The following is a 70,844-nucleotide window of genomic DNA, read 5'->3' as shown; positions in this document are numbered from 1 at the left end:
CATTGAAAACGGTGTTCCATGACCCAAGTCATGGAATTCCTTGTTTGCTATGAAGATCTTGGTGGTTGATTGAGATTTTGGGAGTGACTGTTTGAGCAGTAGTTAAATGTACCAAACAACAGTCACCTTCAAAACAATAGCTGATTTATTTTTTCATTTTGTTGTTAGATCTAAATTTATTTTACGTCTAGTTGTCAGATGTGAAATCTTTTTGTATCTTGAATCTATTTTAACAGATCTCGTCATCATTATTGGAGTTTCAAACCGTTGATTAGCATATTTACCAATTACAATATGTACAGAAGGAAGTTGCAGTGATTTATCTATTCAAAGACAATTAAGAAATTTCTTGCAATTTTCAAATTTATTGAAGAATTTTTAGATCTATTATATCTATTAAATTGCAAATATGTAATTTCTAGTGCATGTTTAACCTACCATTAGGACAATAATGTAAATCAAATCGTGCTGGACGATTTCCAGTAATCTGTTAATGAAAATTTTTTTATGTATTTAAAAAATTGAATATGCTAAACTTCCATAATTCAGCTGCCAAAGTACTTCTTCATGAAGGCTAACTCTACTAGTTTAGAACATGAATTTTTCATCAAAGTAATTATTCACATTTTCAAACTTGTAAGAATCAATAATATGGTTGAAGTCCAAAACTTCAAGTTCAATGAAAATAAATGTTGAATACCACAAAAAATATATATATATATAAGGACTTAATAGGAGTTCCTGATATTAAGTGGAATTTTTACGTCCATTACGATATGTTAATTGGAAGTTTTATGCTCAATCTTCGCATCCTCTTTCATGTTTAATTGGCACTGTCCATCCATCTTCAGACTTGAACAACTAGGATATTTTTCCTCTTTTATAGCCACAGTAGGATATTTGGATAGGAGATTATTTGAAATATTATTTAAAATAATTTGTAATCAAATAATGACTATCCAAACACATTTATAATTCCGCTTTAATATCATAGGCCAGATTAATAATGACTTATAATTGTCAAATATCTACCCTACATCAACTCTAGCCTATCCTAGAGGAGGGTCCAACTGGATTTATAAGAAAATCAATGGGGATTAAATCACCATCGAACCAAACAAGTATACCGTAACCTACTCCTACTTTTACTCATTCTAGGGGGAAAGCTCAACTAAACCTACAATTATATTGATAGGGACTGAATGTCCGATTATACTGATAGCCTACAAACGAAAGCCCAATTGAACCTACAATTATACTGATAGGGACTGAATTTCCATCGGATCAAACGAGTGCACTACACACTCATATGAATTTAGAAGAAATCACATATAATGGCAAGTCACATGTACGGACAAGTGATGAAAAGTAAGGTTTGAACTCTTAACCTCCCACCCCATCAAGCGTAAGGAAGTTTTATGCTCAATCTTCGCATCCTCTTTCATGTTTAATTGGCACTGTCCATCCATCTTCAGACTTGAACAACTAGGATATTTTTCCTCTTTTATAGCCACAGTAGGATATTTGGATAGGAGATTATTTGAAATATTATTTAAAATAATTTGTAATCAAATAATGACTATCCAAACACATTTATAATTCCGCTTTAATATCATAGGCCAGATTAATAATGACTTATAATTGTCAAATATCTACCCTACATCAACTCTAGCCTATCCTAGAGGAGGGTCCAACTGGATTTATAGGAAAATCAATGGGGATTAAATCACCATCGAACCAAACAAGTATACCGTAACCTACTCCTACTTTTACTCATTCTAGGGGGAAAGCCCAACTGAACCTACAATTATACTGATAGGGACTGAATGTCCGATTATACTGATAGCCTACAAACGAAAGCCCAATTGAACCTACAATTATACTGATAGGGACTGAATTTCCATCGGATCAAACGAGTGCACTACACACTCATATGAATTTAGAAGAAATCACATATAATGGCAAGTCACATGTACGGACAAGTGATGAAAAGTAAGGTTTGAACTCTTAACCTCCCACCCCATCAAGCGTAAGGATGACAACGGGACGGGGTTTTGCCTACAAATTCCCCCCGCCCCGTCCCCCGTTCCCCGCTCCTCCGGCCTCGTCCCTGCCCGACTTCCCCCGTGGGTGCTCCCGCAAGGCTAATAAAAATTGTTATATAATTTTATTACAGTTAAATTTTAGCAAATAATCAAGTACTAAAATATCAACACATCACCAAATTATTATTTATTATAATTTCACAATTGAAACTTATAAAAACAATCAAACAAAAGTCATTTAAATACAATCCAACATGATGAAATAAATACAATTAAAGTAGTCAAGTTTTCACTTTTGGCACAAATACAATCACTAATTCATTATTGTGCTCGTGTTTTTTTTTTGAAAAAAAAAATGTTATTGTATTAAGTGTAATTAGAGATTTAGTATAAATATATTAGTAAATTTAGTATAACTAATTAATAATTTGTATTAGTACACATATATAATTATTAGTATAATTAATAATACCAATTATATTACATATACTAATATACATTATATAATACATATAACTAATAATATCATTATCATAAGTTTGTAACTAATTAAATTATATATTATGTATATAATTATATACATATATATTTTATTAATTTATTTTTTTTTAAATGTACCCCGCCCCATTTCTAAGCCGGGGGGAAAAAAATTCCCCCAGCCCCATTAGCCCCCGCGGAGTGGGTGCCCGCTATTGCCATCCTTAGTCAAGCGTCAAACCTTATCTCTCACCTAATCAAACCTTAACTTTGGTGGTGGTTAGATACTTAGATCAATGATATTAAGTGAACATATTCTAGCTCTAGCAAGGACATCCTGACTTCCAACAAGCTGAATTGACACCGGAGACTTGACCTGTAGCTTTAGTACTCGCATTTACTTCTCGAGTGATGAGCAAGTTGGGTACGTCTTGTGCACGTTGGGCGAGTTGAGTGCTTTTGGCGCACGCTGGGAAGCAATCGTATTTGCAGGTTGAGCTAATTGGAAAATGCCATTTTGATCTCTCATCTTTGGGGTCTTGACAATTCAATTCTTTATCTATCACTGCGATTATATTAATCTCTTAATTTTATTGAAAAAACTTTTAATAGAAAATGTCTCTTATTTTTTATTAAAAAAACTATGTAGGATTTTTAACTGAAAATTAAAATTTTCTAATAAAATCAGTCACGTATAGTACATGCGCACCATTGAAAATGATCATTTTGATCTATTATCTTTAAAAGTTATATCCTTTCAAGTATTTAGACCCTTATTTTCACAAAATAAATTTAACATAGGATTTTTTTTTATAGAAAATTAGAAAACACTAATGGAGCTGGTTTCATGCACCATATATCTATCTTTGAAATGGGGAAGGGTTGTGTTGAGTGATAATGTTAGAGGGATTGTAAGTAGGAAAAGGTCCTAAGTTCAAGACCTCTTACTTAAAAAAAAAAATATATCTACTTTTGAGATAAAAAAAAAGAGCAGAATTTTTTTTTTTAAAAAAGTCGCACACACCGAAAGGTACGCAGTGACATATAAGGAATAAAATTGAGCATGACTCTAATAATAATGAAGTAAAATAGTCATTTTTAATAGTGCATGAGCTAACTTATAGTTAGCAATTTTTAGTTTTCTAGTAGAGGATCTAGATTGGCTTTTTATAGTAAAGATAAGGGACTAAAATGGTTGCGATGATAGGTAAGGGACTAAATAGACCAATACTCCAAAAATAAGGATCAAAATGTCCATTTCTTTTCTTATACATATGCTATTGGGGTCAAATTATCCATTGTGCCCCTACAAGGACCAAAACAAATGAATAAAAGCACAGTTGGATGCATATTGTTTAATCTTAATTTGAATTTAAATTTTATTTTTTTCTATTTATTTTTTATGTTTTCTTTTCTTTTTTTTAATGTAGTTATTTTAACAAAATGCTACCTAGTACTAATACCACAAGTACAATTTGTTTACTTTTGATATTTATAGAATCATAACTAGTTTAAGAATATACTGAATTCTTAGGGTATAATATGATGAAAGAAAGGAATTGTTTTAAGATGGGACAAATTTTCAAATGCAAGTGCAAGAATATATGATAATTAAATATAATTTTTAGGAAATTTAAGAGTTTTTCTAAGTTGATGAGTGTGTCATTGCATACCCTCTACCAATGAAAATTTTTGTCCTTTACTTTTATTTAAAATAACACATTTTCATAGAGATTGACTCCAAAATTGATACTATTTTTCCTTTTATCCTTTTCTTTTGAAATAACTTTTTTAACAACAATAATTTTAGTATTTTGATTTGAAATTATGCACGGGCCAGAATTCTAGTATGAGACAATTGAAAGCGTTAACTGTAGAGGGCCCTGAACTCTAGGAGTTTGGGTGCAATCACAAATCATATTTAGTGTATAGCTACTTTTTAATACCAGAGATACCCTTTTTTTTTTCTTTTTCCTTTTGGCCACAGACTTAGATAATTTTCAGTCACAGCCCAAGTCGATAGTACCTGTTTTTGGAATGTCCAGCATCAAAGGTCACTGATTGGAAAGATAATCTAATTTCATTAAGTGATTTATTAGATAATAAAAAATAAAAGATCTTGAAATTTCCCAAAAAAAAAAAAACTATTTCAGATTCAGAAGAACTTTGTCGTGGGGGGCCGCGGTTGTGTCAGGGTCATTGAACAGTTGTCCCCATTTCAGATTGACTACCGATTTATAAGGAACCGGAGTTCATTTTCAGTTACAGTCAAACATTTGAAGCATTAATCAGGGATGGAAAGAATTCCTAATTTTCCAAGATATAGATGGCAATTATGTAACGACCGAAAATTTTTCCAAGAGACTTGACCACGAGATTCCTTGAAATTAATGACACAAAAACCACTTCATTTGATTTGAAAGAACCAGGAACCGGTGACTGACTAATTTATTTAGGATCTGTCTAACAGGTACCCTGTGTATTCGTTAAAATATATTTAAGATGTCATTTTTTTGAAATGTAAAATTAATTAGAAAAAGTAAATAAATACAAAGAAAGATATATAGATATAAGAGAGAGGGTAATGATTGTTAGTATGCGTATATACATGATAAATTAAGCGAATATTAGGTGCGTTAACGAATGCCCATAGGGCACCCGTTAGAAAATCCATTTATTTATTCAATATAACACCTCACTTGGTAATGTAAATTTTGACAAACTTATGAGATTAAGATTAGAAAAGGACAAATAAAAAAAAGAAAAGATGGGAGATCCAGAATCAAACAATCTACTTACTTGAACAAAGATATGATATCAACCTTGAAAATTCACCCTTAGCAAAACCCACATCAACAAATCTCAAGTCTCCAACAATATTTTATACACTCCTAAATGAAATCATATTGTCACAGTTACAATTTTAATGCCACAACAAATATGATCTAATTTTCCCTTCCAAGTTAATTTGTCATAATGTGTGATTTAACTCAAGAAAGGCAATTTTGAGCTCTGGCATATAATACCAGCACTCTTGAAATCCTGTTGTATTCAGTTAAATTCTAGCAGGAGGAACTCAATAAATTCTAAGCAGCAAAAATTTAAAAGCTTGTTGTATGAAAATGTTTTGAGCTCACCCCATTCAGAATAATCTCATCATCTTTTCTTCCTTGGTAATATTAAATTTAAAAATAAATGCTATTTTTCTAACATGTTTGTCCATTCCTTTGAAATGACAAGAATGCAATAATAAAAAAAATATAACTATATTCTTAAAAGAAGAAGAAGAAGCCATTCCTCAAGTGCCATGACAAAGGTCAATGCTTTAAGGTTTTGCTGGCGCACAAATCTTGCACCAAGAGAAAAAAGGAAGGAAATATTGGGATTGAACCTAGAGACACTCAGATGCTTAACTCAATAAACTGTTCCTTTTAGAAAGAGGAAGTAGTTGACAGCATAACATAGAGAGTTTGCTTTATGTTCTTATGTTGCTGGTACTCGAGGTTAATTCCTATTAAGTGATAAGAATATATTAGTGAAAAAATTGCATTTAAAAAAAATACTTAAAAAGGAAGAGACAGAAGAAACTAAAAGGAAAATTGGAGCCAAACCTAGGACCACCTATGACCTAACCTTTTAGTAATAGTATACTAATAGATATTATGAGTTTAGCTTGACAATTTTGCTCTTATTAGGTGGCCCATTTTGCTATGTATCATGATATTAATGGCTGTCATGTTTGTTTATATATCATCATGCCAGAATTATCTTGAAAGCAGCTGCATCTAGAAGGAGTTGCATGAGAGGAAAAAACCAACCATATGAAGAATAGAATTTTTTTGCCTTGCGGGGTAGAAAATAGATGTGATAAAGGAAGGGTGAGGTCCATGGCAATGAATTTCTTGGAGCAATTTATGAATGATGCTACAAGAAAATAAACCCAAGGCATGGAATTCTTGGTACGACGTAAAGATGATGGTTGCATGGCTGAGATTTTGAAAGTGACAGTTTGAAGTCTAGTTACCAAACAACAGTCACCTTGGAAACAATAATTGACTCATGTGATTTTGATTCTTAATCTGGCAAACTTCTTTTTTAAAGCTAATTCTACTTGTTTAGAAAATAACCATCGAAATTTTACTTTAACCCAAAAAAAAAACATTGATATTTTACAAATTTCTAAAACACCGTTTATGAAAAATATAAGGACATAATGGGAGTTGCTGATACTAAAATTAAAGGGAATTCATATGCCTTACTTTCTAGGTGAACAATTGGGGGCTCATTTGGTGAAACAATAATGTTGTCATCTCCATGTTTGCTCACATAAATTTTTATTTCCATTATGCAGCTGTTTCTTGGGATAAAATTTCTAAAAGGAGAATTGGAGGATGCTGGTGGAGTAGGGGATCCCTACCGAAATTTTGATATAGCATGTAGAGGTCCAGGAATGTACTGTAGGGAGGAATGTAATAATGATAATAAGAGGATTTGTGTGTAACCTGATTTCCTGATATTAATAAAATTTACCATTTTTGTTAAAAAAAACAAAGTTGTTGAATGTCCCTTTTTTTTCTTTTTCTTTTTATTTTTGGCCTGCAATTGCTTCGTTTATGGCCTATTCACAAAGGCATTGAATGATGTAATCATGTTTAGAGAGAAATCAAAGGACGGCTACTCCTACTGGAATGATTATGTTTATGTGATTATTGAGTTGGGTATGGTAAACCAGTACTGGATTAATCCTATCGATTTAAATGGTGACTCTAAACTTCGACATATGGTGGCCCGCACCGGCAATGACTAAACTAATGGCTAGGGGTGGCAATCGGGTCAGAAACGGGTTAGCAGGTCGGATTGAGTGAGACTTGGGTATAACGGAAAATCGGCAGACTCGAACATGACCCGCCAACTCGAAATGGGTCAGGTGAACCCGAAAATTTTAGGTTGGCGGGTTAACCCAAAACATAATTTTAATTTATTAATTTATCACTGTAATTTCTAATAAAACCAATTTCGCACAAGACTAATTACATAATCAAGTAATAAAAATTTAAATAAAATAATTCCAAACCAAATCTAAAATAAATTAAAACACCGTAAAAGTGTTTTATCGCAAATCAAATCTAAAATAAATTAAAACGGTATAAAAGTAAAAAATAATGTAATGCATTATTTGTCCAAATATAATAATTTCAACTTCACACAAGTTAAATAAATTCATGTAAGATTAAGTGATTAATGCCTTTGAAAAAAAAGAATAACTTAGTTTAGTTAGATAAAATAATTATATATATATATTAAATTATTTTTAACGGGTTATCGGGTTGCCCACGGGTTGACCCGAATTCGACCCGTTTTCTTTTCGGGTTCATCGAATTCGATCCGATTCTGATCCGAATTCGCGAAACCTTAACCTAAACCCATTAATTTTATATTAGATTCGTGTCGTGTTTCAAATTGTGTCGAAAATTGTCACCCTAACTGATGCCATTCTTAATAAAAAAGCATACAGTAAAAGGGCAGAATTAATGTCTGACACGCAATGACACAATCAGTGCTACAGAGTGACTGCAACGATTCTGCTGATCAAACTAAAAAAAGACTGGTCTAGGCGGACATGAAAAACCCACATCCTAAAACATACAGGAAAATGACCTAAATGTCATACAGCTTGACTTCTTGAGCTCAATTTTCCTATTATGAAGGTCCAGCATGGCACCTATTGCTGCTGAAGCTCTTTTCTGGTCATTGATCGTAAAATTTGTATAGTTCTTAATTCCCAGAACTAGGAGTGCAAATCCGTCAAGTTTGAGCAGCTCACGAGTTTGCTCAATCAAAATTCAAACTTAAACTCGAGTTCGAATAGCTCGAACTACTTGATGAGTCGAATTCGAACTTAATATTTGAAGTTCGAAAACTCGTTAAGCTTAATCGAGCTTAATCAAAGTTCATATATAATAATGCTTTTATTAATTTTTTATTAGTATGAAACATCTATTTTGTCCATTATTTAAAATTACTTATATTTTTTAAACTCAATTAGACTCGTTTAAACTCGATTGAACTCGAATCAAGACCGATTGGACTCGATGAGTACGAGCTCGAGTTGAGTTCGAGTTCGAGTAATACAAAACAAAATCAGGTTCGAGTTCAAACTCAACTTTCAAGAGTTTAAGGATCTCCAACTTGAGCTCAAATCCAAGTTTTTTAACTTGAATTGAGTACTCGAACTCGATTATACCCCTATCCAAAGCTTAAAATTCAATGCCTGCTGAGGCCCTCAAATACATGCATCCACCAAATGACAGATTCAGTTCTTTCCGCTCAAACTACTCCTTGCTAACTCTCTTATCCTTAAAACAACTATACTGAGGAAAAACTTAAATGTAAGCCTCAACCCAAAGCAGGACATCCGGCCCCTACAAGTGAGCTATTTTTTTTTTTTTTTTTTTGTAAGTAACGATAACTGTTTGTATAACCTATTCTAATTTAATCTAGAGGGAGGGGGAGAGAAAGCGACAAATAGTAACCGGTGGAAGGTCTATACTTCAAGGAGCAATTTATTACTTTTTGTTAGTCTATTAGTGATTTCATATATAGAGTTAGTCTTTGCAGAGGGAATACTGATTAACAATTGGTAGAAAACAAACCATGGTCCAGAAAAGTATAGCATCTGCTTTAGCAGGTTATTTGCGCAAGCCTTTAACCATTTTCCCAACGCAGCTACATTCCCCTGTACCAGCTTGATATCAACAAAATTTACACCCAGAGTAATGTAGCTGAAACTTGAATAAAAGGGGCTAATTAACGGATGGATAAGAGAAGATATGTGGTGCATAGATGACCCGTCAAAAGTTCTCAGATAACCATCAAAGGCACTGGGAAAAAGTCACAGACAGTCAAAAAGCGGGTAATTGCAGAAACTTTCTTAAATTTTCTTTTATTTGGTCTAGTCATTGCAGAATTTATGTCTAAATTGACTATTATCCCCTCCAATATCACCTAAGCTTTTAGGTAAAGTTATAAACTAAAAAAAGAGCTAAAGCAAGCAAGTAAATCTAAATTAATTTAAACGCATTAACTAGTGAGAAGATTTCTTTAAAGATAATTACTTATCTTTAATGGCAACCTTTCTACCGATCAACCTTTATATGTAAGACTTTACTTTCCATAGTCTTTACTTTAAAGATTCTCAGGCACCAAAATAGGCTTTTACACCCTTAGTTGGATTGACTGAGGACAATTCTTCTTGTCAAATATGAATTCCATTTTAGGGTTACGGTTCTTAACCATTTCTAAGAGTTATAAAACTATTCATGAGTCATTAGGAACACATGATCAAACATCATTACTCTTCACAAGAAATTTATATTTCTAAAACTTTATGAAACCCTTATTTTAACAGCTCTCACTTATGCAAATGCAAGTTCCAATTCCATGTTTTTTGGTTCAACTTCCTTTTGTGATATTTGAAACTCTTTCAAATTTTAAATTCTATCTTACTCACACTACTTTATCTAGAATAAACTATTTATCTAAAAAATACTAGTTTTAGAGAAAAACACTTTTACTCTTTGAGAAGATAATAGTATTTTTGGAGAAGATAAGGAAAGTCTAACTTATGAGTTATAAGAAATCAAACCAATGAAGTAGAGAGAGCGATTTGCTCTTCTTCTTTTTAGCCGATTTTTGTTTTCTTTATAATTCTTTTTTTTGGTCCTTGGGAGATTTTCTTTTTAATTCTTAAGAACTCTCCACATAAGGTTTTAATCGGATCTTAACTCTAATTTGTCCTATTATAGATGCTCACTTCATAAGTCGGGCAATTCAAACTTTCATAAAGATTTGGATTTTCTAACATTTCATATCTCATGTGGTAAGATTTGAACAAATATATAAGATTTAGTGTATAGGAGATAATTTTATCTAGGACAAACCCCAAAACTATTTTGGTAAATTTACATAGTGCATCTTATCTCATAAGATATAATTCTTTATCTAGATCACTTGATAATATTCGACATATTTAGGAAGAATTGTTTTACTTGAAAATCTCATTCTTCATTATACAATTTTGAAACTCTTGGACTAAGTATTCTCTACCTTGATCAAATCTTGGTGCTCCAATTCTTCCCTTGGATCAAATATTATTCACCTTGATCATATCTAGGTGTTCTAACACTTGACTAATTAGTTCCTCTACTTTACACATAAACTCTTTAACTTCTCAAAACGTTGGATTTATACTTAAAGCACATGTATCCATTCTTTGAGCAGTTATTAGTAAGAGAAATAAAGCATAAGAAATGATTACCTCTAACATGAATTGTTAATCTTTCACATGCATCACAATGTATGAATTTTAACAATTCTTTAAGACTTTTCATATAAAAGGACATCTTAGTCTTTTAGCAGTAATAAGATCCACATTTCTCAAATGATTCATAATCAATTGAGTGAAATCATGGTATAGTTTGAAAGAGTGTTTCTTGTTCATAAGACCAAATTCATAAATGCCAAAGATAAAATGGTTTTAAGTCATTTAACATCATATTGAGCAAATGACTTTCTTTTATTTTAGAAATGAATAACACTCATTAAGTTCTAAAATAAGTCCACTGGATTAAGAAAGATAATTTGTCATTACATTTTAATAAAGTAATTTTTACTTTACAAAAGTAGATATTTATTATCATTCTCTTCAATTTACTTCTTTTAAACTCTAGTATCTCATACCCCAATAACTTAACTTGGAGGTAAACATCCTAGTTATTCTCAATTATAAACTTAACTTAAAATGAAGGGTAGAAGAGTGGAGTTGACTGGTGTTGTGTTGCAAAAGAATTCCTGAATTTATCCGCCAAACTTCCACTCCTACTCCTACCCTTCGCTTTTTCTTTTATCTGTATTTTTTTTCATAACAACTGTGCACTAGTCTGATCGGCTGAAGAAGGAGAAGGGGAAGAAATGGAGGAAGACAAGAAAGAAAATGAAAAGTACAAGTCCCTCGAAATTATCCCAACATCCCCTCATTCTTCCAGAGCCTTTAATTTATGCCTCAATCGTCCCCCTCACCTTAACGCTCTCTCACCTCACTTCTTCACCGAATTCCCCCATGCCCTTTCATCCCTCGATCAGAACCCCGACGTCTCCGTCATCATCCTTTCCGCTGCCGGCCGTCACTTCTGCTCCGGAATCGACCTTCAAGCCCTCAATTCCATCTCCTCCATCCTCCCTTCCGCCGACCATGGCCGGATCCGCGAAAAGCTCAGGCGAGATATCAAGTTCATGCAATACGCCATCACCGCCATCGAGCGTTGCCGGAAGCCTGTTATTACGGCTGTTCACGGTGCCTGTGTAGGTGCGGGGATTGATATCATTACAGCCTGCGACCTAAGGTTTTGCTCGGCCGATGCTTTTTTTGCGGTGAAAGAAGTGGACTTGGCCATCACGTCGGATCTTGGGACCCTTCGGAGGCTTCCGGCTGTTGTTGGATTCGGAAATGCTACGGAATTGGCGTTGACTGGTCGGCGGTTTTCAAGTTCGGAGGCCAAAGAAATGGGTTTGGTTTCCAAGGTTTTTGCATCCAAGGAAGCTATGGAGGAGGGAGTTAGAGCTGTAGCTGAGGGAATAGCTGCAAAATCTCCTCTTGCTGTGACAGGGACCAAGGCAGTGTTGCTGAGAGGTAGGGATCTTACTTTGGATCAAGCTCTGGATTACGTGGCGACCTGGAATTCTGCTGTTATGCTATCTGATGATCTAAAAGAGGCAATTTTCGCACAAAGCCAAAAAAGGAAACCTTTATTTGCAAAGCTCTAGAGTTGAATGGATGGATGGTCCATAAGGTTACTGCTAAAGTCCTGCATTTAATTTATGCAATGACATGACGTAATTCGGCAGTAAAACTGTGGCTTCTTCCTCAGTGTCTTCATAAGAAGGCTTTGTAAGAATTTAAGGAAGAAGATGCAAGGACCTATGACAGGTGCCGAACCTGTGCAATAATAAAAACCTACTCGAGAAAAATACAGATTTTGTATATAGCGGTGAGTAGGGTCGAATCCACAGGGATTGGGGATAATTCGTTTCTTCTAGAGTCCAGAGTATGGGGGGTTTTGGTATCGAATGCCAACTAAACAAATTAAATGCGGAAAATAATTAATTAAAAGAAATAATTAGGAGAGTTCTAGCCAAGGGTACACTTCAGAAATGATTCATGCACTGATCATTGATGCAAAAATAGTTCCAACATTTATTAATAGATCAGTTATAGTTGTCATACATGCGATAAACAACCAACCCTTCCTTAATTTATCGATAGTCAAGGTACGACCGTTATCTACTTCCCTAACCCAAAAACAACCCTAGGTACGACCGTAGGATTTAATTTCTGGTTTGCATTAATAATTAGAAAGACCCAATCCTAACTAACAAACACGCTACGAGGGTTTGTTTAAGCTAGATCGTATGTTCCCCTGACATAAACCCAATTACGCCAGTTGCTACTAAGATAGAGATAACGAACAATTACGGATTCAATTACCTCTATTTAGCAAAATAGCCTATATGAATAATTAATTATTGCGCACTAATCAATCATACATAAGGACTAAAACAATTAAAAACAGGAAACACATAAATACCAATAAATGAGGAAGCGATTAAAATAATTTCGATCTCACAGTAATTGTTGAACCAAGTCTTTAGTTGTCCCATTGACTAGAATTAAGAGGTTAGTCCTCCATTAATGGAGAACAACCATGCGAAAGAGCTAAGAAAAGAAATCTAAAACTATGCTAAAAGCCTAAACTAAAACTATTGATTGATAAGAGTTCTCTGTACGTTTGTCTCCTTTTTAAAGCCAACAATGACTAAAGTTTCTTATCCCTGTGGTCCCCGCTGGAATTGAGAATCAAACCAAAAGTGGGGCTCTACCGAATTCCTTGCTTTTAGTTTTCTATTGCCCGTAGGACTCCAATCTCCTAATCAGCAAAGGAAATGCAATCTCTTTGTAGCACCATGTGGGCCCGGTTGTTTGAAATCCCAATTATCTCCAAAAAGTCCCTCATTTTTGTAGTTTTCTGTTTCACTTCCTGAAATTGAGTCCAATACCAAATATAAATAAATATTAATAATTAAAACAATATTTGACAAGGATAAAGGGGAAAATTAACAATAAAATAACCAACAATTAACACCCTATCAATTCCCCCCACACCTAAATCATGCTTGCCCTCAAGCATAAGAACAGCAATTGAACACCAAAATTTGACAATGGCTATTGCTCTAACTATCATATTGCCAAGATACCCAGAAAAACATATATCAAGCATCACAGTTAAGATCCAAGAAAAATCACTCCGGTTAGCTTCTCAACCACCAACTCCTCCAATTTAAAGCAAACTAATCTAAGAAAAAGGAATGGTTGCTCACATTTATCAGCAAATGGTCCAACTATTAACCAAAATCTCGACATTAAGATCACAAACCGGCAAGCTGACTTATTCACATACTAACACAATCTTTATTTTATTTTTTTCCTTTTTTTTTTTTTGAATAACAAAAGACTTAGTCTGGGTTTGTTTGGATTGTGTTTTATTTGGAATATTTTTACTGTAGCATTTTTTGTGATGTGATGTGTGTGAGATAAAAAGGTAATTGGGAAGATAAAAAGGTGTATTGGAAATTGTAATGATGATGTAAGCAGATAAAATTGGAGAAATAAAACACAATCCAAACAAACCCTATAGCCCTTAGAGCCTTTTGACGCGAACTCCAACATTTGACAGATGGAGGAGCCCGGTTACTCAGTTCTAATTGCTACGGGACCACGCACTCATAGTAACTACTACCTTTTGACGCGAGAATCGACACTTTAGGTGAAGATCCCCGGTTACTCAGTAGTAACAACTAGTGGAGTACAGTCACCTCTTATTTATGATAACATACCACAATAACTAGAAAATATCACAAAAATAACAGCAGCCAGCCTCAAATTTCCAAACATGGAGAACTAAAATTAATAATTGGACCAATTCACATGAAAAATGCCAACAATCATTCCCTATGCCTAGAAAAGTTAACCAAAAATTGGAAAAGTTAAGCAATTATTGCTATTCACCAAAGAGATATTCCTGAACTCAACCACATCAACTTGATATCCTTTTATTACTAAAACTTGGCAATAGCAGAATTAGAGGCAACAATCCAGCATCAAAACTTGGTAGTTATAGAAGAGCTGACCACTAGAAAAAAGAAAAGAAAATAAACGAAAAAGGAGATAAATATCAAACTAAAACAAAGGAAAAACCTCTAGAACCTAAAAACTAAAAATACTAGCACCCAAACTGACCCCCCCACACCTAAGTCACACATTGCCCTCAATGTGATAATGTAACAACAGAAGAAAAGAGAGGGGCAACGGTACTTCCCTGAAGTCATCAAAACAGGGGCGGTTCAGGTGAAAATTGAGGATCAAGGCCTGCATGGGGCATAAATGCTGCCAAATTCTGCACATGTGATGCAGGTTGACGTCAATGTGGGTCATCCGAGTTGCTAGTCGTTCAACTCGCATCTGGAGCTGGTGCCATTCGTCAGCCCCTGGGGTAGGAGGAGGCTGCGAGTGTCTAGGTGTCCTAAACCTAGAAGCGGATCTTGGCCTTACCATGATCTCTAGATGTCACTCTAATCACAAGGGACTACAATTGCCAACAGATAATGGAAACAGGGATTTCAAAGTAATAACAATTTTTTTGGTTTAAAACCAACCCAATGAACAATAGGCACAATTCAACCACCCAGAGGACATACAAATACCCCAACACTTAAAGCAATGGCAATCAATGAGCACCTATGGTCCAAACGTAGTCAAATTCAGAATCAAGACAGTCCAAAATGCAACAAGTGTTCCAAAGAGCTTAGTAAAGGAAACCAAAAGGATAAAATGCTCCTGAGCAAGGCAAGTAAAGGTAACCACTTCAATAAGCAAATTTAAGCGTAACAGGCACCTCTTAATTTAACCAACAGCCGCAGCAAATTACCCACAACGCGACACAAATTATACAAAATAGACACAAGTGGACCCAAAACCGTAACAACTGTCTCCAATTGGACAGTTAAATACCCAATTCAACCTGCTAAAATTAGCAATTGACCACAGAAATTGGCAATTCCAGCAACCACAGTTCAGGATTCGAAAAATAATTTAAGCACTAAGGATCAAGAAACTGTAAGCAACAATGCAACCAGTACCACTGGTATATACATAGGGAGGATTTAAATCAAACAGCAGTAACTCAATAAATATCAGAAAATATCCCCACGTATGGCAGCAATTAAACCCAATTCCACTCAAAATCTCAGCAAATATCTCCAATGGACAGTCTTACACAACTTAACCAACTGAAATTAGCAAATGTCCCCAAGAAACTGACAAAACAAGCAATAGTAGTTCAAAATTTGGACTACAACTAAATCAAAATGTTGTTTCAGTTTTCAATCAGGTAGCCAACCAAGTAGAATCAATAAATGTAGACAAAATACCCCAACCAGGAACTAGAATCAATATGTTATCCCCAAACTCTGGGATAAGGACAAATTTCGTCCCTCAACTTTTGGGTACGACACATTTGATGGCTGAATTAATAATTTTTGACCAATGTCATCCTCAAACGGCAATTTAGCCAATTTTTAACGGAACTGGTCATGTGAAAATCACATGACCGTTAAGTAAACTTAAATCACATTTTTAACAAAACCTGCATCCTAAATGAAGCATAAGCTCAACTCAATGCTAAGCTGATAGGAAATGTCTACAAGGCATAAGTTATTCAACAGGATGCTTTTCAATGGGCAAGCTTCCTTTTCTTGTTAGGCCATTTTCAACCTTGAAACCTTTTGAGATCAACCACGGCGAAATAGTTGGACACTCCTGGCGAAATACAGAACTACTCGAGCAACTGTGTAACTGAAAACATAATAAGAGCCTGAAGCAAGTTCAATAAAGTGAAATGAACATCAAGCAATGATCAATCATTTTTTTTCTCATCTCCCTTTCTTCTTTCCTCTTACCCTCCCTTTCTAAAAAACACGTTGAGAAGAATCAAATAGTACCTGTTCTTGCAGCTGTAAGTGCAGCTTTGGCTTTAGGTAGATTCTTGAAAGAGAAATGAAGCTTCCTTTCTAGCAAGTGAATGTCTCCAAGAAGCAACTTGTTATCTAATCTTCTCGCGTCATTGATTGGTCCAGAAAGGAGAGCCAAAGCTTCAGAATACTCTTTGTTCTCCATCAAAAGAGCTGCGAGTTTTGCCTCAGTGCACAGACAAAGGAAATTTTGGTTCTCATTACGCGTCCATTGTACAATTTTCTTGCATAGGGCAATCTGAAGATTAGATGTGCCAGGTAGTTTGGCCAGCGTATCAAGAATTCCACGAACAATTTTGGACTTTTTGCTTTGGGGATCAAGGAAAAGAAGGGCTGAAGTTGTGTCAGAAGGTTATTAAGTTTTTTTGCCTTATTTTCCTGTCTAAGCAAATCAGTGAGATTGGAGATGGGCTGCTCCTTTATTGTTAAGGCCTCTGGAGAAGATGAAAGGTTGGCAAGTATGTGGTAATAGATAGAAATTGGCTCAGAAGGGCTAGTGGCTTCAGAAGCTTGTGTAAGTAAAGGAGTGGTAGCTGGCAAGGAAGATGTAGACATGGTAACGTCTCAGATGTTTGGACACATGTGATTTAAGATAGAATTTAGGATTACATAGCTTGTAGAAAGCCTGGATGCCGTATCTTTAAGCCCAAATTGAATTACAGAATGCAGTTATAAATATGTAACCAGAAATCAATAGAAGAAAACATGAACTCTCAAAGTAACACAAGACTAAGAGACAACAACTAAGCAGGAACAAGTATAAAACATATCGCAGTTATTTCAAGCGCAAGGCATATCTAGGCATTATTGGTGCGGACTTTCCACAATAACTGGAAGCTCTTCTCCATTCGTATGCATCTCTCACAGATTTTGTTTTGAATTGACACATAAAGATTTCTTTTAATCCAGTATTAAGGCAGCGAAGCAGTAAACTCAAGACCTTCAGATAAAGGCAAAATACTAAACATTTATGCTCTTCTCCATTTGTATATATTTCTTACAGAAGTTTGCTCTGAATTTACACATAAAGAGCTTTAATCACCATTAAGCTAGTTAAGCAGAAATCTCAAGAAATCAATATAAAGGCGAAGCACTAAACATTCATACTACAGCTTTCATTTCCGGCAAAACTGAATTAGATACCCTTCTTACTTTGTTGTTGGTTCATAGAAGGCGTCGATGCAGCTTTCCTTGCTTTCCTCTTTTGATAAGCTCCCCTCTGTTTAGCTTCTTTTTCTTCTACTGATAAGGAAGCAGTTTTCCTCTTAATTTTCGGTTGCAAAGAATCTTCTTATTCGTTAAATGTGCAAGCACATCACTTGAAGACACTATACACTGAATATTCAAAGCTAACACTAAGCATGACAATAACAAATATAGTTTAGAGCTCACAGCATAAATAAGGGCAAAAAACAAAGATTTAGCATAAAGGAGGTAGAACCTAGATATGAACTTATGCAAAGCAATAACAAAGGTAGCAGGATAGAGCAGCGAGCTGTGGATGCAGAAAATAAAAGCAGAGGAGTAATGAATGCATGCAGCAGGAGAAAACGGAGAAGAGGACTTGCAAAAGGGGAAAGGCGTTCTCTAGAGCACTTGATGGTTTTCCTTGATCTCTATCAGAAGGGTTCTTGCAACTTCAAGTTTAACTTAGACTAGTAATTCATAAAGATGTTTGTGATCAAGAATTAGTTGAAAGGCATGAAATTAATTTGAGCATTTAGTAAATTAAGAATATCAATGAAAAACAAATGAAATTATAGACGTTTTGTTTTTGTGTTAGGTACCCTTCATAATATGAAAGTACCTAGTGGGGATTGATTTTGATTTTTAGGGTGTTAGAATGGAACTGTTAATATTTATTGGGGATGATTGACTTGCAATATTTAGGGTGTCATAGGAGAATAATAGGAACTTGGGGGAGTTGTTGTGGAGACACACAAATAAGGAAACACCACTCTGCAATTCTAAGCTCTCTGTTCACCGGATACGCTCGGTGCATACCACTTTTACGGCCTCTTCCGCCCATAGACGGTAGACATGGACTACGAGCTTTTAATTTCTTTTCACGAAAATCAAAGCACCAACAGTCGGATCAAGCTTCATTGCCGGAGGTAGAGCTCGGGCAGTCCTGTAATGTTTTATTTTTACTTTGTTCCCTATGCATTAATTAGTGTCATTATATTTTTTTGATGTTCTATGCTTGAGCCTTGTTGATGTTTGAAGATTGGAACTGAAATTAGTTATGGGATTCGATTGGTGAAAAAAATTGGGCATTATTTATGAACAAGTTTGAAAAGAAATACACTAATTTCTTCTCTACGCCTGTTAGCTATTTGAACAAACGCCCAAATGAGGAAAAACATGCTTGCAAGAACGCATCCTCACAAAAGAGGATACATAAGCGGCAATCCCATGATTTCTCACCAATAACATAAATATTTTGCCAAATAACCACAAATACATTAGCTACTTTTGTTTTGTTATTCCTCAACACCCCCCTGTTTCAGCTTTATCAGTCCCTTGGAAGATCGATTTTTCGTCCATTAGAGCTGTTGTATTGGGACACTCACTTAATTTTTTTGATTGAAAACCATGAAATATATGGAATGGTTGAGCGGCAGAAAGAGTACAACATGTTAGAAATTGAATATTCAACCTCCATATCATCCCTTGGAGTTAGAAATTGAACTATACAATCAGTTGCTGGTGCTTCGTTCATAATTTTTTCTGTTATTCCCTCTTTTTTTTTAATTTTTTTCCTTTTTGGCTTAAAGATAGATGATTTGCTTGATGTTTTGTTTTCTTTGTCAATGTATGGTTTTGTGAGAGAAGATGAAACAGCTTGAGAGTGCAGCCGTGCTTATGATTTCTTCAAATTGGGAGTCATTCTGTAGTACTTTTTCACTCTAGGATTGCCTTGATTAGAGCTGTAAACGAGTCGAATTGAACCAAGTATCTCATGTTTGGGCTCTGTTCGTTAAGCAATTCGAACAACGTTCGTGTTCGTTCGTTAACTTTCGAACTCCAAACCTGTGTTCGTGTTTGGCTCATTAAGCAAAGTTCATATTCGAGTTCGAATTCGTGTTCGACTCGTTTAACATAAACGAGCCGTTCGCGAACATGCTCGAAAAGCTCGAATACAAATTATTTTAAGCCTTAAATATGCAATACAAATCATTAATCATCCTCAAAAACAATTAAAGCACTAAGTGACTAAATAATATTATTCATTAACTATATAACTAGCATTAACATAAAAACAATAAATAAAACAAAGCAATTTGCCCTCCACATATAAAAGTCGAGCCATAAAATTAGCCCTAAAATTTGTCAAATGGTAATTATGTCAATGTTCATGAATGTTCGTTAAAACTCGCGAACATGCTCGTGTTCACTCGATTATTAATCGAATAAAAAAATTCGTTCAAACTCGATTCGTTTAAGGTTTCGAACGAACCTTTCACGAACATGAACGAGTCGAAACGAACCAAACTACTGAACAGTTCGGTTCATTTAACAGCTCTAGCCTTGATAAGATTTTTGTGGCTTTGAATATTAGAATATATTGGAAAGTGGCAGTAGGTTGTTTCTCTTTTGTGCCCATTTCATTTGCTAGACATTTTTGCTCCTGTCACCTTAGATCACAGAACAATTGACCTGTGTATCTGTGTACTATTGACTAGAAATGAAATTGCAAGTATACGGTGTAATGCAACTCACTATTTATATTTTATAGTTATCCTCCTTACTTTGTAGCACAAACAATATGAAAATTGGTGTTTCCATCCCTCTAAGTACCTCAATTACAGAGTTTATTAGGGTTCTTGTCGTCCTCAGACACCTGCCACCCTCGACTTTTTAGGTATCCTGTTTTCCTGTCGCTTTATTTTTGGTGACTTTTTTACAAGTTCTGAATGAACCCTGTTTCCAGGAACAACCTCCAAAAAGTCCCCTCTGGCTTTCGCCACCACTGCACCCTTTTAAGAATCACCGCCCGAAACAGCATCGTGTGCGAAAGTCGTGGATATGACATATGAGTTAAACTGCAAGCGTAGTTATTAGCATTATTAAAGGTAATGGGTTCTGAATTTGAAGTAGTTGAGGAGAGATTGAAGGCTTTTTTGGGTCAGCTGCATACAGAATTTGGAATTCTTAGTAATTTGATATGGAGGCTTTGAAAAGTTAAATTGGAAGTTGAATGCAATTTAATGTATGATTAGCAGTGATTAGACTGTTACTTGCTGTTGCATTGCACATATCTAAACTTTTGGCCTTTCATTGCTTCAATTTGTAATTCTGTTTGCATCCTGTTTTACACTGGGGTTCAGTTTAAAATGGAGAAGGTGTGATGGAAGTAAATATAACTTTTTGGAAAGGCTTGTTGAGGTTGCACGTTTACTATCAAAGGTAGTACATTTGTTTGTGATTTGTTGTTCATAGTTGTGTTTTCTTTAAACTGTTATTCTACCTTCAGTTGTCTACGTGCCTCGGTCGAACTTGTGACATCAAAAGGCGAGGCATGCCATAAACAATGATCTTACATCTGTGCTTTTCAAAATTTTTCATTGTTTTGATGTCCAAATCTGTCTAAGTCAGTGTCCATCAAAATCTTTGGACCTTAGAGGATTGAAGTTGGTTGATTTCAGTGTCTTCCATTGTTCCTATGTTATCTTCCTGTAGTAGCAAATTATTAACAGATCATTGTTGCTGTCTTTCTTTACCATCCTCCTCCATCTACTTCTTTGGTATCATTGTCCACAAGAGAAATAGAATTAGCTGGAATCTTTATTCTTTCCCAAGGAAGCATATCTGCTGCTTCACCTTACACCACAACTACCAGTAGGAGAACTAGAGTGAAGATGTGGTCATTTTCAATTTCTTGTGGGGCTTTTAATAGATTACTTTCCTTTTGGTCTATTTATATCCAACAAGTACTAAACTTTCCCTCTAGTTGAAAACATGATTAGAAGGGATCAGTATGCTCTGATTCATGAAACTATCTTCCCAATTGTGCTCTATCTCTGTTGCAGATGGTTGAGCCAATGTTGAAGGCAGCTGTGTATCCTTTGGTTGAGTTTTTGATTTTGTATGTAGGATCTTGACTAAAGATTCACTTCTGGAAATTAATGGGTTCATTTATCCTAGATTCCCTACTCATTTCACACCCTTTATTTTCTTTTCAATTGGTTCATGTTAATCTTTTGAAATTGAATGTCTTGAAGGGTTTCTGCTTGTACCAGTTTCAAAGTGACATCTCAAGTGTGTGAACTAATAATGTGGAGCAACATTTTGCGCTATTTATGTGGTTTCCTGTTGGTTGTGTCTTTAATCAAGCTAATTTTGACTTTGTTTTTTATATTCTTATACTTAACTACTTCTCTGACTTAAGATCTCCTGGCATATAAAAGAAGCATCCTATCGTAATCAGACATGGGATATGAGTAGAATTATCACTACTTACTCTAGTTTACTCTTCTTCATAGTTGCAGATTAATATTGGATCCTTTATTATTTTGCTTTCTTTGTCTTGACATTCATGGTTCAGTTAATCATGTAGGAAATTCCTCCTGATGGTTGGTATTATTGCGTAGGATTTTTTAGTGCAGTCTTGCATGGTCCTTTCATATAGTTTTCATCTGTTTTTCCGTGACAACTAACAGAGATATATCTGAACTGCTTTCTCAATCATTCTTCATGGGATTTTCACTGACAATTTTGTCACTGCTTGCACGCCTTCGAGTCTTGATTCAACAAGTAAGTGCTGTTTGTTTCTTCAATGAGCTTAGTGATGAAATCATATAGATTGAGCTAGTTGGAGGATGATATACTTGTAATCCATGTAATCATGTCGGTGATAGAGATTTGATTTCATAATTATTAGATTTGACAATTTAATTTGACTAAGTTGGCTTGCCATTCCTTTCATGCAGATACTCCTTGATGTTGTTTGTGTATACAACTCCGTTTCTTCTCTATCTCGAAAGGAGCAGGCTATTAAAATAACCGAAGAAGGTTTCGAGGTTATTTTCACTGATTTTGTAGTCTAATGAATTCTTTTGCATCAGTTTATAGTAGTAGTTACTGTTTTATGGACCTCAGCTTAAAGAGATTATTTCCTTTTCGAGTAAAGTTTGCCTATTCATTTGAAACATCCTCTTTTCTTATTTGGGCACTGTGCAGGTATTTAGGGAATATTATCCTATAAAGGAGCAATTTATCTCCTTAGATTGCATTTGGCAGACAGATAAGTGTGTACTAGTTGAAAAAAAATGAATGAAGCTGAATCCAAAGCCAAGGAAAGGATGGCAGGGAAAGATGTTTCGCAAGGGGCATCTGCAGTACAGTATCAGAGCATTGAGGTTTTGGTTGGAGGTAATTAAAGATTAGGCCTCAGAGGAAATTACTTCAGCTATCTCTCTTCATTTCTATAACCAACGTTTAAGAAATATGAAGCAACGCTTCACAATGTTTTGCTTTCATAGAGTAGAGTACCTTTACTTCTTCATGCCAATCTTGTTACCAAAGGTATCAATCACCTTTAAAGAACTTAACGTTATGCTTCTGGTTCTCCTAGATTATGAAACTGTTAAGGCACATCCTGAATCACAGATGACAATTTGTTTCACTTGTACTCCATTACTTTTTGCATGCAACTAGAAAATTAAACATTAATAAACTGATAGATTCTTTCTTTGTGAAGAAGAATGTAGGACAATAGTACCCCGTATACCTTTTTTTTTTTTTTGTTGATACGATAGATTATTAACATATCTAGTCTATGCGGGAATGGGGAACTTTTCAATTGCGTTGTGATTGCTGACGTGGCGGGCTTCCATTGGCCGATTGGTGGTCGTCCGCTTCGTGTGAATTCGCTCGCGTGAATTGGTTGTCCAGCCGATTGTTTTTTCTCTTTGTTTGCTTGGACGTCTGGCCTGGAAGTTTGCAGCTAAATTCTGGTCCCACGTGGCTTTGGTTGGCTTTGCTTTGTTTCTTTTGTTTTTTGTTTTTTTTCCTCAGACCTTTAGCAATCCTTTTGCCTTTTGTTTACCCGTGCCAATTTCCAATTGATGGCCGTCCATTCCCACGCGTGAATTCTTTGTTTTTTGTTTGCTCAAACGTTTAGCAATTCTTTTGGATTTTGTTTCTTTTTTTTTCTCAGACGTTTAGCAATACTTTTTTTCCAATTGATTGTTCGTTAGCTGATCAATAATTTCATTTTTTATTACCTAACACATAACATTTAACTTTCAACTTCTTACAATTATTAACATTTTTGTAGTTTCCAAATAAATCACAATTAATTATCAAATTCTTGTAATTGACACATATTAATTATTAACACATATTTTTTTTTCGAATATAAGAGGGGAAGGCATTCACCTATTATTATCAAATTTTCATTACAGCTTTATTTGGTATTGATTCTACATAAACAATCAGCAATGTAGTGTGCTTCCGCTGGTGTCATTTATCGTTTATTCACGCCACGCACCGCGTTTAATTATCGATTCTCCACTATTAATTGTTATAACTATTTATTTATCTATTTTTATTTGAATTCCATTTTTTTACCCAATCAATCACATTTTTATTGCCAATTTTTTTTATTCATTGTTAATAGCTAATTAATGATGTCATTTTTACTTGTTATTTTTTTTACCTAACAAATCACATTTAGTTCATGACTTTTTTGAAACTATTAAAAAAAACATTTTTTTTGCCTCTTCACAAAATCGCATTTAGTTACCTTTGTTTTTCCAGATTTTATTAAGAAAATGTTCACCTTTATCTTGGGTTGCCCCACAAATCAAGTTTAATTATCGACTTTTTAAAATTGTTCTTTTTAAATTAGCCCCTAATTTTGCAGTTTTATTGCCAGACAAATTCCTTTTAATTGCCGAATTTTATAGTTATTGAAATTTTTTACCTAACAAGCCGCATTTAATTACCAGCTCTGGGTAGTTATTAGCCAAAATTTAGCCTCTTTTTTGGGGTTGCGGATCAAATCATATTTGGCTGCCCTTTTTAACAATTGATTGCTAACTAATTAATTAATATTGTTACTTTTTTTTGCCTGACGATTCGCAATTAATTACCTTGTTATTAATTGTTAGTTACTTAATCTGTCTACGTTGCTCTGTCTTGAGAAGACCGCTTCTCATTACTCTTGTCTTCTTTGCTTTTGACGGGCTTAATAGTTAATTGTTTCATAATTAACTAATCTTATAAACTAACACCCTTAATTACCAGGTCTTTGCAACGGACAAATTTTGCTTGTTTAGTTTGGCTGCATCGTTTCTCGATTTCTTCATCCACCGCTCACATTTCCTGTCATCAGCCTCCAGCCTCCTTTTGTTGACAGCTGATTTTACCTGAGTTGAATAATACCTGACTCATTTTTATTATATTACCCATCCTTTCTGCTTCCATTTACGCTTCCTCATAAGAGCCTTTGTAGTCTTTTTTGTCCTTTTTCTGGGGTCATGTCTGTAAATCTGCAATCTGCCGTCGCCTCTTCTCGTTGTCGCCTATCAACTCTTTTGCTCCCGTCGATTGACGTTGTTTTCTGCTTTGCATTTGTACAATGGTTATAGAGTTTCTCCGGCTTTCTTTGCATTTGTACAATGGTCCCAGCAGATTTTCTGCTGCTCAACATCATGAACAGTGGTAATTGTGCATCTACTCCTTTCTTTACCTTTTTCTATTGCTCTTGTTTCTTTGCTAGAGAGAAAGAGCTACCTCATAAACATTCAATTAGGTTCTTCGTTTTCTTTAGCTATTTTGAACTTTCCTTTTCCTGATTTAATGCCTTGGTTCCGATTTGCACTGGTAATGTAATGATTCCGATTTTACAATGGTTCCGATTTCCTCTCAAATCCACCGTTCCTCCATTTTTGTTCTGTATACATTTTTTTCCCCTTGATTAAATTTTCTCTCATTCTCTGATAAGTTTCATATTTTTTGTCACAGGTTGAGAGGTCAGACTATTAACTAAACCATGAAGAAATGTGGAGATTGTTCTCTAAAGGTGAACACTTTCTCTATGATTTTTTTTTTGTTTTTTTGTACATTTTATCTGGATTTTTTCCCTTATATCTCCCTAATAATCTTTTCTGGCCAAGGTATCTGTTGGATAAATAAGAAAGGAAAAAAGGATGCAATCTTTCTCTGTTCGATGGCCGTTTTCTTTCCCGAAATTTGTTATCAACAGATGTGATTTTCTTAGATCTTCAAAAAATCACGTCTAATTTTTTTTTCTTTTGTGATGTTGCGATGTTGCAGGTATGAAATTTGGAGATTTTCTCCATCGTCGTCATGCTATTTTGTAAGTTTTTTCCCCCTTTTGAAGTCCCTTTTCCGTGCCTCTTAATCTTTATTTCCTTTCTATATTTATTGGTTTTATTCCCCAAAAATTTTTGCCTGGTTAATATCTAAATTTCGCCTATATTGTTCCTTATTTCTTTATCCATGCTTTCTCCGAAGACAGGTACAGCCAAGAGAAGATCATCACCGAGAAACATTCTGTGCAATTTTGCTTCCTTGGGATTTGTCCTTCTTCATCTCAGGTTTTCTCTATTTTATTTTTTCATTTTTTTAACTTTTGTACTCTTTTTTAAGTAGTTTCTATGTTACTTATTTCTTTCTTTTGGGTCTCTAGAGCCCCCTATACAAACTTGTATGATATTTATTATAGAAGAAAAAATTACTTGGTAGAGAAACTGAAATAAAAGATTGTCGAGAAACTCTAAAAAATGGAGTTTTCATGGCTCATCTTATGGCTTTTTTTTTTTTTTGGTTTGTTATGTGCAGGGGTGCGTTCAATTATTGACTCACAATAGACGATCCATATGGTAACCAACCCAAAGTCTCCATTTGTGGAGATCAAATTTCATGTCAATGACTGTTGAAAACTTTAGTTATTTTTTCGTGTCTTTATTTTTGATAAAACTATTTTTCTTTTTTTTTCCTTGTGAAGTTTTGGTTCTCATTTTCCGGAGAGTGTATATGGATTCTTTAAAACAAAAGAAAAAAAATACTTTTTGTGTTTTCTTAGTTGCTGATAAAAGCACTGAAACCTATCAAGGAGCCATTAGTTGAGATACTTGTTTTAAGTACATGTTTCCTATATATTTGTATATGCATGAATCTTGCCTGCCCTTCGTCTTTTAAATGAGTACCTTTTATTTTAGGTTTACAAGAATACCATTTTTTGGTTAAATTTTTGTTTATTTTGTTCCTAGAAGATTGGTTTGAGTTCATCTACTGGGGATAACATTTTGGGAATATAAAGTGAATATAGAGTAAATATGGCAGATTGAGTATTAGCCTGTTAATGCAGAGAAATTTCTTACTATCTACTACCATTTAAGTGGTTTACTACATGTTTCTTGCTTATTTGGACTTTACCTTTCGTGAAAATGATTTCAATGTTTATGGGCAATTAAAAGTTTGGTGTGGTAATATGTTGGTCTTTCCAGTTTCTTTATATTCCTTGAAAAGGTAAAGAGAATTTTTTGCAGCTAAAATAACAAAAAGATGTTAGGATTACTTTGCATTTAGATCCTATTTTCTTAAGTCATCTTCTTTTTATTTTACTTTTGGTTATGTTATTAATGTTTTTTATTCTTTTATGTTATTAATTTACTTTGTTCATGTTAAAGGTGCAAATGATTGAAGATGTAGTCACTCCGAAACCAGTTCATGGAATAACAAACTTTGTAAGTTAAAAATGCAGTCCTTTTTTATCTTATTTTATCTTGCTTTTGTGTTGAGCATGGTCACTATTAGCTGGTTTATTCTTAATTTCAGCCTTTCAGTCCTTCACTATTTGCACACCATTAATTCACTGTATTGGAATCATAAAAAATGTATTGGAATTCACTGTATTAATTCACTGTATTGGAATCATACTACTTTGTTTACTATAGAAGGTTTTTTTTTGGTCTCTTATTTTATTTAATTATCTTTTATTACAGCAAGAAACGTGAAGAATTATTCAAAGTTTACTGAGAAAAAAAATGTTTAAGTGGTCAATTTTTTTTAGGCTTTACTCGTCATATATGTACTGATTTGCTCTATGATTTTCTGCTCAGATTTTTGTCAAGAGAGGGAAGAAAGAAAAAATGGTGGTCAATTCTTACTTTTAATCATTATGGGGTTGTACAACTATGCGAAACTTAAATACTTACTGAATTTGTTGTTGACCATTATGATGTTATTGTAAGAAAACTTTTAAGAATTATTGCCATTCAAGAGGTTTACTCTATATTTCTTTTTTATTTAGACTGTCTGTATTGTTTGGGTAAGATAGCATATAAGTTTTTATTTTAGGATATTTTGTTGCCAAGTTTGGATGTGTTTGACATACACATTGTCATGCCTTAGGTAGTGGACATTTGTGGTGTGCATCGAATAACCATTGCCAAGATTGCTTATTTTGTAAATTATAACGATTTGTTTGCATATTTAAATTTGTGAAATTTACTTTACGGGTTTTATTCCTCATCTCACCATTAAATGGTTAAATGGAAACTTTTGAGAGTACAAATAGAGCTTCATGAAAACAAGAAACTAGATTCGGGCATAATTTTGGTGAAAATGGAACAATTTGGTTTGAAAGCAAGATTAAGGATTCTTTGATTTTTCTTTGTATTAGCTTCTCACAATTGCAACAAATTTCTAATGGCCTTGCTTTGATTATGTTCAGGTTCCCATTTTAAACAGCAAGCGAAATGGGACAAAAAAAAAGAAGGCCATGAAAAGAAGCAAGGAGGGAAAATATGGATCTTCATCAGAACATGTATGCTTTTGTTCACTTTTTTTGTGAAATTTAAGCTGGTTCTGTAAGTATTTTTTTGTTTAATTTTTCCCCTGATTAGAAGGAGAAGATGAGAAGAGGAATAAGCAGATGAAGAGAAAAGTATGAATCTTCAGCCCAATCAGGTTATAAGTTTCTTTAATTTAAGCAGTTTTTGTAAGGTTTTATTTTAGTTCAAAATACATTTTTAAATGAGTTTTTGAAATGAAAATGAGGTGAGGCTGATGAAGGGAAAGAACAGATCTTTGGTTTGATTGAATGCTTTAAGTTTTTTCTGTTACTTTTTCTTTGTAACTTGAGCAGTCTTCTGAGTTTCTTTCTTGTTTGCCTTTTTTTTTTATTTCTGACTTTCTATTATTGAATGTGAAGCAAAAAAGAAAGAAGAAATAATAAAATTTCATAGTCCTAAGCGATTTTTTTTTTAAAAAAAAAATTTGTGTGAGTTGCATCTATAGTTGTAGAATTAGTTATTAGAATGATTGAAAAATTGGATTTTGATCGACTCATTGTAGATGGTAAGAGCTTGAAAGTAATTGATCAGATAATGCTTAGGATCACATCAGATTGTTTTTGCTTTGAGTTTTCATTTTTTGTTGGTTTATTCATTGTGTAATTATTTATTATGCTTTCAATAAGATTTGATTTTGATAAGATTGTGTGAGGATTCTAATAGCTTTCAAATGATAAGGTAGATAGTAGAATCATTTATCCTTTTTGGTTTGGGGTTTCATTTCAATTTGTGGGAATTAGGTACCAGAAGAGCTATATTTTGTGTTATCAATGTTAATTATCATTGGATTTGCTAAAATTAGCATTTGTGGTGTACATTTAAAGCTTAAAGTAATGCAATTCAAAGCTTAAAGTAATAAATAGTGCTATAGTGCCACAAAAATTCAAGGCATTAGTTAGACGATTTTAGAATCAAAACAAGGAGGAATAACGAACATCATAGGTTAAGCTTACTATTGCTTTAGGTAGAATAATTTCAAATGTATTGCACTTTGAATATGTCTGAAGATCTACGTTGTATTTGATTGAACTGTTCCACTGATGATGCATTATCCTGTTGGGTTTAATTATTCTCGCTGGTTTTGATTAAGATTGTCTTTGTTGCTTTCTCGATTCCTGAGATATGATCCTTTTTCTTTTGTTTAGAAACATTAAAATTACCTCTCGTGCACTTGAAGTGTGAAGATGCTCATGGATTATTTGCATTAATATCATCAAGAAATTTTGTCAGATCTCGTTGCTTTTGGTTTCTCCTGAGGTACTGTCTTGTCCTTTTACTTATTTCTTTGCTTATACTTTCGGACTATTATTATAGATTGGTATAAATTGCTTTGTTTTTTTTTCCAAAATTTGATGTTTCTGATCGGAGTTAAGTGTTCCATAGAAATTCAAATCCTCTGATATTTTCTTTAGGATTTTTTTGTTCAAATGTTTAGTAATCTGGTTTATGACATTGCTTCTTGTCTATAGCTTTTAACTTGGAGTTTCGTCTATAGAGTGAATTTCTAAACCCATCGTTCACTGCTCGATAGGTATTTGCATTCATGGGAATGAGAGGAGAATCAGAATGAAGCTGGAGCTCTCTGATGCTATTAGTCATTGAAAGTCTAGAGTCATTTTGCTTGTGGCCAATTAGAAATACTTTTTTCTTTTCTTTGTCAATTTTTTCAATTGGCACTGGTATACGTTTAGTCTTACTAAGTAGATTTTCTCTTTATACTGCATGTATATGCATTTTATTATTCGTTTGAATATATTGTAAAAGAAACTTATTGTTGTTAAATATCCTTTTCTAGGAACTGACAACTTGATTTGTGGTTTTTATCAACAAAAAACAAACTCATAGCTATTAAATGCCTTTTTTAGGAACTAACAACTTGCTTTCTATATTTTTTCAAGCTATATTTTTTCCCCTTCTCCTCCATTACATGTGTCTTTTTTTATTTTTATTTTCATTCTATGCAAAAGCAAGGAGCATCTTAATGATCTTAGAGTCTCTCATTATATTGTCTTGCATTTCTTTAATAGATTATTCATATTCACTGCTTAATAAAACTACAAAAACAAAACGGTAAAGTTTTTGGTGTACCTTTGTGTAACTTTTCATACTTAATATTTGAATTTGAATCATTGGGCATTTCTGGGCAACTTTGAAAATTACACCGCTGAAAATTACACCGCGCATCGCGCGGTGTTCTCCTCCTAGTCCTATACTAAGGGGGAGGGGGTGGACCTGAAGAAGTCTAAGGGTAATCCGGAAAAAACTGAACCACTACCGGACCAGATGGGTGCACTACGCACCTGCCTGGATTTTTTAAACAAAGTCACTTTAATGTGGCAAATTAGTGGGAGGCCCTTGTCTCCCATTTCACCAAGCTTTAATGCATTGGTGGCGGTCATGAGCCCTGGGCTGGTGGTTAATGGTACACCGTATACTTGGAATTTCATTTCTAGTCAATAGATACACAGGTCAATTTTTCTGTGATCTAAGGAGACTGACCGGAGCAAAAATGTCTAGCAAATGAAATGGGCAAAAAAGAATAACAACCTACAGCTTACTTTCCAATTTATTCTAATACTCAAAGCCACGAAAGTCTTATCAAGGCAAGACTCCCAATTTGAAGAAATCATAAGCACGGCTGCACTCTCAAGCTGTTTCATCTTCTCTCACAAAACCATATAGTGACAAAGAAAAGAAAAACCAAGCACCAAGCAAATCCTCTTATCTTTAAGCCAAAAAGGGGGAAAAAAAAAAGGAGCCAGCCCTAATATGAAAGTTGAATATTCGATTTCTCACATGTTGTGCTCTCTCTCTCTCTCTCTCTTTCTCCTGCTCAATCGTTTCGTATATTTCATGGTTTTCAATAAAAAAAATTGAGTGAGTAGCGTCCCAATATGACAGCCCTAATGGAGGGAAAAATCGAGCGACCAAGGGATGATAAAGCTGAAACAGGGGGTGTTGAGGAATAACTAAACAAAAGTAGCTAATTTATTTGGCAAATGGTCGGGATTGGCAAATGATTAAACCTTTGAATCTGAATCGAAATTGAATTGATTGAACCAATTGAATCGAGAACTGGATGCTCTTCCAGTATACTCTCCAATCCGAATTTAAAAATATTGAACCTAGCAGCCTTGGCTTCGAGATTTTTATTGGGTTAGCAAACCTATAATACCCAAAAGAGTTTAGAGGTTTCAACTTGATGATCATTAGACATATTTTGATCCTATATATCTATCTTGAAAAAAATATAAGAGCAAAAAGTTACAGCTTGGTAATTGGCCCAAAATTCATCTCTATTATTTTATTTTATTTTTTAAAACCATACAAATGATTTTGTTATCATTTAATTGAAAGAATTAGAAATAAGCATATCAAAAAATATGGTGGAGACTTTATCATTTAGAATATAAATTTATCAATCATTGCTTTTCTTTAGTGTATTTTCAATTTAAACTTGTTTTCTACAACATGAGCACCATTGTCGCTCCTTTTTTATGAAAAGCTTGGAAGAGATTACGATCGAAATCTACTGCAATACTTTTTCCATCGATTTATTCTTCTTCTTTCAAAAACCATTTCTGAGTGATCCTTGCCTAAAGAGCTAAGATCTATGCTTAAACTTTCTACCGAAAATTAAAAATACCACATACTAATGCTTTTAAAAGTTTGGTTTGTTTCTGTGTTGCCTACCTCCTGTCTTCAAATTGATACTTGAGGTGCTTGAATCAAACAATTTTTTTGATCGGCTAAGTCCTCGAAATCAAACAAAAAGGAAATTATTATGGTTCTTTGATAACTTAGGTAATAGAAATTCTCTCTATCAGCCCTGGCATTATACATTGCTGTAATCTGGTAGAATTAATTGGACGACCTTTTTTCTGCAGCATTTGATGGTTTATGCATGTTAACACTAAAAAGCATAAGCAATACGTTTGTGTCTATCAGTCAATGAGTTTTACCCCCAGATAAATTGGATCATATGGTTAGTCTTTAGAGGCATCTACTGACTTCTAAAATTTAATTGATCATATGCTTTTGTTTTGCTCAGGTTTCTGCATGGTGAAGCTAAATCTAACTTCCATTGGCTTCAACCAATAGTTTAGCCTAGCAACTCAAGGATGCTGCAATCCCCTGGATATGAAAGATTCCAAGATGCTTTTAGTAAGCTCCAAAGAGAGCCATCAGTTCAGGTGAAACAATGCACATGTAGTTGTTGTCTGTGCCCTTGTCTAAAATCTCATTCTGCTGATGACTTGGTCATTTCTGCCCTTTTTGTTGTTCTTCTACTCAGAAAATTGATGTATGGTTCTAGATCGTATTTACTGTCAAAAGATATCAGCTGATAATTTGAAAGTTTCCAAAGTCATTTCCACACTAATTGTTCTTTCAGTTATGTCTCTAAAAGGTGCCTACTTAAATTGCAGAACACGGTGGTCTCAATCTCCTGTGACAAAGCTGTTTGGCACGCCATCTTGAACAACAGGGCAGTTCAGGATCTCCGAGGCTCAATCTCTGCAGGTTATACGCAACAAATTTATTTGACAAAATTTTCAAAACATATACGTTTATTCCCCTGCCTCCTCTGTTAAATCACACACAGTCATTTACCTTAGCAATATTTCATCCTACTAGGAATCTTTTAGATAATTTAAACAATTCTAGGATGAAGTTTTATAATTCATACTTGTTCATTGCTTAAAACAAAACTTTCTAGACCGTTTTTGAACTTCTTGTATTGCCTGACAAAGAACAGAGACATGTTAGCTGATGTTTGCATGCACTTGTGGCTTTACAATGACAAACGAGCTGTTAATTTCGTGAAGTTTTTTTTTTATATTGATGATTGTGTTTGAGCCTCATTTTCTAGATAGAACCTTCTGCATTTCTGATTATAAGATCCAATTATCAATTCTCTAGTAAGATTGTCAAGGAACAAAAATGAAGAAACACGAATAGTTCAACTGACTCTTCTTTCAGGCAGTTACCATGTCAAACGAAAGTAACAATATGAAGATTACAGCTTAGCAAACAAAAGACAGACCATGTTTTCTTGGTCTGTTCTTTTGTAGATTGAAGTTTATAGCTTAATTTAATGACATATATACTGTAGCAGTATTTTTTGCATCATATTCATACATATCTATTATGTGCCTAGACAATTTTCAAGAATGTTTATCGATGCATGTGTAGAACAAAAGACGCAGGCATCTAGTGAAGAAGCAGACATAGCAAACCTTATCTTGCAGTGGATTCTGGGATTTACCAAACCAAAGATTATGGCTGTGATTGAGAAAATTGGATTGATGATGGCTTGAGTTATTTATACCTGGTGACAAGGAAAAACCAACGTCAGAACTCACTGATCTTGTGGAAGAAAAGATTAGATCTTCATTACTTCTTTCAGTTGTTATTCTTCTGATTGTGGTTGTCACGCCAAACAATGGCACCTGATGAAGGCCTTCATCTTTGGACGAATGCATAAACCGGGAGTATGGTCAGTGGTGGCTCTACCATCGAGCCATATAAATTGGCTTCAACGGCTAAAGGTAGGAATGGTTGAATAGTGTACATGCAACAACATATGGACGTCAGTTTGTCAGTTAAGATTAATCTTAGATATAGTCTTTAGTCATTTTAGTTTCCCATCTGATTTCTTTTGTCATTTCTTTCTTGTAGGTTATGTGGATATCATTTTGTTTGGGGGCAAAAGACCTCGATGATCCAATGGTCCTCAAAAAACTTTTCATTTGGTGCACTTTTAGTCCTCCAACCAACTAATAAGTGTGTATATTTGGTTCTCCAACTAATAGATATGTATACTTTTAATCCTTTCGTTCGATTCTCCAGTTGAAGTAGACAGGAAACATGTCAACTACTACTCACAGGACAAACTAAGTGGGTGATTTTGTCAGCACTGCATAGAGACCAACAAAACCCTAAAAATGATAAAACTTAAACCCTGAGCTTCCACCTTCTCCCTGTGTGTCAAATCTTCAGAAAAGCAAAGCAAAGAAAGTAACGATTAAAATGAAATTCAGACTTGCAAATCTATCGTGACGCGGATGGGAACCCAACTCAAAGATGCCCTTCAAAGCAGAGCTAAGACACTGATGTATTTATTTCAGAAAATGATGGTGGAAAAAGAGAGAGAGAGAAAGAAAAGGCTCATCCTTTTGAGTGTAAGCAAGTCTAATATCCATTCTCTGGAATAACCTGTCAATCATGCTCGCTTCTAAACAAAGAAAGAATAGATGTAACGTAAATGCAGCAAAAGAAACTTTTCTTGTGTTCATAATTCAACCACAATGCTGCCTTTGTGGAGAAGTAAAACTAAGTACTTTCTAGCCAGGGAAGGAACATTAGCAGTACAAGAATTTGCTGGACTAATTACACTTGCAAATCGATTTTTAGTACGATTGCTATCAGTATATGGCAAGTGTTGGAGAATTTGCTGTACTTAGTTTTCCAGAGAGGAGGATATTCCTCCGAATTGGTGGAAAGTAATGAAATTTTAGTCGAGTTCGTCAATGATGCCATCAAAATCGATGCTGCTAAATTTTTGCCGCAGTTTGCAAGTATAAAGAGCAGAGGTAGTAGAAAGTAGTAGAGAGGAGCTTTGTGTAGTTGAATGAAATTGATTTTTTTTCTTTTTTGGTAAATAAAGATGCATTAAAATAAAGTGAATTCTACGGAGTAATAGTTTTAGTTTTTTTTTTTTTTATTGATAGAAGAAATTGATAAGAGGCGGGTGGTATGGACTCCTGTGTTTTGATTGAGACTTGTTTGCATAAAGTTATCGTACCACCCCAGTCTCAATCCAAACACACGAGTCCATAGCACCCGTCTCTTATCAATTTCATTCAACTTACTTTTGCAAGATTTAAACGACGTCACCACTGTACTTAACTATTACTCCGTGTTCTATCAAAAAAAAAAAAAACTATTACTCCGTAGAATTCACTTTATTTTAATGCATCTTTATTTATCAAAAAAGAAAAAAAATCAATTTCATTCAACTACACAAAACTCCTCTCTACTACTATCTACTACCTCTGCTCTCTATACTTGCAAACTGCGGCAAAAATTTAGCAGCATCGATTTTGATGGCATCATTGGCGAACTCGACTAAAATTTCATTACTTTCCACCAATTCAGAGGAATATCCTCCTCTCTGGAAAACTAAGTACAGCTCCAATTTTAGGGCTGCAAACAACTTCGTTATTAGCCCACAAGTGCATCTAAAATGTTCTCATGCTGGAGAATTTTAGAAAGCCCTTTTACGTGAACAACTTGAGATGCCATTATTAACCTGATAAAATCAGATCATAGCATATTTTCCTACTTCCATGATTAAAATTTAGAAAAGGAAGAAGGTGCATGTGCTTTGAGAACATGAATTCACTAAAATGTTCTTGTCAATGATATTAACCGCAGAATGCATTTTCCAAGCCCATTATCCTAGAAGAGCATAGAAACTATACATCTTCTGAATCCTGGAACGCCTTGAGAAGTTAATTTGTTGCTATCAAAGACAAGACTGAACTTCAAAAGAGGTATTGAATAAACTAATCACAAGATCTAACAGTAAGAGAACAGCATTGGTGTGTAGTCTACTTATTCCTCCAGGTTATATATCACACTTATCTGAGAACTGTGACGAGCTTCTATCATTGCAGGACCTTGGCTAGCAAGCTTCTGCTTGCGCGAAGAGAATTCTTCTGCCTAAGGAGGAGTGAAGAGTCAGCAGCATATTAGCAAGAAAGGGTCAGTGTATCTGTCCATCCTCAACGTCTAGGAGTTGTGCACATAATAGGAAGCATTCAGGTGGGAAAATGAAGTTTCTGCAAAACAGGTATGTACAATGATCTCCACAAACACGATAGCCATCAATACGTGCATTAATGAAAGAGTGACCTGCAGTCATGGAAAACTGGAGAACCTGATACCACCAAGGAATATTGCTCCAGATATTGAAAAGATAATGTTTATGGCTTATTTAGTGAGCTTATCCAATGAAAGGCAAAGAAAAGATGTTAGAAAGATGCAGATGGAGAACAATCAGGAAGGACAAAACGTTTTTAATTGCCGTTTCATTTGCAGCAAGTAAAATCAATCTCATCAAAAGTAAAGAGGAAGAAGAAAAGAAGGGACCTAGAAAAAAATTGAGATGCAACTGTTACTCTATTAGTCTCAGCGAATTACAATGGTTCAAGGGAAGAAGATCTCACGAAGAACCTTTCAACTAACTTAATTGGAAAGAGCAAGCCACTTAAATTTCATTATAATTTATTCCACTTCTTTCATGCCACTGCTACACAATGAAAGTCATAAAGTGCACAATATTAACCCTAAATCCATGAAAAAACATGTGTGTATTTGGTTTAGTCTAATAACGATTTTCGTAATCATGTGTGTAGGAAAAAACAAATTAAAAGTTGTCTAAAGTTTCTGTTGCAGAAACAGTCAAGGACAAAAAGTAACACTGCTTACCTTGTTGTGGTATTCGAGGTTAATTCCTATTAATTGACAACAATATGTAAACTAAGAAAAATGGAGAGAAAAAATACTTTTCTTCTATTTCACTTTGGACTACACAATATACAAATATATATATACACAAGTGGATACTATAATCATATGATACTATAATCATACTATTACCTAATTAATATATGATACTATAATCATATGATACCTAATTAATATATGATACTATAATCAAATCTTTCCTAATATTTATATTATCAAATCTTTCCATAATATCAGATCACATATCTTCAACACTCCCCCTCAAGCTGGTGAATATAAATCTTCCATTCCCAGCTTGACAACACTTTCATGAAACATGTTGCTACACAGTCCCTTTGTCATCACATCTGCAAGTTGAAGTCCTGTCGGAACATATGGAGTACAAATCAGTCCACTTTCTAGCTTCTCTTTAATAAAGTGCCTGTCTATCTCTATGTGCTTCGTCCGATCATGTTGCACTGGGTTGTGAGCTATACTTATAGCAGATTTGTTATCACAATATAGCTTCATCGGTTTGCTCCATTGAATCCTCAAGTCTTCTAGGATAATTTTAACCCACAATAATTCACATACCCCTGCTGCCATAGCCCTGAACTCTGCTTCAGCACTTGACCTTGCTACCACACTTTGTTTCTTGCTTCTCCAGGATATTAAGTTTCCTCCAAGAAATGTACAATATCCTGAAGTTGATCGCCTGTCAACTGGAGACCCTGCAAAGTCTGCATCTGTGTAAACTGCCAGATCAATTTCAGGACCCTTTTTGAATAAAATTCCCTTCCCTGGATGTGCCTTTAAGTAATGAAGCACTCGATAAACTGCTTGTAGATGAACTGCTCTAGGATCATGCATAAACTGACTAATAACACTGACTGAGTAAGCTATATCTGGCCTAGTATGTGCGAGATAAATGAGTTTTCCAACAAGTCTTTGGTACATCTCTCTGTCCACAGCTGTATCTCCATGAGCCTCACTTAATTTGTGATTCTGCTCAATGGGAGTTCCAACTGGTTTGCTTGCTGTCATGCCTGTTTCCTTGAGCAGGTCCATAACATACTTCTGTTGAGAAATAAAAATTCCCTGCCTTGATCGAGCCACTTCAATTCCCAGAAAATACTTCAATTTTCCTAAATCCTTTATTTCAAATTCCTTGGCTAGGCACCACTTCAAAGTTTTCTTCTCTACTTCATCGTTTCCTGTCACTATGATGTCATCTACGTATACAATCAAAACAGTAACTCCCCCCAAGGCTGAATGCTTGATGAACAGGGTATGATCTCCTTGACTTTGCTTGTAACCATTAGCTATCATTACCTTGGCAAATCGTCCAAACCAAGCACGTGGGGATTGTTTCAGCCCATATAATGCCTTTTTTAACCGACAAACCTTGTTCTTGTCAACCCCACTGAATCCCGGTGGAATGCTCATATAAATCTCCTCTTCTAACTCTCCATGAAGAAAAGCATTCTTCACATCGTATTGCTGTAATTCCCAATCAAAATTAACAGCCAAGGATAGCAGAATTCTCACTGTATTCATCTTTGCTACTGGAGCAAATGTTTCCCGATAATCTACTCCATATGTCTGTGTGTATCCTTTCGCGACTAACCTTGCCTTGTAGCGTTCTAGGGACCCATCTGCTTTAAACTTTACTGCATACACCCATTTACAGCCCACTACTTTCTTGTTCTTTGGTAAATCAACTAATTCCCAGGTCCCATTCTTCTCTAATGCATCCATTTCTACTTCTATAGCAAGTCTCCATTCTTTCTTTGATAATGCTTCAGACAATGAGCTAGGAATAGAGACTGTATTTAAGGTGGAAAGGAAGCTTTGATGGCTCGGGGAAAACTTCTCAAAAGACACAAAGTGAGACAATGGATATAGGGGTCTTTTGGTGCATTCTCGGGGTTTTTTCCTTACAGCAATAGGTAGATGTAGGTCCTGGTCAAGGCTAAGAAGCTCAGGACAAGGTGATTTAGAGCTGGAAGAATGGTCGGTCGGTGGTGTAGAATTCAGATTTGATTCACTCATTGTTACCTCATTCCCGGAGCTTGGTTTAGAGGATTGTTCTTGCCTTGTAACCACGATGGGATCTCCTTTCCTTGTATACACTTGGTCAAACCGGAACCAGTCAAAGATTTTACGGTCTTCCTTTTTTTCTTCTACCACATCAGATTGAAGAATTGACTCTTGGAATTCAGATTTGGATGACTCAGATGTGGTCAACTCTAAGGAGGGAAATTTTAACTCCTTATCTTCAAGTGTATCTAACTCCCCCTGAAGATAAGGAGTGATGAAATAGGGCTTATTTTCAACAAATGTAACATCTGCCGAGACATAGAGTTTTCTAGTAGGTGGATGATAACATTTGTAACCCTTTTGAGTAGATGAGTACCCCACGAAGACACACTTAAGAGCACGAGGATCTAACTTCCCACGGTTATGACTATGGACATGAACAAAGGAAGTACATCCAAAAACTCGAGGAGTGAGATTAAAGGAAGATCGAATATCGGGGTAAAATTTGGATAGGTTCTCTAGTGGACTTTGAAACCCCAAGACCTTGGAAGGAATTCTATTTATGACATAAGCTGATGTGAGTACAGTTTCTCCCCAATATGCTTTTGGCACACTTTGTTCAAACAGTAAGGCACTAGTGCACTCAAGAAGATGTCGGTTTTTCCGTTCTGCCACTCCATTTTGTTGTGGAGTGGCAATACAGGATGATTCATGTATGATTCCTTCTTTTTGGAAAAACTGACTCAAGGTTTGATTGAAATAATCACGAGCATTATCTGAACGAAAGTGTTTTATCTTGGTGCCAAATTGATTTTGAATCATTGCATGAAAAACAGGGAAAATATAACTCAAATCAGACTTATTTTTGAGTAAATAGATCCAAGAGACTCTTGTGCAGTCATCGATAAATGTGACAAACCACTTAGACCCTGAGATGTTTGGAATAGTTGATGGCCCCCAAATATCACTATGGATTAAAAAGAAAGGAGAAGACGATCATTTATTACTGATAGGAAATGGGACACAAGTGTGTTTAGCATACTCGCAAATATCACAATGAAAAGACTGAACATCAAATCCCTTGAACAAGGAAGGAAACATTATTTTTAATGCAGAAAAAGACACATGACCTAGACGTCTATGATGTAACCAGATGACATCTTTATTGGAGGGTGAAGACAATGTGGACAGGGCAGATTTACTAAATTCTGGTTGACTTGATGTATCCAAGTAATAGAGTCTATCATGCTCCTTAGCTAGTCCAATCCTCTTCCCCGAGCCCCGGTCCTGAAAGTCACAACAGGATTCATCAAATATAACAGAGCCAGCTAGATCCTTGGCAAGTTTTTTTACAGAAACCAAATTTGTAGATAATCGAGGAACATGAAGAACATTTTTAAGAATCAAATTTGGAGTAACTTGGACATCTCCGATACCTGCCACAGTGGTTGTAGTACCATCTGCAACAACAATCTTTCTATTGCTAGGACAGGGATTATAGGTTTTGAATTTATTTGAAATATGAGTCATATGGTCCGTAGCACCAGAGTCAAGAATCCAGACATTCCTAAGCTCATTGCCTAAAACACTAAATGCAAAAGAGACTAGAGCCTTACCTGAAAGTGTCAATGAACACATACCCGGATTCCTTGATTGAGAATTGTTAGTTGCTGGTTTGTCAACTGTCTCTAACATACTTTTAAGCTTCTCAATTTCCTCCATACTAAACCCTCCAATCACTTGAGTTGGATCTTGAACCGACATATGAGCCTGCCTTTGCTGGCCACCTTTTTGTCCCCATTCACGAGTGGGTGGTTTCCCATGTAGTTTCCAGCATTGATCTATGGTGTGTCGTGGTTTCTTGCAGTATGTGCACCACAACTCCTCGCGATTCTTTTGCCCACTTGTTTGATTGGTCTTGTCCGCAGCAACCTTGTTCAGTACCAACCGCTGAGATTTGGAACTTAAAAGGGCTGAATTTTCTATTGAAGGTAGCTCTAACATAATACCCCTGCGACTTTCTTCTCCACGTACTTGGGATATTGCTTCTGTTAAAGAAGGAAACTCTGGCCTGCCCAGAATTTGAATTCGTACAAGATCGAATTCAGAGTTTAGGCCAGCCAAAAAATCATAAACTCGATCCCTTTCTATGAACTTCTTGATAAACACTGCACATTTGCTACAGTTCAAAGCAAGTGCCCTGTAATAATCCAGTTCCTACCACTGGTTTTGCAGAAAATTGGCATACTCCGTCACTGTTTTTGTTCCTTGTTTTGCTCCAGTTGTCTTTGTCTTGATGTCATAGATAAGAGCTGCATCATTAACCTTGGAATATGTCTGATGAAGGGCATCCCAAATTGCCTTTGCTGTAGGAAGAAACATACATGTATCGCTGATTTCAGGAATCATGGAATTCCATAACCAAGACATGATCATTGAATCCTCTTGTTCCCATGCTTCAAACCCCGCCGTTTCACTATCCGGTGCTATTTCCAATAGATGACTCAACTTTCCTTTTCCTTTCAGGAATGTTCGAACCAATTGAGACCACTTCAAATAATTTTTTCCATTTAGTCTATATGCTGCCTGGATGTTTTGAAGCTCTGTTGTGTTCCGTGTACTTTGTTCTTCTTCCATAGTTGAAGACAATTGCCGCGTTGAGGATGTAGCATCCGCCATGATTGAATAGGAGGGGGGGAAAAAAAATGTATAGTAACAGGAACAGCAATGAAGGCTGGAGAGAATAAGAAAGGAACCAGCAATTAAGGCTGGAATTGACAAGAAGCAAAGGTGGTATTTTTCCCAGAACCCTAGACGGGCTCTGATACCATGTAAACTAAAAAAAATGGAGAGAAAAAATACTTTTCTTCTATTTCACTTTGGACTACACAATATACAAATATATATATACACAAGTGGATACTATAATCATATGATACTATAATCATACTATTACCTAATTAATATATGATACTATAATCATATGATACCTAATTAATATATGATACTATAATCAAATCTTTCCTAATATTTATATTATCAAATCTTTCCATAATATCAGATCACATATCTTCAACACAATATATTAGTGAAAAAGATTGCATTTTAAAAAATTATAAAAAGGAAGAAACAAAAGAAACCAAAAAGGAAAATTGGAGCCAAATCCAGGACCACCTATGACCTAATCTTTTTGGTAATAGTACATTAATAGATGTTATGAGTTTATCTTGACAATTTTGCTCTTATTATTATTATTATTATTATTTTTTGTAACCCAGAATATGTTCCAACCCGAGTCCTTTGAACCCTAGCCGACACATTAAACTAGAGGGAACGCTGCGGCTCCAAGTACAGTTTTTCTGGACAAGTCACAAGGTATTTAACCGAACAGGTTCGATCTCAAGACCTTTGTATTCCAAGGGACCGCTACTACCACTGGATCAACCCGTGGGGGCAATTTTGCTCTTATTAGGTGGCCCCTTCTGCTGTGTATCAAGATATTAATGGCTGTCAAGTTTGTTTAGATATTATCATGCCAGAAATGTCTTAAAAGCAGCTGCATCTCGGAGGAGTTGCATGAGAGGAAAAAACCAAACATATAGAGAATAGAATTTTTGTCTTGTGGGGTAGAAAGTAGAAAATATATGTGATAAAGGAAAGTTGAAGACTTAAGTCTCTGGAATTGAAGTTGAGGTCCAAGGCATGGGATTTCTTGCAGCAATTTATGAATGCTAGTACAATCTTTTGCCTTATAGGGTAGAGGTCATGAAAGACAAGCAAGACCAGAGAGGTGTTATTGGTATGTGGTTAGTTCTTCTTCAAGGCTCTTAAGCCTCCCCACTTCCCTTTCTCCCCATAAGCTTGTTCCCACATCGGTGGTATAAGTATGTGTGTGTAGGATTTAAGGTGCTCAGGATTTATCCAGAAGTCAGCAATTGCCTTTTGGGTAAACCTGTGGAATTGCCTTAGATTCTGTGTGTGTGTTTATTATTTACTGTTGAAAGGCAGAGGTCATGAAAGAGGTTAAAATTAGGAAATGTTATTTGCGCTCCATTTTTTGTTATTTGCAATCCCATCATTTGTTCCATCATATAGTTTAATAAAGGGTTAATCGCACTTTATCCCATTTAAGTATAGGCCGTTTCTCACTTTACCCCCCAACGTTTGTTTTTCCTCAGTTTACCCCTTCCGTCAGCAATTGCACCGTTAAAAACTTTAAGATTTCGAATTTACCGTACGAAAAGGGCCGTTGGTTTTAGCAGACAACAATGCCCCTCAATGGTGTCTGATGCTTTTAGCCTACCTTTTCCCTCAAAGAGCCGTTGGTTGGTTGGTTTTAGCCGTTGGTTGGGTTTTATAAAAGGAGGTATTTTGCACCCAATTTTTCTCATACATTCTCAAAGGTTCCAAAGTTTCTAAAATTTCTCTCCAAAGTTCCTAAAATTTCTCTTTGTCAACCAAAAGCATCATAAAATGTCACAAAGTGCTTCAAATGATGTTGGAAGATCACCCCAAAAAATGTGTAGATGTGGTAAAGAGGCACCATTGTGCACGTCTTGGACACTTGAAAATCCGGGAAGAAGATTTTACGGCTGCTCAAATTACAATGTAAGAATTTTTCATTAATAATTTGTTAATATTGTCTTTAATTTTGCTCTATACCTGAATTAGTTAGAAAGAGTTTAAACAACTAATTATTTTTTTAATTTAGAACCGACACGCATGTGGGCACTTTGAATGGGTAGATCCTGAAGTATGTAGCCAAACAAAAGAAGTAAGTGCAGTGCTGCAATCTAGATTGCTGGAGCAAAAGGAGAAACTAATGTACTTGCAAAGGAAGCATGAAAAATTGGCAAATGAGCATGAGAAATTGAAAAGCAGATATGAAGCCTTAAAAACAGAAGTCTGCGTCTTACAAGTTGAAAACCAACAGCTACAGCAACAATACATGATGGTCAAAGCTGCTCGATTTTCATCATGGAGAAAAACACTAGCCATTACATTTCTGATTGCTAGCATTTTGTATATGTACTCTATTTCAGAACCAAAAAGTAACAAAAATCTGCTTTATCTACCATAGTTGTAAGCAAATATGTATGAAAGAAAGTTATATTAAGTTAAAAGTATTTTACACATCAGATTACATCTTAGCATGTGTCTGCATGGCCACCCAAACAAAGGCCATTTTAGTAGAACCCAGCCAAAACATGATTCTAGAACATGTCCAAATAATGGGAAAAGAAAAACAACATCAGCATTTCTAACATTGCTGCAAAGGTAACTTCAAATACTAGTAATGACAAAAATAGCAACAGCAACACCATTTCACATCAAAACACATTCAGGTGTGCGCATAACTGTTGAACGTCCAGTTGCAGCAGTTGAAGATCCTTGGGTAGAAAACACAGCATCTCCAAATCTAATACTCTTGGTTTGAACCTACATGGATGAGGGGCATCTTAGTGCATCAAACTACTACTAGGGGTGGTAGCATGTAAACATAGCCAAAAGACTTGAACTCACCATTCCAGTTTTAGTAGCACCTGAATTGGTTTTAGAACTTCCAGTTTTAGCATCACCCAACTTGGTTCTTGGTCTTTTAGTTGTTACTGAAGTGGTTGCTTTTGAACTTGTACATGGTACGCTGGTGGGAGCAACAACAGTAGTTGAACTCAAATTGGCACCAGATGTAGGTGTTCTTGTCCACTGTATCATCAATAGGAAACAATAAGTGAGCACGTATAAAATGGCCATGCATGCAGAGTTTTAAAATGTAGGCTTACCAGTTGGATTGGAGGGGGCTGGCCAGTCTTTGAAGTACTTGGAATCTGCATAATAAAGGTAGTTTTTAATCATTGCAAGTGTCTAAAATTAAATTAGTTACATACAAATACAAAAGGAACTCACCATGCTAGACTCAAATGGGATATATGTTTTACTTGTTGATATCCCTTGACCATTCCAAAGTCCAATGCCACATAGTGGCCCATTGTTATGGTCTGAACCCCTACCCTTACCCCTGCCCCTACCTCTACCTCTCATTTTAGCTCTAGTTGGGCCTCTTGCAGTTGTAGATTTAGTCACATCAGCATTTTGCACAACATCAGCATCAGTATTTCTCTCAACAGCAGCATCAGCATTTGTAGAGTGGCCTCTACCAGCTCCTCTTCCTCGTTTAGTAGGCCCTTGCATCTTGCAATACATCAAAAAATGACAGTCAGATGTAGATAGAAAAAAGCCAAGCAACATATATTGATTGAAGTTACCTGTGCAGTCACTGATTTTCTTTGCCTCACAAATGAACAACCAGTGACCTTGCAACTTCTGGCATTGTGGTCAGTATGACCACAATGACTGCAGTGAATTGGCAGCCCTACTTTAGATAGTTTTCCAACATGTAAGTCCTCCAATGGAGCCTTTTTTCTAACTTTCTTAGGCCTGCCTGGAGCTATCTTCCTACGAGGTGGGAGTAATGTATCACTGCTAACATTCACCCAATTTGTTTGGTCTGGCATAGGCATAACAACACCAGCATATGCCTTTACATATGTTTCTACTGAGTAGCAATTATCAACATATGCATATGGATCTTTGTTGTCTTGCACAAGTCCAGCACATGCATGGACACATGGAATTCCTGTCATATCCCACTCATTACATGTGCAAGACCTTTGAACTGCATTAACAGCAAAAGTTCCTACTATACCAGTCACCTCATACACCTCTCTTGTAGACACAAGTGCATCAAACTGAGCTACCTGTTTTTTCCTCTCTTCAATTTTCTGACAGATCCTCGGACAAATATGAGACTTCACCTTCTGAATCCAGTCTCTTTTTTCTTGAAATCTGCACATAATCTGTCTTCGAATGGCCTCAAACATAGTCAAAATAGGCTCTTCCCTAGCATCCTTAATGTATTGATTGAAGCTCTCACATATATTATTACTTAAAAGGTCACATTTTGTCCTTGGAGAAAAGGTGTGTCTGGCCCATAGGTTAGTTGGTATGGAACTAAGCCATGCATGTGCTTCTGGGGCTACTAAATGTAACTCTCTCATTTTGCTTTCATAATGACAGGGTAAATAAGCCCTGGCTGCCCCCCACATTAAATCTCTTAGGTGCTTATCCTTGAATTTCAGTTTGAAATTAGCATACATGTGTCTAACACAGAATCGATGCTCCACTCCAGGATACTTATTCTCAATGCAATCAATTAATCCCTGACATAAAAACATAAATAACAGAATTAGTGAAAGGAGTGAGTGAGGAATAAAGGAAAGTAAATCAGATTGTAGTGGTGCTGACCTTTTGTCTATCTGATAGAAACACCCAACCCCTTTCAATTGGAGTGCCAATGGCATCAGTAAGGCTGTCCAAAAACCACCCCCAACTATCTTTGCATTCAGATTCAACAAGTGCCATAGCAATTGGGAACATCTGGTTATTAGCATCCCTACCAATTGCAGACATAAGCTGTCCTCCCATGATCCCCTTAAGGTGACATGCATCCAGTCCTATTACAGGCCTACATGCATTTACAAAACCTTCTTTTTGTGCAGTAAACATCACAAACATTCTCTTGAAGATTGGACTTTTACAAATATTGGACTTTTCAGTTACAATAAATGCCACTGAACCTGGATTTCTTTGTAAAAGTGTAGCACAATAGTCTCTTAATCTTGCATACTGCTTTGCACATGACCCTTTCACTGCTTCCTCTGCTTTCTCTCTTGCTCTATACATTTGAGAGTTTGTACAGTTCAGGTTATACTTCCTTTTTATGCTCTTCTTGAACCCTTTTACTTTCATATCCGGATGGTCAGCAATGTCCTCCATAAACATCCTAGACAGCCACCTAGAATTTGCACTCTTGTTCTTGAAAGACCATGGACATCTATGAGGTACGCCTTTAATGGACTTCACTTGAAGTGTAACTTTGCTTCCATTATAGCCACTAGCATATATTCTCCATCCACATTTATTTGAACATATAACCACAGCTTTATCTTTGTCATTCTTAGTGAAGGTAACTTCAAATCCATTCAAAATTGAATACATTCTAACTGCAGCTCTAAAATCATAAATATTGCTAAAAATTCTGCCTATAGTCAATTCAGGATTTTTTAGATCCCTTTCCATGTTAAACTCAGGAAATTCATGCTCCATGCCTTCATCATTTGAATCATAAACTGGTTTAAGTATTTCATCATCACTAACATCTTCATCATCGACCAGTTTTCCATGACCTTTGGAGTTAAGGTATGCATTATATTCTTCACTAATCAGTGCCACATACTTAGCATAATCAGTCTGTTTTAGGTGACAATCTACTTCACCACCATCCCTCTACATCATCTATAGGGTCACATGCGTCATTTAAATCATCCCCATCTAGGAAAAAATCAAAGTCAGAGTCATATTCAACTTCCCTACAACCATCCCTATCACCTTCTTGTGAAGGATCTGAAGCATCACTTTCGGCCTCATCATTTTGGGGTTGATCAGCATTAGGATTTAGATTTTGTTTTCCATTAACCTCAATATTATCCTCTGCAACAGTTCTATCAGCATGCAAATCTTCTTCAGGGATCTCACCAACATAAAGTTGTATGATGTTTTGAGTTCTATTTACCTCAAACATTTCTATAACAATCTGGTCACTGTTTAACAGTTTAAGACCAACCTTAAAGTCAAGATTCCTAACCCTATAGTACACCTCTGTTTCATGTGATATTCCAGCATCTTTAAAAGCATCTCTTAACTCAAAAATTGACATCAAATCAGGGTCAACATCATCAAAATTAGCAACTTCTCCCCCCACATACTGTAAATTTGGGACATAGGCAAAATGGCCTCCGTAGTGAACCTCTAAAACATAGGTTTTGAAGTCCATTCTTCTGTAATCACACAAAGGTAATTGTTTTTAGTGCATGCACAGGTAATACAGAGCAAGTATCTTTTATTGTCCCACAAAAATAAAAAATCCTAGTTTGTCTATCTAACAGCCAACATATAACCATCCAAATAAACAAAAAATCCAGCAAATTAATAATTAAAAAAGACAAACCCATCGTTTTCCATCCTAACCCGACAATGACTTGTTATGAACTTTAAGGGACCACACTAACAGATTTCAAACAAATAATTGTCTACATATTAAAGCCCATGCAGTCATTAAAAAAACCCATACCATTGTTTCTGTGCAATAAAATTGATTAACAATTACAAATTTCTAAAATCGAGAAAAAATTGCAAAATCGAACCTCATAGATCTGCCCAAGCTCTCATAATCTCCTTTCACAATCTTCAAATTCAATTCTGCCGTCTGTTAACAACCACATCGATTACCCATTTTTTCATTCAAGATTGCACCAGAATTTTCAATTTTGTTAGTGGACGTTTTGCTAAGGCTTCGGGCACCAGTGAAGAGAAAGTAACCCGACAAAGAAAAAAAGGAAGAGAAAGTGACCCGACATAGTCAAAAGGGGACCTTTGTCTGTTCTGTTCCCTAATTTCTTTTTCTTTTTCTGTCCCATGCCAGATGGAGGGAAATTTCCCTCCATTATTTCAGGGTAATTTTGGAAACTTGCATTTCATAAACCAGCGTATATGGGTATTTTGGGTTGTTCAATGTTTTCATAAGGATATTATTGTCTTTTCAATATTCCGTTTATGTCAATTAGAGTTGACTGTTAGTTTTTGGGGTAGACTGAGGAAAAACAAACGTTGGGGGGTAAAGTGAGAAACGACCTATACTTAAAGGGGATAAAGTGCGATTAACCCTTTAATAAATGAAAACTATACGATTGAAATGATAGTGGAAGTGTAATTAACAAAAATAAGAGTGCAAGCAACATTTCCCTGAAATTATAGTAAAATGTTATAGACCCAAGGCATGGAATTCTTGGTACAATATAAACATAATGGTCGATTGAAATTTTGAGAGTGACGGTTTGAAAACTAGTTCCCAAACAATATAATCACCTTAGAATAATAAAAAAAATTCTAAACTTCAATTCTTAATCTGGCAAAATTCTTCTCTATAGCTAATTCTACTAATTTAGAAAATGAGTTTTTCATCAAAGTAACCATCAAAAATTTATTTTAACCCCAAAGAAAAAACCATCGAAATTTACAAATTTCTAAAACACAATTACGCGATTTAATTCCAAAACTGCAACTGTAACAAAAATAAATAATACAAAAAATATAAGGGCATAATAGGAGTTCCCGATACTAACATTCAATTGAGAGCTCATTTGGATCAGTGGGTTGGAGGGAGCCCTAATTCCCAGACGGAAGATTTTTTGCTACTTCATCCTCTCTCCACGGAGTTCCCTTGGATTCTATTCGCATTAGATCTCTGTGGTCTCTCTCGTAAGGCCGATCGATGCATCCCTACAAGCAATTGGCGATGTTTACTGTGAATTATCTCATAGGTGTCGCCTGTGGCTCTGGCGCTGTTTTAGCTGGGTCTGCTATACGTCGCGGTTGGGCCAGGAGGATTATGAGCTCGCACAGCACCAGCCGCAGCGAAGGACGAGACACTTCTGGCTGGCTGGCGTCTTCCATGAAATGGGTCTCATATTTCCGTGCTTTGAATGTTAAGGCTATGATTAGCCATTAGATATTAGATGCTACTTATTTCAACCCTATATTTCTTGTTAAAAAAAAAAATTTGAGAGCTCATTTGGTGAACATAGGGTTGTGATCTCCATGTTGCACACATAAATTTTCTTTTCTCCAAATGAGCCCGAAATTCCGTTTGAATTAGTTTTTTGGAATATTTTTGAAAAACTTTGCTGTAGCAGAGTTTTTAGAGTATATTTTGGAATATTTTTAGAAAATATTTTAAAATATTTAAAAGTAGAAGAGTTTTTAGAATATATTTTGAGATATTTTTTAAAATTTTAAAAAAAATTAAACTAATTTTTAGATTACTTGTAGCGTACTTTTTAAAAATTTTTATTGTATTTAAAAAATTAATTTTTGAAAAACACTCCGAAAACAGGAGAACCGGCGAAGTCCATTTATTTATTTACTTCTTTTGCCTGCGATTGCTTCATTTATGGCCTGTTCACAAAAGCCTCTGAAAGATGTGACCATGTTTAGAGAGAAATTAAAGGAAGGCTATTGGGATGATTATGTATATCTGATTATTCGGTTGTGTATGGTGTCAGCAGTTCATGCTTCATGAATGCTAGAAACAGAATGGCTAAATTTCGGAGATTTATGTCTTGGTGAGTTGAGATTTTTGATGATCAGTAGCCTGCTTTTCAGTTTTCACCTGTCTTGTTTGGCAATTGATACAATTGGGGAAAATAAATCAAGAAAAGCAAAGCATAAAACAAGGGAAAAACTAACAGGGAAGCACAGCATTTGCAAGACTGTTAAGCATGAAACTTGCAGGCATCTGTGATGCTAACACTACTCTTGATATCATTACCTTTGATTAGCATTTTGTACCACTAAAATCCTGATTGAAAGATGACTGGTTATCATCAGACTTGTATTCATTGAATGAATAAAGAACTTTACAGTGAGGTTTTTCCTATAAGATCAGTTGCCATTTGATGGAATACCTGAATACAAAAATCTCCACTGCTAAACCTGCACTTGAAGCTAAACTCATTTTTATGCTATATATTGAATCATCTTAGTACCTATAAACTCGCGAACAAGTTAAAGTACAGCAGGTGTATTACTACTAGCATAAATGTATCAGTTTGCAACTTTTTCTCGCATCCATTTTGTAGCTGACCATTTCTCTCCTCCCAATACTTCACATCCTCCATGTATGCTATTGGGGTCTGATTCTCCATCAAGCCCCTACAAGAACCAAAAAGAGAAATTGATGAAAGCCACAAGAACTCATCATGCTATCTCTAGTTCATCTAAAGAGTATTGTTTCTTTAAAAGGGCAGAATTAATTTCTGACACATGATGACACAATGAATGCTACAGAGTGCTGCAAAGATTCTGTTGATTTAACTAAATAAAAAAACTGGTCCGGATCAAAAACCCAGATCCCTAAGACATACAGGAAAATGATCCCAAATGTCATAGAGCTTAAATTGCTGAGCTCAATTTTCCTATTATGAAGGTCTCGCAAAGCACCTAATGCTGCTGAAGCTTCTTTCTGGTCATTGATCGGAAAATTTGTATAGTTCTTAATTCCCAGAACTTAAAATTCAATGCCTAATGAGGCCCCCAAACTGCTGAGGCCCTCAAATACATGCACCCACCAAATGACAGATTCAGTTCTTTCCACTCAAACTACTACTAGCTAATTCTCTTATCCAAGAAGCAACTATACTGAGAAAAGCTTAAATGTGAGACTCAAACCAAAGCAGGACATCCTGCCCCTACCAGTGAGCTACTTCAAGGAGCAAATTATTACTTTTTGGCAGTCTATTAGTCATTTCATATATAAAGTCAGTCTTTACAAAGGGAATAATGATTAACAATTGGTAGAAAACAAACCATGCTCCAGAAAAGTACAGCATCTCCTTTAGCAGGTTTTATGCACAAGCCTTTAACCATTTTCCCACCGCAGCTACATTCCCCTGTACCAGCCTGATATCAACAAAAATTACACCCAAAATAAGTAATGTAGCTGAAACTTGAAGAAAACAGGCTAATTGACGGATGGATAAGAGTGGATATGTGGCATATAGATGACTCGTCAAAAGTTCTCAGATAACAATCACAAGTGCTGGAAAAAAGTCAATAGAGCAGTCAAAAAGCTCGTAATTGCAGAAACTTTTTTAATTTTCCTTTTTTTTTGCCTAGTCATTGCAGAATTCATGTCTAAATTGACTATTATCTCCTCCAATATCACCTAAGCTTTTAGGTAAAGTGATAAACTAAAAAAAATTTATTATTTCATTTTTATATTTGGCTAAGGTAAAGGACTGTACATATTCAAGGTGCCTACAAAACTACAAATGTCCAGAATCAATTTAAACAAGAGCATATACATGGTAGAGGTATAGGGTTAGCAAAACATACAGCAAAATAAAAAAAAATTCATGAACATCACATATTCAAGTATGCATATGTTTGCTCTTCAAGGGCAACAGTAGAACCTAAATAGAGAAATTTTGTAGAAAAATGCACTGTAGCAATTTGATGCATGTGAGGTAAAAGGGTGGTTGGAAAATGTGCTCATGAAAAACATAAAAATTTTTACTTAGAGAACTGCAATCCAAACAACACTGTTTCTTTAATTTTTCTATCTTTAATTTCAAGAATTCTAATCCCATACTTATTGCCATAAATAATCCTGGATTCTTGACATCTTATCTAAACAATGAAAAACCATATTTAAAATATATGAAAAGAAGACAATGGGATGCATTAGCATAATTTCTACAGGCCATCCTTCATGTGAAACATTAAAAAAGACAATTGAGGAGACAATAAGGAAATTTTCAGGTATTTTTTTCCTAAACATGACAACAATGACAACATGACAACACAAGTTTTTTTTTTTTTTGGAAGGAAATGACAACACAAGTTTCAGTTTCACCATTAAACCAGTGATGGACAATGGATCTTTCTTTTTCCTGCAGTTCCAACAAGAAAAGCTGATTCTATTTTATTAAATAAAAAGCAGACTTCTAGCGGTTCCAACAACAAAGCTGATTTTGTAAAATCAAATGCTGATTTATCATGCATTTCACAAAACAGATTGATAAATTTGCCTTGTCCAGATGGAATAAGATAATAAAGCATATGGACAGTAAAAAAAAATCATGCTGAACAAGAGCAAATGTGTTCATTGTATATCAAATCCATAAGGTCATAGGAAGAGTTAGATGCTAATATAAAATCTACTCTAAGTAGTTGTTGCAAAAATTTTTGGTGTCAAATACCCAAAAAATTCAAAAGTTCAAGTTTACAGCAGGCATAATCATAGAGAAGAAAATTGCTACCATAGGAAAGTATGTTTCTCCCCCCTCAACATTGTCGCTTAAATACATAAGCATTGTTGCTACTCGCTGACCACCACGCTTCAGATTAAACTGCAGCAAGATGACTACATTCTTAGTACGAAACAATGAAAAAGGCTGACCTCATCTAGTTGGAATAGATGCAACAAAATTATAAAAGCAGTAAATAGAGCAGTTTGAATGCTTACAGTGTCAGAGAAGTAGTCATGATGCGGTTTGTAGAATTGATTCTTTTCATACCTGTGCTGCTGCAAATGTTAGACTCGATGTGGAAACATCAGTGTCTTTCTTCGATCTAATATTAAACAAGCCATAAGCAAAGTACCCACCTTAATACTTGAATGAGCTCCCCATTCTCTACTGGCACTTGTGAATAAACAGACATGCGCTTTTCAATGGCCTGATTGGAAAAGGGGGAAGAATGATCAAGTTTCTGTTCTACAATGACTAATATTACAAAACATTCACTTGTCTAGAGACACTAACAATACAACCTCATCTTTGTTGGTCATATGTACTTTTGTGTTCTCTGACATATCTAAAAAATAAAATCAGAACCTTTAATTTGCTTTCAGACCTAATAATTCAAACACACTGCAAAAAGAAAACCTTGGAATGATTAACCAGAAACCTAATCCAGAGTTTCTTGTATCAAACACCTTATATATCTATGTATTTCTAATTCATGTCTTTACCAAGCATCGATTTTCCAGTTCTAAGGTAAACTTGAGACACTAAGGTATATCTTACTGTTATTGTAACTATCATATCAGAAGCATTATATTCTCTACACAAATAAAAAGACAATGGATTGCTTAAAGCAATAAGTGGCTCCTACATTAAGAAGTACGGTGCACTTTAAGTCTTTACCAGCTGGAAGGCTATCAATGAAGATACACATAAATCATAAAAGCCCCAAGTGTAACCAAGTTATATATATTTGAGTGATTAGTCTTACAAAAGTAGGGTTCAACGATTCAAGACAGATTTGTAATGACTTTCAAATATTCAAACCTGTATCATGGGAAAACTTCTTTCTTCATGGCTCAGAAACATACCAGAGCTAGTCCTCACATTACTCTTGATCCCCTGTAGAAAAAATGCAGTATGACAAACTAAAAGATTCAGAAGTCACTCTAACAAAACAGATAGTGCTCAGTAACTTCTAAAACCACAAAAAAATACTTCCTCTTATATGGATACATTTGTACATATGTATTTGTATATTTGTGTGTGTGTGTGTGTGTGTGTGTAAAACCAGAAAACACTAGTATTGCATACAATTATGGATTCACACATATTTGCTGCATCAGATATGCAAAGGAAATTCTTTAGCTTGAATCAATTGCTAAAACCAACTCATTTGAAGACAAAACAGCAGAGAGAACTATGAACATTTGAATTGTGCAGGAATTCCTTTGAGATATCTAAAGCTTCCCTAAACCAAGAGCCCTCAATGGAGGTTGCTAAGGGAAACTCCATTTGTCTGTTGTTGGGGGGCCTGTCAGCTAGAATATTATAACTTACCAAACCTGTTATAGCACAGCATCTAATATGCATCACCAAAAGAGAGAGAGAGAGAGAGACTTACTAAAACTGTAATAACTTATGCAATTAATAGAATACCCCTATTACACTTCCAAGATGCCTTTCCTCATTTGACTGAATAAAACTCCAATTCTCACACATAAACATATAAAACCAAATGAGATACCCTTTCTATTAGCAGTCTCCATTATGATGGAGCATTCGAACCTTATACTTTTCAACTGATTCAAGTGCTGGCAGCAGCACATTCACTTTGAAAACTTCACTGCATCAGTGCCCATGAAGTCAGATATTTCCCATCCAGAAGTGGAAAAACTGGAAAACCGGTCCACATCCAAGTAAAGTCCAAGTACTAAAAAAGCTTTATTTAGAAAACCATGCCTAGTTAACGAAAACTTTTACGGAACAAAACCCTACAGCTTACTTTAACATGATTGTAATTCTTTTACTTTTTTCCTTCTTTTCTATTAAGCAAGCCCAAAACAAAATGCTACTGTTATTAGGTGGCTAAAATAAAGACTACCACAGGCATCATGAGAAAGCAATCACTTTGACTTGCTCCAATTTTGAAGACATAAGAACCTGAAAACACTCACTTTGACTAAAATAAAGACTACCACAGGCATCATGAGAAAGCAATCACTTTGACTTGCTTCAATTTTGAAGACATAAGAACTTGAAAACCCTCAATTCTTGATAAATCTTCTTCAGTCTCCTTTAGTGAGTTAGAAGCTATTGGAATTTCCCAATTCTTGATAAATATATTTGAATCTCTTCTTTTTGGGTACTTGGGAGGGTGGAAACCAGTTACATCTGAACTAATCTTGGCGTCGTAGTACCAATCATGTCAAAAGCTAATAAACTCCTAATTGAGTCTGTCGGCCTATCATGGTGCTGTTCCTCTCCTCGCCTCAATTTCAGGCATAAGCTTGGCTAGATGATCTGCACATACATTGCCTTCTCTCCACTGGTGCTGCAGCCTGCATTCCTGTGATCTTAATCTCTTCTAGTCACAAGGAAGCTTCCTTTTCTAAACAATAAAAAAGTCTATATTATGGCGTTCTTCCTTTTCTCTGGCATGAAATTTGTTTTAAGTAATATTGAGAAGCTATAACTTGCCCTGGCAATATCATTGTCTTTTATTCCTTCTTTCAAACTTCATAAGCATAATGTTCTCCATCTCCATAATTATGAAAAAAGAAAAAGTGGGACTATGCTTGAGATATAGACTGCCATAGTTCTCAGGCTTTGATTTCTGTCCAAGAGGACTCCTTAACCTAGGCTGTGGATAGTTTATAATTTGACACTTACGGTGTTTAATTTGAAGCCATTCAACATTCCAAGACTAGACAGGAACATTGCGTAACTGAACTACTTCAAATTCTGGTCATAACATACTTTCTATGCAGCCAAAAAATAGAAGCAAATGCAACATCAACAATGAAAACTCCACATCCTTGGGCCACAATAGGTTGTTGCCGATGAAAGGAAGAAAATCAGAAAGGAGAATATTGCTTGAAAGGACCACATGAAGAATAAAGGCAAGAAGAAAAAATGGAAAACAAAAACTTGTGAGGAAATATGCGACTTCACAGAGAGAACTAATGATGTCAGAGACTAAATGCCTTGGTAGCTATCAGATGACTTTTGCACTCAATCAAAGTTCTGCTCATTGCCAAAAAATCATGAGACATGAAATCTGGTATTTTGTTCATTTATACAAAAGATCAAATACAGAATGTATTAATACTATCACTTATAACCAATTTGCTAGTATCTAGTAGTATATAATTGCACTGGCAGACATTCGTGTTAGGTACACCTATAGCATTATTTGCCAAAAAAAAAGGCAGTACAAACTTTAGCACAAAAATTAGTTGTTCTGAAGGCAAATGACTCCTTAAGCAGCAAATTCTTTTTTAAGTGTAGTAGACCTAGAGAAATGGGGAAGCCAACAATTCTAACTCATAAAGATATCAGATTGCCATAATACTGCTTATGGCAGAAAGCTAAATAGCAAGTGCAAGATCAATGACATCAACCTAGCGGCTTTAACGAGAAGCCTATGAGACTAGATTAGAGCTCTCAAATGAACAGCCAAAAATTTAACCAAAATTTCAACATTAAGTTAATGAAGAAAGAAATTATTGTAAAGCACTACAACAGCATAGGAGATGCATATCCTACAAACCTTTCCCGTTTTTGCATCAACAACAGTAGAAATCTGAAGACGAGGTAGTGCAATAGCCCTAAGATAATCACATTCCTGTACAGGAGCAAGAAATCATTCTTCCCGCGTAGATTCTTTAAAAATTCTAAAGACTTGATTGAACGGAAAAGAATGCAAAAAACTCAGGCAAATAGATCAAACATCAAAAGCCAAAATATACAAAAGGACCATCATCTATCATAACATCGATCTGTCTATGCATAAGACTCAAATGTTGAAGATCTTTCAAAAAAATTAAAATGCTTACTGACATATCAGGTTTGCAGCTCACACCAATCAATGACAATGCCTAAGTTCTTATTGATGAGACAATTCTTGCAGGCATTTCAAAGGCATAACACTATTCCTATTTCATGACTGATGTCATTGGAAAGCTCGAAAGCACAGATTAAGGACAGCAATTACGTCCTTCCATCACTATGCAAGTGCAAACAAGTAGCAGTTTTGTATTCAGCACATGCCAAATACCTTTGCACTAATGTAAAAATGCAGATAAACCACAAAGAATGAGAAAAAGTGATAACCATGTTTATGGTGAGAAACGACCTTATGCCATCTTTTATTCATTTTTCCAAATTAATTTCATTTTAAATGGTCTTTATATGTTTCTGTCACATGTTACTTGCATGTAAGTTTCAAGAGTCATAATCTCTAGTAAGAAATGACATAGAGAGCAATAGGATGGCAATTTAGAGTCAAGATAAAAGAAAATAAAATTAACACTAAGTCACATTACCTCTGGACTTAAGAAGCTGTGAAGCAATATGATTCGTGGTGACCAGCTAACTATTTCAGGTTTGACCTACATCAATGAAAAAAGAGACTTAAATTTCTTATTAGGCAATCTTGGAACAGCTTATTTCAGAAAAGCAAGTATGTTGCACAGCACGTAAAACTTAGCATTTAAGGTTTTAAGTTGTTAGGCTTCCCTTGCTTTCCATAAGAAGGAGAGATGATATGAAAACCTTAAATGATACCTCTAAATAAATCATTTTACTCTTCAAATGCCTTTGCTTAAGTTTAAAGTTCACCACAAATCATTAGACCACAAACCCCAGAAAATCCTCAGGTCAAGATTACAAATAGAAATTCCAGTATACCATAATTACCAACATTTAGCTCATAAACTGGACATTCCAGATGGTGCACAAGTTTTGTGCAACTGAAAGGTTTGCAAAACAAAGATCAACAACCTATGTGAAAGAGCTTTCTGCTCGTGCACAAGCTATGTCTACTGCCTCAAAGATCATCAAAAACTCTACAAGATATTTCTAATTTTGTGATATATAAATAAAACATTTGAACTTGGGGTGTTTCTGGTGGCAGATTCTGGCAGAGGGGTTCTTGCATCTTTATAGGTCTTCTCAATCTTGAGAATGCACTCAACAAGTGCAACTCCGTTTGAAGTATTGTAGGTGAAAATGAAGTCAACATAAACAAAGGACTGTCCAAATCCCACTCCTAAAAATGGATCTAACAAGAGACAATACACAAAGTCATCCAAAAACCAAGGATCCACATGAAACATAATTATATCCAAAACCCAGAAAGCTGAATGACGAGAACGATTTTTTTTTTCCTCAGTCTGTCTGCAGTGACCATCTGCGTCTGCCATCACTTCAAGTGTGAGATGATTTATTTTCAATCTTCAGAAATGGTGGATAGATAAGGCAATGGTGAAGTGAGGCAGGCTTTATATGCTTGTTTAGCAGCCTTGACTGAGGTTTAGAAAATTCAATTAGTAGAAAATTGAAATCTGACTTCACTCATCTGTTTGAAAGAGCAAGTAAAGAAGTAACTGATGTTGCTTAAGTGGCCTTGTCAAGAACCTATATTCTTTGCAAATTAAGTATGACAAATATAGAATAAATTTGTCACTAGAATCTACAACAGCAATTTGAAACGATATCTGCAACTTCTTTTCCAATACACTCCCAAATGAGAATTCACCCGACTGACGTGTTCCCATTGTAAAGCATGCACTGGAAGAATGCAAAGACCCTCTGGCAGAAAGTGCAACCAAAAACACCCACTTTTAAGAAATCTTCCAGCCCAACATAGACTGAAAGTCTCTGTAGAGGGCTCAACAAAATAATGTTACTCTTTAAACTTCTTGCAAGATGAAATCTTGGAAAACCATGCCTTATCTCTGCCTTGAAAGCTAGACAACTACTAAGCATCATCAAGGAGGGTATCATTCACTCAACCAGATGGGGAAAGAACATGTATAATATATCTTCACCTTAACCACAAGTGATTAGTGTCTCCCCAATCTAGCAAAGGTATATTTCCACACAATGGAAGTTTTAGGAGCGAAATGAAAGAGGAACTGCTAAGTATTCATCCACAATATGCCAGCCAAGTTTCTCTATCCAGAGTCCAGCAAAGATACTAAAATGTCAATGAAAAACCTCTCCTTCATACTCCATGAGCCCTTAGTGGATCCATTTCTCAGTAAATTAGAAGAGAAAGAAAGTACAAAACTTTAGACCCAACTGTAAAATTACCAAATTTCCACCTTCAACTTGCTTAAAGTACAATTTTTTCCCTCTGCCTAGAATGAAATGGTGTCATATTCATCATAAATTCTCATTCAAGAAATTTGGTAAATCAAATCTAAGAAATTTGACTCACATGAGCAAGAAAAAGGTAAAAATACTTTTAAAAAATGGTGGGTAATAGGTTCCACATACAAAGCCCTACCCAATGCGTGTAAACTAAAGTTCCATAAACAAGTATCAAAAAAGTGCAAAGTGCATATGGAAATATAGGATTTTTTTCATAAATGTGCCACATATTATCATGAATTTAAACTTCCGAGGATGCATAACATATAACATCAGACAAAAACCTCAAACCTATATTTTAGTTTTATTTTAACTATTTCAAATTTCTAGCTCTTGCTTGTAAGATCTGCAATTTTGTGGTAATCAAATTTCAAATTAACATGCATGCAGTACAGGGGCAGAGACCAAAATTCGGTTAAGCATATCCAAGAAAAGATTGAAGCATACATATCCAATACGTAAAGTTACAGCTTCTTTGTCATAAGCCCAATGAGAATAACCTGAAATTGGGAGGGGGGGGAGGGAAAAAAAGAGCACTTTTTCATCAAAGCAGGAAATAACAAAATTAAAAGATGAAAGAACAGGTAATCACGTGCACTGGCTTATATCCAACTTCTTCAACAGCAAAGGTGAAATCCTTTTGCTCACAGTTTGTCAAAGGACAACACAAACATAATGAGACACTTATCTCCTGTCATATGGATGTTGTGTAGCAGTAAGTTTATGCATGTTAAGCTCTGTCATTAACGGTTCCATATGGATTGCAGAATTACTGCATTAACCATATTGATAATTGAGATTTCTTCAAGAGCAAAGGTGAAATCCTTCTGCTCATCGTTTGTCAAAGGACAGCGCAAGCATAATGAGACACTTGTCTCCTGTCATATGGATGTTGTGTAGCAGTAAGTTTATGCATGTTAAGCTCTGTCATTAATGGTTCCATATGGATCGCAGAATTACTGCATTAACCATATTGATGGTTGAGATTGTTATGGTTTCATTTTCTTCTTGGGGAGCTGGGGGTTGAGTATAAACATGCTTAAGCAAACTGCGAACTTGTACAATTTCATACTTACTCAATGAAATAAGCAAGAAAAACATATCATATCATGTGCTATTTGGAGAGTTCTATGGGTTGCTGTGCATAACAACATAAAATACCATTTTCAGACTTTATTGGAAAAAAAAGTATGAACCTCTTCCCAGTTGACCACTGCCGCTGTTCCGACCTCCAAGTGTTCTTCTAAAGGAGGATTCAGAACCTATGAAGAAAAGCATAATACCATTGAATGCACATTAATTACAAATCAAGGTTGATAGATGTTACTACCTTAGTTTAATCCACACGCAGAATAGAAGCATTATCCTAAGGAATCTGAGCATTGCATTGTTGCATATATTCTCTAGAAGCACTGGTCAGCTCTTACATACACAATTTACTATTTTACAACACAAATACCAAGCCTAACCTTTTCAAATAGCTTTGGGGAAGTTGAAATAGAACCGGTACTGAATTCATGTTATGTTTTGACTAGCAGTTATTATGAACTTTAAGGATGTGACTTTGCTGACAAATATCAGTCTCTAAAAAGTTGCTAACATCACCAAATTCCAATAAAAGATTATCCAATGCTTTGAATATCAGTTCTTACACTTGGCAAAGTGGTTGTTAATTAAAGTAGCCATCTAGGTGGTTTAAGTGAATTTTAGCTTCAAGACTTATGCAGTCAAGCATAGCCACCACACAGAGTGACAGGCTTTTCTAGGAGTTACAGTTGCGAGGTTCAATATTTGTATAGAAACTGAAGAGGATTCAGAAGGAAACCATTTCTAAATAAAAATAAATAAATGACTTTTATCAGCCGTTAAACTATATGAATGTAAAATAAGACCACATAACAATAACATTCGATGAGTATTAGACACTTGAATCAGAAAAAATAGAACAGAACGAGTGGTTCTCACACATGTTAGTCACATCAAGTATACGGACTTTCCTGAAACAATGACTTAGATCTAGCAGATATTGGTACTTGAAGCTAAAGATTTGGTTTATTCACCTTTGCCTTTTCTTTCAGAAATCAGTCAACTGATGTCATAGTTAAAGTGACAAGTATGCTGCATCTCAAAATCCATGTCTTAATTTGGATGGTAGCTTGTTAACTATTTCATCTCATCACTTCTATTTGGGGTAAGCAGAAAAGTTAAGAGTAAGTGTGAAAATCTTTGAAGCAAAAGGACCATTTGCCAAGAACAATAGATGAACAAACCACCAGAAGGAACCTACGTTTTCACACCTTTTAGCAGTAAATGTATAATTCTCATAGTTTTGCCAAAAAAGATGATAAAATTAAGACAACGAAGTTAGAAAAGAAATATGTGATGAGGCAGTTAACAATAGGTCAAGATATAAAATCATGCTGTAAACAAACCAATTCAAAAGAATGCCTTGATATTAAAATGCTTGAAAGAGCATCAAAAAATGTACCATATGAATCTTCCAACTTTCGAATAAATGACAACTGTAATAGCGCACCTGCACAATTAATTATTGAACATCATTATTACACCTTAGCAAAACATTACCAAAAAAAAACCAATCCTTACAAAACAACCATGTACATTTTCTAATCTCTTATTGAAATCTACATATAAGCACAATAAGTAAACACCAAAATAATAATAATAATAATAAATTGCCAAGTCATCAACCTCACAACTGGCTTAGTTCAGACTTATGTCCTATCCAAAAGGTCATCATTTTTATCATTTTAAAGAATGTTGATATACAATTAACAACTTCACAAGATTTCCATCCAACCCAAAAGCTCAACAAATTGATCATTTCAAAGTAGGCTGATATATAGTCCATATCCCAATGATCAAATTGGGAAGAAATCTCTAAAATATTGGGCAAGTGATTAAACATGGGGTACTCAATACATATAAATTCAACACATTTTCCAATTTTTCTGGGATTATGTTTATGTTAGTTCACATCCAAAATTGCATACCAAAAGCATATCACTCCTATTAAACAGTAAAAAAATTTGGAATCTTTAAGATCATCACACGGTTCACAAGTGTAAATTTACCTGTATTTCTAACTAATGATCCAGTCAAAAATTTCATTCCACAACTCCTAAAGAATTGTCCAGATAGTTTAGAGGAATCTGCAAAATAAAAGGCCACCAGTTCTTATTTCTTGTTTTTCATCTAACATTCCAATGTCAGGCTCCATTTGTACTTCTAACTATTAAAAAAAGAAAAGTCCCTTCTATAATGTTTCAGTGTAACAACTCCGTTATGGTAAAATTGTCAGCCATTCCTGTCCTTGATTGTAAACTAACAGAATTAGATAGAGAACAAAAATCCCATTTTCACATCTGCCCCTTTAATCTCCATTTCAAAAATTAGTATCTCTAGATCAAATCTGAATCTCAACAATTCCCATAACATTGCCAGCATTCAAATGTAGAATCCCATTTCAACAATGCCTATGCCAATTAGATCAAGATGCTTAATAGAACTCTTATTCCAATGCATCTTTCTTTCTCTTTTATATAATTTAAATTCACAAATATATATAGGTAAAGCATGAACAAAAAAAAAGAGAAAAACGAATTATCTGTGGAAGAAATGTATTAGGATTGGATACCGATAATCATTCCGGCAGTGACAAATGTGAGGAGCCCAAAAACAATCTTCATCGCTGATGCCATAATTCTCTCTCACACACAAGACACAGTTGGTGAGTGAGTGTGTGTACGAGGAAACGGGAAATCTAAATCTATGAATAGAAATAGGGATAGATTTGTTCGTTTGTTTGGGACTTTTGTCTGAAACCGATAACCGAATTTTAAGGACAACGAAAAAGGATTTGTTACCGTGTTTGCTTCTTTTTCTACTAGCCAAGCTAGTTCGGATCGAAAGAAATGAAGAAGAGAAAAGAAAGTTTAGACTTAATTGCTTTGAATTATCACAGTTACCCATTGGACTTTCACACCTTGACTAGGAAAGGCAATGGGTGCCAATGCAGCGTCAAAGGGTGGCAACTGGCAACAGGGGCGGGTGCCCGAGCGGATAGAAATGGAGCGGGGCGGGGGCCACATACACTTGCTTCATCCCAGCATATAAAAAAATTATATATATATATATACATATAAATTTATAGATGTATATATAATACATATATATACACAAATTGTCCCGTGTGAGAGGCATATTGATCAAATTGTCCCATCTCGTGCAGTCATTTAAAATACAATCTCGATATTTGCCTCTCAAATATATGTTAAATATGGTAAGTTGATTTCTTCCTCCGCAGAGGATAACAAATTGTGTATATATAATAAACATAAAATAGGATGAGTAGATTGATATATTGATTTATTCCCCGCGAGAGAAACGGGAGCGGGGTTGGAGTGGGAGATGAGACTGGAGACGAGGGGAGTTATTTAACAACGAGACGGGTCCCCCCACTCAATGCCACCTTTAGTAGCAGGAGAAGGGACTTGCATCTTATAACCATGAGATCTAGGGTTCGAAATCCATAGGAATGGTAAAGAAAATGTTGGAAGAACTTCTCCCAACAAGAGGATCAATCCAATTCAAACAAAATTAGTCACAAACCATAAAGCAGAACGGATGCGGATACCTACGATTTATACTTAAAAAAAGGTATCGTGAGGGCATCTAATAAGAGGGATTTTTCTCTCCCGACCTTAAATGGGCCTCTCCTATCCCTTGTATCACTTAAATAAGTAAAAGATAAAAATTTTACATATCACTAGTAATCATAAATTAGTTCTAATTAGAATTAAAATATTAATTAGTTACCTGTAATTGTTTTTAATTAGTTTTGTGTATAATTTTATTATGTTGACAGTGTATACAAGATGTTAATTCTATCTTTTCTTTTAGTCTTTTCCATGTTATGTTAGGCTAGACTTTTGCAGAAGTAGTAGGATTACCATTAATAGTATAGTAGTGATGATATTAGTAAATAGATGGACATTATTAGACTAGGAATTGTAATTGCAATAGTAGCATCAGTGGTAGTAATATAATTATAGTATCACTACTAATGTCATTAGCAATTGTAGTACTGTAGTAATGGCAGCTGACTATAGCATCAGTTAGTAATGGTAATAAATGAAGTTGCCCTGTGGGCGCCCGTGGGATGGGTGACACGGATGATGGCGGCGAGGGATGGGGCGGCGTAGGGGAAGGGGATGCTATTTTTTTTTTTTTTTTGACAACGGTATCATTTATATAATCTAATGTATCCTATTTTACAGGGAAGGGAATGCTATTTGATAATCGAACCATTCTTAACTTTGATCAATTAACAACCCTTTTCCTTGTATATCTTCCAAACAACACAGAGGAACTTTTTTTTTTCCTCTTACTACTCTTTTTTTCTTTTCTTAAACTTTTTTTTATAAATTTTTTCTAAGAAGTGATTTTAGAAGTGGGAGGAGAAAAGAGATTAAAATCTAGGACCTTTAATTCTTCTCTAACTCAAGGTTTCTCTTCTTTTCATTCCTCTCTTGGATTGCCAAACTAGGAATAGGTAGGATTTTTGCTTTGAGAAATATTTAATTACCCTTGCTTATTTGTTAATTGCACTCAGTTTGTCTTTTTTAGCATGTGAATTAGATAACAATACACGTATTCTTGTTGAATGTACGACATTTACTTTCATAAAATTTGGAATTCAAATGAAAAGTATGGGCATTTTCATCTTTTCTAATTAGTATAAAAATCATTAAAAAAAATAAATGAAGAATATCATTAATATTTTCCTTTTCTTTTAATGGCAAAAATTTTTGAATAAATTTTATATACACTGACGGTGTATACACTATCACGGTTGGATATACGACACATATGCAAAAATTGAGTTTTAAGGTTAAATTTGGATTATATGTCATACATCTAATGGTGAAAGTGTATACACTGTCAGTGTATAGAAAATTAAGCCAAAATTTTTTATTCAATAATGAAATTTATAAAGTAATGACTAGTTGTAGACTAGTGCCTTGCATGGAATAATGTAACTTTTTTTTAAAAAAAAATGTGTTTTTACTTATGTTGTTATGATCAAGATTTGAAGATTTTCATATTATATACAATCAAGTAATAAACGATTTCCACAATGAAAGTTAGAGCTTTTAACTTTTTAAACCAAATCATTAAAGAAATAATCCAGGATCGGTCAGCAAAATATTCAATAACTAATGAAGATTTTGGTCCTTTTCATGTAAGGTCGATCGGTTATTGGACGAAAGTGCTGATCTTTTAACTAATTAATAATAATTTTGGAGCTCTCCACTTAAGCCCAATTGGTTATACCAAAATGGAAATCCAAATTTTTTAGCAAAAACAATTTCTTATATTATTATTCTATGAACAAAAAATCACATTTATCACGAAAAAAAAACCCAAATAAAATCCCAAGTGTAAATCAAAAGGGGAAAAAGCATTCGAAGAACTAATCATAGAGAATAATGTCAACTAATTAAAGTAAAATCTTATTTCTTTAATTCATAACATTATATATGCATTGCACTCGGGAACTAACATTTGGAATAACAATAAAAAAAAACACTTCAATTAGAAATTGTAGTTTGCTTCCATCATTATTCATTAGATTGTAATTAAGAATAACCATCATAGTTTATAATTATACCCAATACAAGTATACAGATATATTACTCACAAAAGGAGCAGAAAAAAAAAGTTAATCTCACTTGCATATCATGAAGAAAAGAGTTTGCATCTAAAACAATTTTGTCATTGAAAGATATTTTCATAATAATAAACTTTAAAATCACATTCCCTTTCTGACCTGTCAAAAGTCCATGTAAGGGTATAGGATTCGCATTGTGTTATTGTGTGAATATTTTTCGAGAACAAAGGTAATTATTCTGGCAAAAAACTTTGAAGAAAATGGAAAAAGCAAAAGCCTTAAAATCATGTTAAATAGCCAAGATATGGTTTAAATGAAAGTGTTATTTCTATTGAATAAGATTAGGCAATTTAGTGATACAAATAATATCTTAACTTTTTTTTTCTATCCATATTCTAAATGTAATTCAAATATATATTTATATATATATATTCAGATTTATTTTCTACAGGAAAAACTCCACAACTTGAATAATACATGTAGGTCACCATATCCAAATAAGGTCCATTTACAATAGAGAATATTGCTTTCAAGAAAAACAGTTAAACTCAAAGCATAAGTTTTCTTTCCAAAATATTTCGCCAAAAGACAGATGAACAACAAACAAAGCCAAGACAACATGAACAATTCACCTTAACCTTCAAACTTGACTTCTTGATTTGTGCTTCAGCCATCCTTGTCAAAATGCAAAAACAACGTACTTGCACTTTATAGATTATTCTGCTCATACATTGCTTTTAAACTATCACTTGATCAAATTTGTTGCCTTTCAAACTAGGCTAAAGATTTGGAATACTAATGGTGGTTGTCCTTTCTTTTTTTTTTCTTTTTTTTTTTTGGGAACCAAATAATGTTACATGCAGGAACTAAAATCTCGAACAAACGATTCGAGACACAATGAGAAAAATGTTCCTTGTATTTATTTAGACAGCTTTGTTGACTTGGATTATTTGTTTTCAGGCTTGAATTACAATTAAAATATCCTAGCTGTATTTTTGTAGTTTTCTTTTCCATATTTTCTTTTTTCTTTTTGGTGGACAAATTTGTAAAATGTTAGTACTTATTTAGGTGATCAAGTGTAATTTTTTTTTTTGCAATTCATATTTCGATTAATGACAAGAGAGTATTAGCATTTGGGTCCATAATTAATTTAGACAAAGATGGCATTTCTAGGCAATGATTATTATTTCACCATAGATTTTTTTTTAAAGTGGATTGAAATTATTTTTTGTAGACATAATGTATTTGTTGACATTCAACAGATGAGGCAACTGGTGAAGGCTCCTCCTACATTTTGATTAATTAAAAAAACAATGAGTCTATCACAAACTTTTGATTTAATCCTCATTCCCGAAATCGTGCATACAATAAAATTTTGATCTTACCCCAAGTCCCTAAATTGTATTCAATATAACTAAGTAAAATAAAACTTTTTTATAATAAAAAAATGTGGGGCAAATATTTTATCCTATGTCCTCAAGCCACAGAATAGAAGAACTGATAACTTCTGCCATTGGTTTTTTTTTTTTTTTTTGAGATAACATCGAACGAAAATGTTAAGCAATGGCCGGACCCGTTAAATAACTTTGTTGACTTACATTAATCATTTTTCGGGTTTGGTTTACAAGAATCATTTAAATCATTTTCTAGCTAAATGGCCAGACCCATTGATAGTCCTATCTGCACATGGGATCCGTGCCACTTTTTAGTGGTAAGTAGTAATTCAATGCGACATTCATATTTATATCAAGTGTTTTGTTTATTTCAAGACAAAAAAATGTGTTTTGTTTATTTAAATTGTCATGTACTCTTTAATTTTTTTTAATAACTCAAATTGATTTGGTTTAATTCAAATTTTCTTTATGCTCACGTGATAAGTGGGACTAAAACTAAAATTGGTACAATCTCAATGATCATACACCATTCCTCGAGGTTAGTTAAATAAATTTGTTGACTTACATTATTATTTTTTGGGTTTCAATTACAAGAATCATTTAAATTATTTTTTAACTAAATGGTGGGACCCATTGATAGTCCTATCTGTGTCCTGAAAACACATAATGAGCACACAAATTAAAAATAACAATGAGCCTATATTGACAAAAAAAATAATAATAATGAGCCAATCATAAAATTTTGGTTTTATCCTCACGAATTTGCATCCAATACAAAATTTTGATTTTATCTCAAATTTTTATCTTTGGTTTTTAAAACAACTTTCTTGCACTTCAGATGTCTACTATTGATCTAAGACTTTGCTTTTGCTTTTATGAAATATGAACAAGTGATTTGCTTCTAACTAGGCTAAACGCCTGGCCAGTAATGACTTCGACTTCAGTTACAAGATGCAAAACATAATACTAGTGTTTGGATTGGAGTAATTTGAGAAAAAACAATTTATTTACATCGTAGACACAAATTTCAATACGCCATTTTACCTTCCCATAACATCACATACATCACATCTCTTATCAATCTGTTTGGCACCTGAGAACTAAAATAAAATGTTACATGATGAAACTGAAATATTAAACAAATGATTTGACGCGCAATGATCGGATACTGATCCTCGTGGTTGTTTAACTAACTTTGTTGACTTGCTTTATTATTTGTCAGGTCTGGATAACAAGAATCGTTTAAAAAATTACTTGAATAGCTGCACTTTTTCACTTTGTTTTGTGATCGCACTTTTGAAATATTAGTACTTGTTAAGGTGATCAACTGTAAATTTCTTTCCTTCATATCAGATTGAAGGAGAAGAGAGTGTAATGCATATGTGTCTGATTATATGGAAGGACTAGAGTTCCATCTATTGGTTTTGATTAAACATGGAGGTCTACGCATTAATTCTATATTGTTTCACAATAGAGTCAGCTAGTTTTCGAGATTCACTAGATTGACATAAATCATTGGATGAGTTCACCTAAAAAAAGTGATAAAAAAACATGATATATACAAATGATAGATACAAACATGAATCTCTTAAAATCAAGATGGCAGATCATGATTTAGTTTGTATCTGTTATACAAGTCGTCTATAGTCTAGTGTAGAGTTTTCTAACATTTTTTTTTGTTCATATTATCCTTTTTTGAGATTCAACTGATCGAAAGAGAGTATTCTCATGCATGTGCGCAATCGAGTCAACTGGTGAAGCCTACTTGTACATGAATAATCTACCTATATATCAGACATGCATGCTTCTCCACCTCTTATCTCCTCCCCAGCCTAATCAATCACATCCTCATTACAACTCCATCGATCGGCCCTTTTAGTTACTGATAGCAATGGCAAGTATCTGTATTTCTGCCACCAAATTCATGTGTGTGTCCCTCTTGATCTTGATTTTCTCCGTCCCGAATCCTGCAAAAGAATTCACAATCGACTGGAGATCATCTAAACTTGGCCAATGGAGACAAGTTCTTACTTGCAAGCCTGGTGATAAACTGCGTAAGATCCCAGACTACCCAGTCATCTAAATTTCTCAATCAATCATACTATACACTTAGCTGTAAATATAGATGTAAATGGAAACCCTTTGCTCTCTTTGTGCTTATTTTTACTTCAAAATTTTTTTTTGGCAGATTTTAAATACAGTCGAATTTTTTATGGGGTGGTCCAAGCCAAGGTACCTTGTGGCCCGCCCATTGCAGGAACCCGAAAAGAAAACAAGACGGGAGATGTTTATTATACTCTTAGCAAGCCAGGTAGTTTCATTTTCCAGTCCGTGAGACCTGCAGCCTGTAAATACGGGATGTATGCCTCAGTGAAGGTTCGTCCTTGAGGACAAGAGAAACAAGAGCAGAAACATTACATATGATTGATGGAGTACAATGTTTTGGAAGTTGGAACTAGCTTCTCTGCTCAGCTCCCAATTTGTACTACTACAATTAGTCGGATTTAGGGCCTCACAAGCACCTGTTCAAACCAGTTGTGTAAATTTAATGGCATCTGATGTAAACTCGTATAATTTTAGGGTAATCACGATCTATTTACAAATATAATTATTTACTAAACTCAAGTTTTACATCAAAATTGTGCTAGTTTACATTAAGTGTTATAAGAATTATACGGCCGATTTGAACTGGACAATAACTCAAACTTGTGAGGTTATGGATCCTGACTAGTGCTTGTATTTAATTTGTGCCTTGCATGCTTAATTAGTCCTTTTTTTGATCTCTCAAGCTGTATGGTTATCTTGATTTTGCTTTGTTTCTTCGTGTTCTCATGCTCTTGTGTTCAGTGTTGTTTTTTCTTGCACTAAATATCCTAAAAGTGTTTGTTTTTTTTTAAAGTTTGTTCAACATAATTGATGTAGACAAGTGATTTTCCGGCAACCATGTAGATTCATTGGTTTCTCTTGGCGTCTCCCAAGAGTTTAGTCTGCAATTAATCATGGACTGAGTAAATCCTATATGAGTAACTTCTCCAATAACATCATCAATGTGATACATAAAGAAACCTCAAATGTAATAGAATGCCAGCTGAAATGGACAATGTTTCAGAAACACTGGAACACTTTGTCATTTACTATATACCCTTGAGGACAAGGTAGCCACATATCTTGTTTTCTCTCCTATGGTATTTGGTTAGAAAAATCAAAGACCACAAGAAATTAAAAAGTGTATGTTTAGTAATAGTATTTTAATTAATTTTTATTTTTATTAACAATTAATGCATACTAGTGCATCATCACCATTTTTATCAACATTTTTGCATTAGAAAACGAAAAAAGTTTTATCAACATTTATTGCATAATAAGAAACTATCGAAGGAAATAGGAATTATATATTAAATTATCTATAC

General features: G+C 34.8%; 6 protein-coding genes and 1 long non-coding RNA gene across 22 annotated transcripts; 3 read left to right on the top strand and 4 right to left on the bottom strand.

The window, feature by feature from the left end:
- Positions 1–11,340: 11,340 nt before the first annotated feature.
- Positions 11,341–12,497, top strand: LOC113738149 (delta(3,5)-Delta(2,4)-dienoyl-CoA isomerase, peroxisomal-like). Its single transcript, XM_027265346.2, has one exon. The coding sequence runs from the start codon at positions 11,493–11,495 to the stop codon at positions 12,342–12,344; it is 852 nt and encodes a 283-aa protein (XP_027121147.1). The 5' UTR covers positions 11,341–11,492; the 3' UTR covers positions 12,345–12,497.
- A 675-nt stretch (positions 12,498–13,172) lies between these two features.
- Positions 13,173–17,166, bottom strand: LOC113736529 (uncharacterized). Of its 2 annotated transcripts, none has more exons than XR_003459744.2 (2): positions 16,635–17,166; positions 13,173–16,507 (listed from the first exon to the last, which is right to left on the bottom strand). It is a non-coding gene; the product is annotated as an uncharacterized lncRNA (long non-coding RNA). The 2 variants fall into 2 exon arrangements; XR_011842513.1 differs by having other exon boundaries at positions 13,173–16,488.
- Positions 17,167–18,532: 1,366 nt separating this feature from the next.
- On the top strand, positions 18,533–23,292 carry LOC113736528 (uncharacterized). Of its 4 annotated transcripts, none has more exons than XM_027263550.2 (5): positions 18,533–18,778; positions 21,698–21,726; positions 22,328–22,421; positions 22,598–22,687; positions 22,848–23,292. In XM_027263550.2, the coding sequence occupies exons 1-5, from the start codon at positions 18,533–18,535 to the stop codon at positions 22,938–22,940; spliced, it is 552 nt and encodes a 183-aa protein (XP_027119351.1). In that variant the 3' UTR covers positions 22,941–23,292. The 4 variants fall into 4 exon arrangements, 3 of the variants coding, with proteins under 3 accessions (XP_027119351.1, XP_071940870.1, XP_027119352.1); XR_011842512.1 differs by having other exon boundaries at positions 18,640–18,778; positions 20,599–21,726; XM_072084769.1 differs by having other exon boundaries at positions 18,643–18,778; positions 20,996–21,726.
- A 1,684-nt stretch (positions 23,293–24,976) lies between these two features.
- Positions 24,977–30,293, top strand: LOC113737138 (uncharacterized). 9 transcript variants are annotated; one of them, XR_011842511.1, is made up of 11 exons: positions 24,998–25,334; positions 25,638–25,695; positions 25,950–25,992; positions 26,155–26,233; positions 26,478–26,518; positions 27,329–27,385; positions 27,761–27,793; positions 28,375–28,467; positions 28,547–28,610; positions 29,641–29,752; positions 30,027–30,293. XR_011842511.1 is itself a non-coding variant. In XM_072084766.1 (10 exons), exons 3-8 carry the CDS (start codon positions 25,983–25,985, stop codon positions 28,577–28,579), a joined length of 309 nt encoding a protein of 102 aa, XP_071940867.1. In that variant the 5' UTR covers positions 24,977–25,334; positions 25,638–25,695; positions 25,950–25,982; the 3' UTR covers positions 28,580–28,610; positions 29,641–29,752; positions 30,027–30,293. The 9 variants fall into 9 exon arrangements, 6 of the variants coding, with proteins under 6 accessions (XP_071940867.1, XP_071940865.1, XP_071940864.1 ...); XM_072084766.1 differs by lacking the exon at positions 26,478–26,518 and having other exon boundaries at positions 24,977–25,334; positions 26,151–26,233; XM_072084763.1 differs by lacking the exon at positions 26,478–26,518 and having other exon boundaries at positions 24,987–25,334.
- Positions 30,294–40,042: 9,749 nt separating this feature from the next.
- LOC113737378 (uncharacterized) lies at positions 40,043–41,725 on the bottom strand. The gene is made up of 2 exons (XM_072083738.1): positions 41,268–41,725; positions 40,043–41,117 (listed from the first exon to the last, which is right to left on the bottom strand). Exons 1-2 carry the CDS (start codon positions 41,723–41,725, stop codon positions 40,043–40,045), a joined length of 1,533 nt encoding a protein of 510 aa, XP_071939839.1.
- Positions 41,726–44,126: 2,401 nt separating this feature from the next.
- On the bottom strand, positions 44,127–49,874 carry LOC113736519 (uncharacterized). The gene is made up of 7 exons (XM_027263538.2): positions 49,288–49,874; positions 46,352–47,943; positions 45,313–46,266; positions 44,954–45,238; positions 44,830–44,874; positions 44,570–44,752; positions 44,127–44,485 (listed from the first exon to the last, which is right to left on the bottom strand). The coding sequence occupies exons 2-7, from the start codon at positions 47,210–47,212 to the stop codon at positions 44,372–44,374; spliced, it is 2,442 nt and encodes an 813-aa protein (XP_027119339.1). The 5' UTR covers positions 47,213–47,943; positions 49,288–49,874; the 3' UTR covers positions 44,127–44,371.
- Positions 49,875–50,523: 649 nt separating this feature from the next.
- On the bottom strand, positions 50,524–63,439 carry LOC113736520 (prolyl 4-hydroxylase 1-like). Of its 4 annotated transcripts, XM_027263540.2 has the most exons (13): positions 63,005–63,439; positions 62,442–62,519; positions 61,835–61,882; positions 60,543–60,608; positions 59,794–59,846; positions 57,516–57,581; positions 56,741–56,815; positions 54,016–54,090; positions 53,331–53,401; positions 53,190–53,241; positions 52,984–53,073; positions 51,530–51,622; positions 50,524–50,875 (listed from the first exon to the last, which is right to left on the bottom strand). In XM_027263540.2, the coding sequence occupies exons 1-13, from the start codon at positions 63,066–63,068 to the stop codon at positions 50,768–50,770; spliced, it is 939 nt and encodes a 312-aa protein (XP_027119341.1). In that variant the 5' UTR covers positions 63,069–63,439; the 3' UTR covers positions 50,524–50,767. The 4 variants fall into 4 exon arrangements, with proteins under 4 accessions (XP_027119341.1, XP_027119344.1, XP_027119342.1 ...); XM_027263543.2 differs by lacking the exon at positions 59,794–59,846 and having other exon boundaries at positions 63,005–63,437; XM_027263541.2 differs by lacking the exon at positions 62,442–62,519 and having other exon boundaries at positions 63,005–63,434.
- Positions 63,440–70,844: the final 7,405 nt, after the last annotated feature.

This window comes from Coffea arabica, chromosome 3e (genome assembly GCF_036785885.1).
Source record: "Coffea arabica cultivar ET-39 chromosome 3e, Coffea Arabica ET-39 HiFi, whole genome shotgun sequence".
In the NCBI taxonomy this organism is placed as follows: Eukaryota; Viridiplantae; Streptophyta; class Magnoliopsida; order Gentianales; family Rubiaceae; genus Coffea; species Coffea arabica.
This window is presented reverse-complemented; position numbering and strand designations above follow the sequence as displayed.

Coding starts and splice junctions, on each gene's coding strand:
- LOC113738149 (XM_027265346.2), top strand. CDS start 11,493: ATGGAGGAAGACAAGAAAGAAAATGAAAAGTACAAGTCCCTCGAAATT.
- LOC113736528 (XM_027263550.2), top strand. CDS start 18,533: ATGATTGACTTGCAATATTTAGGGTGTCATAGGAGAATAATAGGAACT. Junction 21,727..22,327: donor CCAATGTTGAAGGCAGCTGT/GTATCCTTTGGT, acceptor GACAACTAACAG/AGATATATCTGAACTGCTTT. Junction 22,422..22,597: donor TTCGAGTCTTGATTCAACAA/GTAAGTGCTGTT, acceptor CCTTTCATGCAG/ATACTCCTTGATGTTGTTTG.
- LOC113737138 (XM_072084764.1), top strand. CDS start 25,674: ATGTGGAGATTGTTCTCTAAAG. Junction 25,993..26,154: donor CATCGTCGTCATGCTATTTT/GTAAGTTTTTTC, acceptor CTCCGAAGACAG/GTACAGCCAAGAGAAGATCA. Junction 26,234..27,328: donor TTTGTCCTTCTTCATCTCAG/GTTTTCTCTATT, acceptor TTCATGTTAAAG/GTGCAAATGATTGAAGATGT.
- LOC113737378 (XM_072083738.1), bottom strand. CDS start 41,725: ATGGCGGATGCTACATCCTCAACGCGGCAATTGTCTTCAACTATGGAA. Junction 41,118..41,267: donor AATTTTCTGCAAAACCAGTG/GTAGGAACTGGA, acceptor AATTCTGGGCAG/GCCAGAGTTTCCTTCTTTAA.
- LOC113736519 (XM_027263538.2), bottom strand. CDS start 47,212: ATGGAGCATGAATTTCCTGAGTTTAACATGGAAAGGGATCTAAAAAAT. Junction 44,753..44,829: donor AGCCCCCTCCAATCCAACTG/GTAAGCCTACAT, acceptor TTGATGATACAG/TGGACAAGAACACCTACATC. Junction 44,486..44,569: donor GTGCTACTAAAACTGGAATG/GTGAGTTCAAGT, acceptor TCATCCATGTAG/GTTCAAACCAAGAGTATTAG.
- LOC113736520 (XM_027263540.2), bottom strand. CDS start 63,068: ATGGCATCAGCGATGAAGATTGTTTTTGGGCTCCTCACATTTGTCACT. Junction 56,816..57,515: donor ACAGCTTCTTAAGTCCAGAG/GTAATGTGACTT, acceptor GCTCCTGTACAG/GAATGTGATTATCTTAGGGC. Junction 53,074..53,189: donor ATGACTACTTCTCTGACACT/GTAAGCATTCAA, acceptor ATCTTGCTGCAG/TTTAATCTGAAGCGTGGTGG.